Source organism: Phragmites australis, chromosome 19 (assembly GCF_958298935.1).
Source record: "Phragmites australis chromosome 19, lpPhrAust1.1, whole genome shotgun sequence".
Taxonomy (NCBI): domain Eukaryota; kingdom Viridiplantae; phylum Streptophyta; class Magnoliopsida; order Poales; family Poaceae; genus Phragmites; species Phragmites australis.
In genome coordinates, this window is record NC_084939.1 from 15601892 (window position 1) to 15673980 (window position 72089).

Genomic DNA, 72089 nt, shown 5'->3' on the forward strand with positions numbered 1-72089 from the left:
AATTGACACTACATGGCATTAGCAAGAAACCTTACTTGGAATCCTGCATATTGAAATATTTCAATAACTTGTCAATGTGCGTTCTTCGGCTTAATCTCATTAGCTTTTTTTCCCGGTATTTTATTCAGGATATCATACTCATCAGGTGTCACCACACACTAATTCTCGTAAGTGCCAACACTTTTGTTTTCTTTCATCTATCTCTATAGATCTTTATGCCCTATTTATATTGTCTTTCCCCTAACTTCATCTTGAAACCATTTCTCAATGAAGATTTGAGAAATTTAATGTATTGGATTGTCAAGCCGATCAATAATATATCATACATATTTATGAGATCAGAAACACAAATGTGCTCCCACTAGCCTTGATGTAAACATAAGGTTCTTGCTCATTCTTTTGGCCATCTCATCAAAGTGAAAAATCAAACTCTGAGATACTCACCTCAATTCACAGATGGACTTTTGAAGCTTTCATATAGCTTATAAGCATGTTTAGGATCACCAAAACATTTAGTTATATCACATATATGCCCAACTTAGGTTTCTATTAAGGAAAGCTATTTTGACATCATAATATACAACATCGCTAGGATGATCCCGGTAGACTTTAGCATTACGCTGGGCAATATTTTTCATTATAATCAACACTTTGAACTACCATGAAACTTATCACCACCAATCGTGCTATATAGACATGAATATTTCCATCAGCATCTATCCATTTTCTTGAAACCTAATTACACTCAATAGTTTTTATACCATTGGGTGGATCGAACAAGTTCAAAACTTGGTTTTCTCTTATGGATTATAATTTGGATCTCATGTCTCCAAGCCATCTCTCATAGTATGGTCCCATCATTGCTTCCGTATAGTCCTTGGGCTCTTTACTATCCAACAATAATATATCACGATGCTCCGTGGTAAAGAACATAAACCTCTTAGGTTCACAACTGACCCTATCTGATTCACATGGGTCCATTGTTTCCAAAGTAGGTTTTGCAACATTTTGCATATCCAATTGTGATTCGGTAGGAGTTGAAACGCTTTCTGATGATTCTGAATCTCTTCGAGCTGCACTATGCTCTCACTAACTTTCCTTGAGAGAAACTCTTTCTCTAGAAAGACACTATTTCAGGAGATAAACATTTTGCCTTCTCTCTGGTTATAAAAATAATATCCTTTGGTTTTCCTAGGATAGCACATAAAGAAGTATTTATCTGATTTGGGAGTGAGCTTATCGGGCGTCAAACATTTTACATAGGCTTCACAACCTCATATCTTAAGGAAAGACAACACGGGATACTTTCCGGCCTATATCTCATATGGCCTCTCCTCCATAGACTTAGATGGACCCCTATTTAATATGAAAGCAACAATTTCTACAGTGTATCCCAGAAAGACAATGGAAGATCAAATTGGCTCATCATACACCGAACAATGTCCAACAAAGTATGGTTCATCTGTTTAGACACCCATTTCATGGAGGCTTGTCGTGCGGAATCAATTGTGAAATAATTTCACATTGCTTTAGATGACCATCAAATCATGGCTCAAGTATTCATCTCCACGATCCAATTGCTGGAATGTAATTATTTTGCCCGTATGGTTTTGTACCTCATTCTGAAACTCCTTGAACTTTTTGGATGATTCAGATTTGTACCGAGAACCCCTTTTAACTATAGAGCTTCTCAGCCCGCCTACATCTGTATGTACAAGAGCCAATAACACATTTGCCCTTTCTCCAAACGGTTGAAAATCAACTTAGTCATCTTGCCAAGATTCGCACATGTCAAATGATTCAAAATCAAATGAATCTTGAAGACTTCTATGGAGCTTCTCCATGCGTCTCTTATTCATATGACATAAGCAATAATGCCAAATGAAAGTGGAGCCAATCAATGTTATAGATTCACATATCCTCAAAATTCCATTCACCAATGGATCATGACTAGATCAAGTTATTTGAAAAATGTACAACATTTGTCTGCATTCCTCTACATCCAATGCGCTTTTTATGATCTTAATCGGGTTAAGAATAGAATAACACTTATTCCATTAAAATTTTGAGGATAAAATGAAGCTAAAGTGCCAGTCAACCAACATGACAACTATTTGCTATCTTGCCGATGCACATATCAGCTTCACCTGTTGCAAAAAACTCTAGTTTGATTCTAGAATCACCTACCCAAGAGTTGCAAGAGAAAATGACAAGATCCAAGTCTATATCATTGGTATCTAGGGCTAGAAGTCATACTTTCTTTCATCTTATCGAGAACTTCCAAGTATTCCCGATTTCCCTCTGAACTATCATCATATGATTATGGCTCTTAAATGCTATGCCTCACTTTCTGAACATGTAAGCAAGCGAGGCTTTCACGATCAAATATCTTTTAACCAAGCCTAGTTCTCCACAAAGCAATATGCCCTCCAATCATATTGAAGTCACATTCAATGTGAGTAAATGGACATAAAGTGAGTAATCATTGTGTTTCTCATAAACTCTCTAAATTACAAGATAGCATCCTTGAGCTATTTCATTAGGAAAAGAACCTCTAGAACACATACTTTGCATCATTGAGTGAGAACAAATCCCAATTCAATTTCAAATCAATCATCACAATTTAATCCAGAGCTGTAAGGGGGAACTACTTCCAAAATCTACAACAAAATATATGCAATGCTTCAACACTATGTTTGTGTATATACTCTAATAAACAATTTATCAGAAGATACTCCCACTGTATGTTTTGAAACCGTTTCCCTCCAACGCCATACAATGGGACAAGATCCATATTCAACTAGGTTCTAGTGAGCTTTGGCATCACTACTGGAAACATAGGTGACATAGGTAAGAAACATATTGCTAATCACATCTCTATGTGACTCTTGTTTGTTGGGTGTCATCAAATGCCCCGGCGCCCAACTCCATGACCCAAAGCACAAAACATTTTTGATAGCTTTGTTAAGTAAACCAACACTATATGTGTAGATGTCCAATATCCACCCTATTTGGTTAAGATAAATGATAGCATCCTGTTTTGGCAGACCTACCAAACAATGATCAAAATCTATATAGGTGCAGGTGTTGAAAGGGCATCAAATACTCTTAATTTTTCTGAGGGAAACTACTTTATCATGATAATCATATCCACCGCATATAAAACATGAAAGAGTAGTATGATAGGAACAAAAAGCATCACAGATAAACATATTAACCGTGATATAGTATGGCCTCTTCACATGGTGATCTCCATCGCCATGGTCCTATCCTCCTGGTCATCATGCTCCAAGTCTTTACGATAATGTGATTAGTATATTTCACCTAATAGCACTAGACGAATTACATGAGAAAAAGAAGCATCACAAGTTGACACACAGGCCATTATACAATAACATGATAGTCTTTGGCTGCAATTAACCATGACACGTAGGCCATGAAAATTACACACATGCATCACATATATAATAAGGCCATATCAATCACAACATTCTCTGAAAAAACAAGTTAAGTGTAGAAATGAATTATAATGTCATGACATGAAAATGTTATTATAATGATCTATACGTGTATGCATGAACATGTTGGAAATACATAGATTTCTATGAAATCACTATGAAAATCTCATCAAATTGTTCATATCAAGCCGATTTTAAGTCATTCACAATACCACAATTTTCACTAGATCAATCATATTGATCATTGTGTGAGGTTTTTCAAAAACGACGACAACACATATAACCTTGATCTACTGTTCTTCCATCCATGCAGCAACGCGCGCTATTAGCTCTGATGGTGATTCCATCCAGTAGGGATAAGTTGCACGCGCGGCCAGGTGGGAGATCGAGCTAATCTTTCTAGTCATGTGATTCCATCGACTCACACCTCATTCCGATCCTAATTTTACCAAATCGTGCATTGATCGATCCATCACAAGAACCGATCACAAAAACAATAATAGATCCTATCTCTTACTACCACATATCATCTATATGTGACCGATTTAGATAAAAAAAACTACACATGTAGGCTCTGATACCACTATTGGGGAACGGGTTAGCTACGTTAGCACAAATCAAAATTTCTCTATCATGTTCAACTAGGAAACCATGCGAGTAGAGGAGCATATATCGTTACCACTAAATGCACGACGCAACAGAAGAAGAGTTGGAGTAGACGATCTAACTTTGTGTGCGTCCTCGACTAGCTCTGACCACGTGCATCACATCCTCAACAAGCTCTGACCACCAGCACTGCGTCCTCGACCAGCTCCGACCACGGGCACCGCGTCCTCGGCCAGTTTCGACCACGAGCACTGTGTCATTGACCAGCTTCGCAACCACGTAGAGGAAGTAGTCGATCATGTTGACCACCTCATCGACCACGAACAGGAAGCCTTAACCACGTCCTCAATCACTATGAGGAAGTAATCGAACCCGTTCTAGTGTCCTTGTCGCTGATCAGCATCGTAGCAATCGCAGCAGTGCCTCCACGGTATCCAAACGTACAGGGATGGAACGTCATGCGCTGATGTGCTAGCACTGTACGCCTAACCAGGGTTTTGCAGGGAGTTCGGGAAAAGGTGACGGCCAAGGTTTTGGTGGAGAAATCAATTCTTGCGCCCACAGCTCCTGCCTCCTCGTATATAGGGTACGCTAATAGGCTTTTAATCTTATTAAAGTTCATCATGACTCTAAACCCTAATGAAGCTTTAATCATATTAAATCGCACTTGCAGATCCAATCCACATACATGATCTCCTTTAGGGCATATCACCAATAGTCCATTGATGATTTTTCATTTGCTAAAAGATGGAATTCGTCTCAAGGTAGAGTTTGTTGAAATATGAACCGAATTCCGAACTGGGCCTTGCTAGCGACACGTATTTAGCCCATGTTCCAAATCTATCTGTATTAAACTCGAGTCTCATTTGTCTACCCTATATATACATCTTGTAAGCTGAACAAGAACTTGAGATGGCTTGTTGTAATTTCCTTGCGTTTGTGCACAACTCCTTATACAGTGAAGATCGCCGATTAGCGTCTATGATTTTTTCCTAAAAGGGTTTTCACATAAAAAACATGTCTCGTATTTGATCTGTCGTGCATTATTTATAACATTTATGATTGAGCATAGTGTTAAATCATTATTTTATTTTCATGTGGTATTGACACTTTAACAAGTCCTCCATAGGCATTTCATAGGAATTTGATACGCTCATTTACTTTGTTCAAAAGCACCCTTGTACAAAAAATTCTTAAGCATTGAAATCCTAAAAGATTCCTATAAATCGTACGATCCAAAGGAGTCAGGTGAAGCTTTCGCCGGTTTGCTGCTTTTAAGATATTTTGAATTCTATGAGTTGCATATTGTCCACCATAGGGCCACTAACTGTCTTTGTTTTCTAGAAGATTGTCCAAACCACCAGGACTGGCTAATTCTTTATACATAGGAAAATAATCCTGAGATGTTCAGTCCTAATTTCAGGGGATTTGCGAACCCAAAACCTAATCGCAAAACAATGTTGATGTTGTCGCTGCTTTTGGCCACCATCACCTTGGGAGGTAGGGCTGGTGTGTTTCTATTCTATGGAATGTTTTAATAACTTTTGACATAACTAGAACAACAGTTTCCCTGTAGTTCAGATGATGGACCGAGTCCATTTTATTTAAACACATAATTACCATTTATGTTGGAGTCATACGACAGTTTCTCATCATTTTACAGCAGCATGCATGTCAAATCATCAATTTTTTTGGTCATGCAAACATTAATGTTGTTCAGCTTACTGACTATATGTGTATTGATAATTAGATTGCATCCACATCACCAGCTGATAGAGACTCGTCTTGTTCAACAACACTTCTTTGGTCAATCCTGTAAACTTACCTCCTTGCACACTACAGGTAGGCCAAGAATAACGCCAGCTCAAGAACAGAAACTAACCAATAGAACGAATCAAGCTCACTCCTATTATGGTTTCATCCTTCAAGCCACCCTCCCTTGCTGTCACCGTGATGATTTTTTTTTTTTTGTTAATGGGGCCGCCCTGTCGAGTCAGATCGTGTAACAAAGGCATGTACTGGTTGCTCACAATGATAACTAGGGTGGAGGCTTAGCGTTGGAATGATGCCTGTCGCTAACGTGTTAGGCGAAACCACTACTGCAGAAACTCTCTTCACTGTCGGCTCCAAAGCCATCTTCACTGTCGATTGTGGAGCTGGTAGTGGGCAACGGACAGTGATAGTCGTGAACTATCACTAAATCACTGTCAGCTGAAGGATTCACCCGGCAGTGTTTTGCCTCTCCTCCCTCCCCTCCTCCCTCTCTTTGGCCTCTCTGTACTCCCTCTCACTCCTTGATCTCTCCGTGTCTCTCTCAATACATGCATACAATGATACATATATTTAATGTAAATCAATAATAAATGCACCTCATTAATACATAGTAATGGACACATATTTCAAGTCATAGGCATCGACAAACACACATATGTACATAATAGTTCTCATAGGTCACCCCTTGAAAAGTCGGTCGAGTTCAGCCAGTCTAATATCCCTCTACCTGTACCTCTACTTCCTCTCCCACGATGAGGACCGTGTATCCTCACTATCGACTGTTGGCGTGTGTACATTCGGGGACGCGAGGGGGGGGGGGGACGATAGTGGTGGAGCGTTAGACCCGGTCACGCCTGATCGACCACAGCGTTGCCTAAGCTCCAGGCTCGCCGGTGTGTCAAAGACATCAAAGTCTGACGCCTGAATGCCTCTACGGTTTGAGTCTTCGGCCTCCTCCGTAGCACACTGACAAGCCACCCTCTTATCCTCCTCCTCCTGGGCACACTTACGGCCTGTAGCTTCTTGCTCCTCCGCAGTGCACAGCTGACAGGCCAGCCTCTCATCCTCATCCTGGGCATGCTTCCTGACCACTACTTCTTGCTCGTCCTTCGCATCATCGCTGGAAGGCCATCCTGTCGATACCAACTTTGCACCATACATAGTAATTCATATCATTCATTAATAAATAATAATTAATGACATACATTAATATTGTGTCATTTGGTGAAATATAATACGTTGTCAAGCCCCTTGGTAGCCTTTCTCCTTATCGCATACTCTCTACTAGAAGGAATGGTGTCATCTGAAGACCTGTGATGCGTGGACGGCACGATCGGTTCATGAAACTCGCCATTTGGGTTGATAATATGTTCTAAGAGAACTCGGCGATCTGTTCTTGAAGGGCATGTATTTCTGTAGGTTGTAACGCATTTGTGCATAGTTTCGAGTGTTGTGTTTGAAGAATCAAAAGAATTAGTCCCTAAACACGTATAGAAATTGAAAAGAAGGTATTGATATGTTATTAATTTCATACCTCAAGATCATTGAACCTAGCAGCATCTTCGTCCAGACTGAATACGTGCATGTTAGTAACAACATAAAACGTGCAGAGATTGTTGCCGGCTGGCTGTCTCATACACTTCAAGAGGGAAGGATTCGTCAGTGGAATGAATTGAACCTTTTTATTCAGTAGGAAATGCAAGACATGAATATTCCCTACGTATCGAAAAGTCGGTTTTTACATCATATTGCTTCCTGAAAGGAAAGTAGATGATACTCTTTTTTTGGTATCTTGTGTACGCCCTGTACATGAATATGAATACCAATGAAACTTAGATACAATAATCGAGAAGATTAAATGATCAAGTTAACCTATTTAGCATGTCGATGAGTAGTTGGTAAGTCGTCTGATCTCTCTTTTGTGAGTCTAAGACAATGATCTTGTTCAAGTCTAGGTGGATGACAAGGAGAATCCAATGAAAACTGCAGAATATATCACCATAGCAAATTATTACTCGAATCGAGTTGCCCATAAATGAGGACGCCCTAGCGCGCAAACACGTACTCATAATTATAGGGTAAAAGTATGAATTTATTGTATTGGTGGTGAAGCAAACACTTCGATAAGTAGTCCTCGGTGAAGTCTGAATTCTCGCTTATAAGTTTCTGGTTCACAAGCCTAAGATCGATGAATCCTACTTTCTTATCTAAGTCTTTTCCGCATCATTGGATCTCCATTCTACGAAAGAGAGAAGTTAGCTATGCAATTTCAAGGTACAAGATCATATAACGTGAATTATAAGCATAAGTCACTTACAGAGTCCACACTCTGACTATAACATGAATTTCAAGGTTCTTTTTCCTTGAAGAACATCGTGGCACTCCTCCTTGTTAGCTAGGTCTAGGTCCTTTACATAGAAGACTTGCATAACATCGTTCACAAGTACGAATGGTTCTTCTCTGTATACAACGAGTTTTTGGTCCACTATAGTCATACCGTACTTGTCGATCTTCACACCCCCTGGGAGTTGGACCCATTGGCACCGAAAAAGAGGAACCTTTAACACTCCATAGTCGAGCTCCCAGATCTCCTCTATGAATCCATAGTAGGTCGCTCTATTTCCATTGCAGTCGTAGGCATCTATACGGACACTGCTATTTTGCTTGGCGCTCTTATTATCCTGAACTCTCGTATAAAATGTATAGCCATTTATATCATATCCTTGGAATGTGAGGATTGTAGTTGATGTTCGGTGAGCCAACACAGTCAACTGAGCACACTCTATCTGCTTATACATCACCTGTCTACGTAACCAGGCGCCAAAATGATCTCGGTGCTCTCGCGTGATCCAAACAATGGACTTCCCTAGGTTTATAGTGCATAGCATCTTCTGGTATTCTTTGACATATGGATCCAAACTGACTGTTGCAGAACTGTGAAATGTGCTTGCGTGAATGAAATAGGGTCGTTAGTGCGGAATGAGTTTGCACTTATTGTCCCTTTCCTCTGTAGCATCCCCTCATGGCGAGATACAGGCACACCAATCGATTTGAGATTAATGTAGTCAACGCAGAAATCAATGACCTCCTCGGTTCCCTAGCCCTCGGCCATACAGCCTTCCGATTGATTTCGGTTACAAACATATTTCTTTAGAACTCCCATTAACCTCTCGAAAGGGTACATCTGATGCAGAAACATGGGGTGAAGAATCCGTATCTCTTTTCACAATGTGAACAATGAGATGCATCATGATATCAAAAAATGATGGAGGGAACAACGCCTCAAGCTGGGATAGAGTCTCGACCACGTCTTCCTGCAATTTATCTAGTTTGGTCGGATCGATGGCCTTCTGTGATATCGCGTTGAAGAACGAACATAGCTTTCTGATTGGGTTTCGGACCTTCGATGGCAGAATACCTCTAATTGCAATTGGAAGTATTTGTGTCATCATCACATGACAATTATGAGACTTCATGCTAGTTAATTTCAAATCTTTCATGTTTACTAGTCTCTTTATGTTGGCGGAGTAACCTGATGAAACTTTGATTCCATGCAAGCACTTGCACATTGCAATTTTCTCCGCCTTGCTTATAGTGTAGCTAGCGGGACCAAGATATTTGTCATCTTCTTCCATATCTTCGAGATGTAGATCTTGTCTGAGTTTCAAACATTTCAGGTCCTTCCGTATTTAGAGTGTATCCTTTATTTTGCCAGGTATGTCTAGTAACGTACCAATCAAGCTATCACACACATTCTTCTCAATATGCATGACATCGATTGCGTGTCGAACCACCAAATCCGGCCAATAAGCTAAGTCATAAAAAATAGATTTCTTTTTGAACATAGGAGCTCTAAGATTAGATTTCGGAACCGGTGTACTCCCGCCTCCCTTTCCAAGGATAACCCTAAGTCCCTTTACCATGTCATATACATGTCTCCCAGTGCGATGCTTAGGAGGTAATCGAGTCTCATCTTTCCCATCAAAAGCTCTTATGTTGCTGCGATACGGGTGATTCTTGCGAAGAAATTTATGATGACCTAGGTACACTATTTTTCGGCTATTCTTCAGCCACAAGCTCTCTATTTCATCCAAACAATGCACGCATGCACAATAGCCTTTGACAATCTGGCCCAATAGGTTGCCAAGGGCAGGCCAATCCTAGATTGTTACAAATAGCATTGCGCGTTGGGTGAAGTTCTCTCGTTTGTATGCATCATACCTGCACACCATCGTTCCACAGTATTATAAGATCTTCCATTAATGGTTTCAGGTATACATCGATATCATTGCTAGGTTACCACAGCCTTGGTATCAGCACCGGTATCATAATGTACTTCCTCTTCATACACAACCAAGGAGGAAGGTTGTAGATACATAGAGTCACAGGCCAAATGCTATGACTACTGCTCATGTTGCCAAATGGATTCATCTCATCCGTACTCAACCCAAATCTTATATTCCTCACATCTTCTGCAAAGGGCTCCTTGTATTTCCTATCGATGTTTCTCCACTGCGTAGAATCAATGGGGTGTCTTAGCATTCCATCATCCTTGCGCTCCTCAAAGTGCCACCGTAACAGTTCGGTATGCCTTTTGTTCGCGAATAAACGCTCCAACCGGGGGACTATAGGAAAATACCACATCACCTTGATGGGAGGCCTTTTATTATTTCCTTCACCATCGATATCATCACGGTCATGCTTGTACCGTGATGCACCACAGACAAGACACGCTTCCAAGTCTGCATACTCTCTGTGATACAACATGCAATCGTTTGAACATTCATGTATTTTTTGTACTTCCAACCCCAATGGGCACACAACCTACTTGGATTGTTATGTGTTTTCTGGCAGCACATTTCCCTTTGAAAGCAATTTCTACAATAATAGTAACAACTCTGTGAAGCTTGTATCAGACCACCCGTTGCTTGTTTTCAATTGTAGCAGTGAAAGCACGGTACACAACTTTGTGTGCTCCCTCTCGCATCCTGGGAACAACAATGTTTTAGAGTCCTCTACCATACGCTAGAATTTTTGAAACTCTCTTTCATTGGTGAAGTTCCCCGCCTCATCGGGCAACATCTGCTCCAGATCATCGACATCGGTGTCGACCAACATCTCCTCTAGATCATCATCGACCAACGTATCTCCAGCAGGGGGCATATCAGTGTATTCGTTAGCTATCATATTGGTGCACAAGTTTTTGTCTTCTTTGCCAATGTATTGCCCTTCCTGTACGATCTCAGCTTCACCATGCTCGGTCCAACAAGTATAGCCAGGCATAAAGCCCCTTAGCATCAAGTGGGAATGTATCTGCTAGGTGGTGAAAAACTGCTTCTTGTTCTCACAATCGAGGCAAGGACAGCACATGTATTGAGAATGTATATTTGACTTGTGCGACACGGCTTGTACCAGGGAACAATCCACTCCATTCTTGTACTCTGCGCTCACATGGCTCACATCGTACATCCATCTTCTATCCATCTACAATTATATAATTACTGTAAATCCAAATTTATAACATCTAGAAAATTTTGCGATCTCCAACAAATAAATTACCTCGTCATCTCCTACCGGCAATTGGCCCGGGTTGGAGGAGCCATCTTTTGTTTGCTTTCGCATACGCTTCCGATGAGTATTTGTTGGTGCCATCCCTAAATTTTTTTTTATTATTAAACCCTTTTGTAGGACTAATTAAGTAAAAATAAAAAATGCTCATACATAAAGTTTATATATTGGAGCTTGCTAATTAAATAAAATATAAAACATATAATTGGATCTGGCTACATACCTAAATATCATGGAGAAAATTTCTAATTCATTAAAAATCAAAATAAATACGCTCATACCTAAAGTTTTCATATAGGAGCATGCTAATTAATTAAAATATAAAAATATAATTGGAGCTTGCAACATACCTAAATATCATGGCTAATTTTTCTAATTCATTATAAATCAAAAATAAATATGCTCATACCTAAAGTTTCTATATATGAGCTTGCTAAATTAATTAAAAAATAAATATGCTCAAACCTATAGCTAATCTAAATCAATAATAAAGACACTTTCCCCCATAAGCTACTAATTGAAGCTTCTGTATAATAAATGAGGTATAATTGCATCTACATTATCATAAAAAATCATGACCATAGATGCATCTCCATCTTTTCAAAATCTAGAGCAATTTAGCAAATAAAATTCAAGTAGAAATGGATTGGAGATGAAGTTACATACCTTGGAACACCTAGAGTATGAGATTCCTCAAACATTTGAAGCCACTAAGAACTTGGTGACAAAAATAGCCGCCACCAAGCAAACAGAGCTCCTCTCTGTTGTGTACTCGGGCTTAGGGAAGGAGAGGGTAACTTTTATATAGTCGAGACATCACTGTCGGCTCATATAACAAGCTGGCAGTGATGCTCTGCTATCACTGCCGGTCGATGGATTAAACAGATAGTGAAAATGGAGCAGGGCATCACTGCCGGCTCAAGCCAACAGCCGACAGTGATGCCCTTATCACTGCCGGTTCATAAGCCACGATGACTGTATTTTTCCCGCGCAGCTTATGAACCGGCAGTGATTCTCCATCACTGCCGGCCCATTAAGAACCGACAATTATAGACCGATATATATAGAGGTTTATGTAGTAGAGAACTGATTAACGGACAACAGCAAAAAGGTAGCTAGTGCCTAGTGGCACTCAATACTAATTCGTGATATTATTCATGGATGACACATGAAGTAGGAGAATATGGATGTATCATGTATGCAGCACAAGGCATGCGGTTGTTGAAGATGTCGGTTTGCAATAATAGCGTTTAAGGATATACAACCCGAGTGAGAGAAAATGATAAAATGTTGCTCAACTCCTTGTTAGATGGTTTAGTATGAAACATAGTATGGTATATTCATGACCATTACGCCTATATTTTCTCTATAGCCTTTTCTATGAATATATCAACATACTATTATGATTCTAAATTGACAGTTATTACAATCTAATCGAACTATATATTGTGAATCTTTTCCCAATAGCTTTTTCTTTGAATTTTTGCCAGTGTTTTCACATCATTTGTCACTAAGCTTACTGGTGACTACCTAAGTACCACCAAAGAAACCCTAATAGATAACCGACTATCATTGCTTGTTCATAACCTCCAACAGCGAAATAATCATTGAACCAGCACTCACCAACAGTGATATCCCTTATCACTACCGGCAAACTAGCAATGATGAGGATGCTATAACTACCAATTTCTGTAGTAGTGAAGGCTAATCAGGTCCATGTCCTGTTCTTCCTTACTTTTTGTAGCAACTCATGCTTATCGGGTTTGGTCTACAACAAGTATCTTCATTCTATAAGCTTCACCTGGCAAATGTACTATAACTGCCGCATGCACCAGCTTTCAACGTAGGGAAGTTGAGAACATTAACTGTTTCATTCCTGAATTTTTTTGCAAATTTGTATGATTCATATATATGATGAAATGAGAGTACGAGTGCCTTGTTTATTTTCACCTTTACAATATCGCTAGGCATGAGTGCATGACACGAGAGTTTCAATGCACTTTACAGTATCATGCATGCTAGACATTCAGTTTTTTATACATACCCAAGTGTAAGCAATATATAACCAACTTTCATTCAAACATATCTTCATAACTAGATCGCATCCACAGAACAATCAGATGGAGACTTCTTTTGTTCCTCGACAACTCTATGGTCATTCCTATAGACATACCTCCGTGCCCAATACAGGTAGACCATGAATAACACCAACTGAAGAACACAGACCAACCAATAATAGAACGAACCAAGCTTACTCATGTCCAGGTTTGCTCCTTCCAGCCACCCTTGTTTCCTTCCACCACGCCTCGTGACCCGATTCACCAACTCAATAAACAAAGTAACAAATCATTCTGACACTCCTAGTGTGCGTAAAAAAGGAGCTCCCAATGGACTTCATCCCAGTAAGTAGAAGCCTCAATGTAGAGAAGTCGAGAAGCCTGACAAAAGAAGTAACATCCATAACTCCAATAAAGAAGAATTGCAACCCAAGCCAGAAGACACACATTGAAATTCCAGTAGGTGAGACCATGAGGCCACTCCCGTTTGCCACTCGCTTCCTGTTTATCGCAACAAGGGCTGCAACCCCACAGGCCAACATGCCGCAAAAAAGCCAATGCCGATGCGTTCGCTGAGGGTGCGTGACACCACCGACAAAACCAGTATTTTTGTGCAGTAATGGGACGATAAATCTGTCATATATCATCATGATGACCAGCTGAAACACCATTGGAATGACAAAGAGTGTAGCTGGGGCCTGGGGATACGTTGATTGCACCAAGATTTATGTTCATGGTGTTGCCTTTCTGGACAGTGAAGGGGAGGATTATGGATGCAGGCATGTAGCCAAGTACAGAGGTGACGAAAATTGGAATCATACGGATAACAATATTGGTCTCCTCTACTTGGTGTACAGTGCAAAGAGACCAGTGTCCTCCTTTTCCATTATCTATTGGAAATTTGGAATCATATACGCTATTATATATTTTATTGAACATAACCAGCAGGACAGCTGCTGATTATATATTAAAAAGAGCAAAAGCCTAACGGACTAAGTACATAGGTAACAAGGAGGGTCCACCTTGAACCGGTAGACCCCCACTCCTGGAGAGCAAGAAAGAACAACATAGATTGTTCTTGTGACATGAAGCGCCCTAGATGGCACACCCTAGCAAAAACCCAGAGCTCAGCCCTCTCGAGGATGATGCTCGAAACCCCAACTGTCGATTTATCTACGCTCCAGAGGTGTGTCTATTTCTCTCCTTTGAAATCGCCCAAGAGACAAGCATTGTGAGCGTCCTCATTACCTTTGTTGCTAAGGGGATGCACTTTACCACTGAGGACAACCAGGTAACACCCGAGGAAGAAAGGAGCCAAGACTCAGGGAGGATGGCTGACTGCCTCAATTTTCGAGCCAACTTTCACCAAATCCTTGTGGCAAAGGGGCATTCCGCAAGCAAATGGAGGCAAGTCTCTTAGCGGTGCTTGCATAAGGTGCAGATAGAGTTGCAAGGACAATCCCTGTGAGTGAGATGATCTGCAGTCCAAAGTCTGTCTCGGACCACAAACTAGATGAAGAATTTACATTTCGGCGATGCTCAAGCCTTCGAGATGAGCTTTGTAAAATTCATGCAGATTGACCCTTTGAACATCAAGTAGTATAATATTTGAGAGTAAGCTGACCAATGTTTGGATGTGAACAAACTGTAATAATTTTGTTATTTGTATGACCTAAAGTCCTTTCGCATTGTCTCTGGTGATCTGATTCAATCCATCTGGGTTGCCAACATGTACCTTATATAAAAATAATAATTTTTTCATATTAGTAAGCTGAGAAGCAAAGAAAACTCAGTGTAATCTTTAGGCACAAGTTTTAAACAAATCATTTCATATAAAAAAAATCAGGTACTAAAACCTAGAAGTGTGTACATGGAACAATTAACCATAAAGTTCTTACCTACAAAATTCTTGTGATAGGGCTTCCAGTTAGCAATTGATTCCTGTAAAATGGGAATCCAGCAGCCTATATCACCAACCCAACAGCACAGTTACAGCACAGACGGCAAATCCGTTGTCGCATCCTCTATTGTTAGGATTTTAGCAGAAGCATCTCTAGGATTAACACATCAAGGCACAATATTTTTTAACGAGATTCGGCTATCTTGCCTACATCCTCGGTGTATAAATACAGACGTTCCTCCTCATATGATTTCTTTCCATCGATGCAATTACAACAGTGGTGTTCAATATTTATATGCTTAGAAATAGGAGTCCGGCTACAACTCTATTACTAGTATCATCTAATTACGTCTCAAGCCAATCTATAACTGACCCTTGTACACATATTCAACATAAATACAACAAACCCCACCTTAGCGAATATGCACACCACCGTGAGTCATCCATGTGCGAACCTCCATGTATGTAGATTTGAGTCATCCATCTCCGTTGCTCACCTTGAACAGCTTGACGAGGATGCCTCGCCGGTAGGAATGAATTCCACACATTTTGCAGCTCTCACCTCCAAAATTTCACCTTTCAGTTTGTACTAATGAGCTCCTGTCTTTTTAGCTATCATTACAGTATTACCATCATACATCACATTCATGGCCTTCTTATCTGGCATTGCCTAATACATTTAACATTCTTTATGTAGAATTCCATGCGAGATCAGATTCCTCCTAAGCCCCAGCACATGCCACATGCCCTCAAGTAGTACCTCTAGTCTATCATACATCTTCAGCTTGATATTTCCAACTCCCATAACATGGTAACCCAAATAATCTTCGAAGTGAGCAATACCAAAGTCACCTTCAAAGTATGAAGAGAACCACTCCTTAGATGTCGCATGATAGGAACTTGCAGAATCTAACAATCATGTTTCACCACAAGAATTTTCAATCAATAGTACGAGAAGATCACTGTTGCTCTCCGAGTCATATTTCTTGGAAACCTCAATATTTGCTACACCCTTCTTCAATTCCGGACAATCTTTCTTCACATGTCCCCAATCAGTGAATTTATAGCACTATGACCTCTTATTTTTCCTTTTCTTGTCAGTTTCCCTACCTCAATCACCCCTAACCTCAGCATCTCATAATGAACCCTCACTAGCATTATTCTTCCTCCTTTGTTCATAAGCAAACAACACCGCAAGAATATCATGCACTTTGATTGCCTCTTTGCCATACATCAATGTAGTGACCAAGTGGCAAGAAACACAAAGGAATAATCATCTTGTCTTCATCATCGACTTTCACCTCCACCTTCACAAGGTCAGCTACAACTTGATTGAAGGCGTTTATGTGCTCAGCAAGATCCAACCTCTCATGCATCTTCAACCCATACATATTGTACTTCAAGTACAGCTTCTGAGTCAATATTTTGGACATCGAATGCTCGACCAATTTATCACAAATTTTATTAGGTGATGACTCATCCATGATATGGTACATAATCTGATCATAGAGACACAACATGATATTTGTCGCCGCTTGTGCTTGCATCTCTTCCCACTTGTCATTATATGTTGTGGTTGGCTTCGTCACATGCAAAGCCTTCAAGATACACTGTTGTGCTAGTAGGTCCTTAACTCTAGTCTTTCAAAGCCCGAAGTTGCCAGTCACATCAAATCTAATCACCTCAAATTTGGATGCCATCGATGACATTTGTCTGCAGCAGTAGACCACCAAGTCCCTTTGCTCATGAGTACCTCACGTGTGATGAACACGCCTCCACACGTTTGTCCCCATGCCCCGCCAGTACACACCACTACTCAAATGTCGAACAATACGCACACCACCTCGTGCATCGCAATATTATCCAAAATTCATGTTCCATTTTTTCCTAATATTATCCAAAATTCCTATATCAATTTCTTTCATCTTGTCACCATTCTCAAAGCTTTGAAGTTCCCTATCTTTATTTCTCCATAATTCCTTCGCATACTAAAGATGGCCCAAGCTGCCCTGTCCCTTCTTCTATCTCCAGATTGAGAGGACATGTACAACGCCATTCACCTTCCCGACTCCATGACTGCTCATTGGAGCTCCAAAAACCGATGAATTTATTGTACACACGTCTTTTAATTGCCAAAATTGAGCATGTTGTTGTCCACATTCAATCCCCTCGTCAATTCCCTCATTATTTTCCTCTAATGGCCATTACTCCAGCTGCCAGTTACTCCTCGTCGCCTAGCCTCATCTTCTCGTGTAGTTAGGAGTTCAACACTACCTCAAATGCAAATCTTAACAATACCAAAGTTGTAGGTCTCGTCGAGAGCTTCAATTTGCACCTATGAAAGTCCACATTTGGCTAATGTATCTAAGAGTTATTGCCCCGAGATTAGTCCTGCGCAGATAAGGTGGAATTCAAACAGTTTATCTTGTGATGCAGTTTTGGAGATCTTTTCGAGTACTACAAGATAAAGTCAAACAACGTCCAATTTGGAGTTCGGACGGTGGAGAAATCGTCCTCCAACTAGAGCTGTTTGTTTCGTCTCCCACTGCATCAGTCTGTTTTGTCATCCACCTCCGTACTCTTTCTCTCCGCAATTCATGGCTAGCCGCTTCTTATTTCATCCCATTAATCGCCTTCTATATCAGAGCCAGAACCATTTCCAAATCCCAATCCCACCAGCCTATGCGAAATCAATGCTTTTGAATGCCAATTGAACACATATTTTGAAACTACCAGCCTCCATTTGCAGCAAAGCATCAAATTCACGATGGAAACTGACGTGGTGTTATTATTTTTTTCCCTAGCCATGGAGATCTCCTTTAGTTTCAGCTGCTCCACAGGCTTCACCACCCCATCCCCCTTCTCCGTCTCCTAGCTTTCTCTCTCCCCTCCCTCTCCCACACACGACCACCGTCCTTGCAGCAGCAGCATCCACCCAACATCGAGGCCCCTCCTCACCCTCGCCTGCTTCGACCCGCCATCGTCGCACCACCCCTGCTGGCCGGAGCCCTTACTGCCACCTCCGGCATTTGGAGCAACAAGGCCGTATCAAGCTCTACCATCGCTCATGGAGATCGATGTGTAGGTGAGAGGACTTGTGTGGAAGATAATAGCTCATGCTATGAACCAACCTACTTGTAGTTTGGTCCTACGCATCATGTCTCGATATGGATATAAAATACTAAGATAAATAGTATCATGTAGATCGTAGGTGTCATCAGTCAACCAGTCCTTTGTCGTTTCCCATACAAGGATCCAAATTGACCCTGTTCATCATGATTGATCTATTCTACCAGCATTTTGTGTGACCGATCATTAATTTTCACTAGGTTCTTCTCCATGCAAACTCATCTACAATCATGATATCCGCAATATCCAGTCCTATATATCCATTAGCATTTTTGGCCCCTATAAATTAAGATATTGTTTAACAATTGAATTCACATTAGCATACAATGACGTTTGGGCCCCATGTCATCGCATAGCAAATTATGGATTCAATATATTGAACAATATTTTAGCTTTTGGATCTCCTTTAACAGTCGATCTGGTAATCTTTTTATCATTGTATACGAACCCTAATTTCTATCGCTTCATTCTTCCCTGTACGAATTCCAATCATTTCAATTCAAATAGAAGTTATCATTTCAAATCTTGTTCAGCGAATTTTATTCAAATCCAAGCAGCACTCCTTGATCATCTAATCCCATGACATATCCAACCATAGCATTTTCTTATGATGTGATGCCTTTTTTTGATGCATTGTTCTTAGTTGTCTATATTTTCTCTTTTGTCGGTTGTTACTACGAGTAGATGACTATGTTCTGAAGTAGTACGAGGATCTCCAGGAGTAAGAATTAGAGATAACTGAGCAACATCAGGAAGGCAAGTGTCCATGCTCAATTTGCACCTAATTTAGGGTTTTATGTTAGTTGTTTATCCCTTTTTTTGCATGCCTGTCTAAATTGGAAACCAATGAATAGAGTTTACTAGCAATTGTTTGATTATCCTTGTTGCTATTGATCAAGTCATGGGAAACAAAGAGTAGATATGCTAATCGCTGTCATGGTTGGGTTATGAGTTAAACATGACTAATGTTTATGCAACATGAATTGAGTCTGGTGATCTTTTGTAGCAACATGATATAGGGATCCTAACAAGATGGTTGGTTTGAGGATGGTGCAAGAAGGCGCATGTGTTGTGCTACACGGTGGGAATGTGTCTGTACCTGCTGGGATCCTAAGGACTGGTTCTTGAAGCCTATAACCTGGCTAAATAGCGCAACCATGAGGCCTATATGTGTATGGCCTGGCCAATTAATTAGCCACCTCTCAGATTCTGTGGGCACCAATGGACGATTGAGTGGCATAAGAAGGGGCTTCTGCAATGATGGCATCATCTGTTAGCGGTGAAACCTCAATGGGTGCCTACGGATCAGCAGGAGCTTAGTAACAGACTTGTATTGATCTCCTAGTAGCACACCATAAGAAGTGTGCAAGTGCTTGATCAGCACGACAACATGGAGACTGTCACCTGATAAAGCGGGGGATGAAATCACGACTAGTGGATAAAGTGTGCAAACTCTACAGAGTATAAAATTGATCGATCAGTCATGCTCACGGTCAAGAGTGGCTTGAACTTTTTCTTGATTAGTTGTGATCAGGGTTCTAGTATGGATGCTCAGGTAGCCAGGTAATGGGATTGCATGGTGAGTTATGGTAGCTGGATATGGAATATCTGGTGAGTTTTGTTGTCGATTGGAATCTGATGAGTTATTCCTCTTGTTTAATTTGTGTCTTCACACTTAGTAAATAGGATACCTAATTTTTTGGAGTGATAGATTAAAGTTTCGTAGTGCGGTAAATCAGTGTCTAACCCTTTCTTGACTTCAGCCCTATGTCATGCTTTCCTACACTTGCAGAGTATGATACGTACTCACACTTGCTATTTTCAATAATAAATGATGCTTAGTTGGAGAAGACTATAAGAAGATCAAGGAAGCTGGAGACCATTGATTAGAGACGAAGCGTCCTAGGTCGCGTTGCCCCCAGTCGATTACCTGTGGTGTGCCTAGAAGATCTATAGGAGACCTCTTATGTTCTTCCGCTTGTGTATTGTAAACTCCGGTATATATTTCAATAACGTTATTTTTCTTCAATATAGAACTGTATATCACTGATATATCACCGCATGTATGATGAAACTGATTGTGGCAAACATATGGAATGCACTTGGTTATTCTTTTGAAAAACTGGGTGTGACAAGTGCTATTAGAGCTAGGTACAACATATGTATGCCCTCTTGGCCAACAAGTACTCCAGTTTCTAGAAGCTAGTGGATAGAGCGTTCATCATGGAGAAGAAGAGACAAAATCTGAGAGAAGAATGCAAGTTAAGCCTGCAAGGTCAATCTTCAGGCAGCAACACTCATCCCCGTTTCAGCCCCCCACTTACAGGTTCTATGTTCCGCCATGGAGGACCGAATCAGTAGCAGAGGCCACCGCAAAAAAATGCCCACTCAAGTTGTAGGTGCGTACAAGCCGCCAGTGCAACCAGTGCAACAGTAGCAACAACCCTAATTTTTAGCAACAACAACCAAATAACAACAACCAACCCCAACAGTAGAATTGTACTGGTCAAGGATCAGGCAACATCGGCCCGTGTTTTAGTTGTGGCAACTTCGGGCATCTCGCTAACAAGTATCCCAAGAAGTAGCAAGGTCAAGCACAGGCTTAGGGAAACAACCAGCAGCAGCCCTGGTAGAATGCTATGCATGGTTGAGTCAGTCATGTTGCCGTGGAAGAAATTCAGGATGCTCCTGACATAGTGTTGGGTATGTTTTCTGCAAAGTCTTACCCCGCTATAGTTTTGTTCGATTCTGGTGCTACGCATTCTTTTATATCATCAAAATTTGTGATCACATATAAATTGCCAAGAGCATTAATGAAAAATTATGTGCTAGTTAGTTCTCCTGGAGGAGAAAGGGAATCAAGGCATGTATGCCCTAAAGTAAGTATATGCATAAGAGGGGTAGACTTTCTTACAAATCTCATCATTCTAGAATCCAACGGAATTGATATCATACTGGGAATGGATTAGTTAACCAAGTACAATGGAATCATTGGATATGCTATGAAGAGAGTATAGTTGACACACAGATGGTATCAAGGTGGAGTTCCAAGCCACGATGAAGTTAGCTATCAACGCCAGTCTTAACAAGGCTAATGCAGTAAAAGATAGCAGAGTGGTCAGTGAATTTTCAGATGTCTTCCCAGAAGATTTGCCAGGTATGCCACCCAATCGTTATTAAGTTAGTACCCGGAACTGCTCCTATATATAGGAGACCATATAGAATGAATGTCAATCAGCTGGCTGAGCTTGAGGAGTAAATCCAAGAACTACTAGACAAAGGGTTCATCCACCTCAGTTCTTCATCCTGGGTAGCCCCAGTTATCTTTGTACCGAAGAAGGATGGAACACAAAGGATGTGTATAGACTATCGAACCCTTAATAAAGTCACTACCAAAAACAAATATCCTCTACCTCACATTGAAGATCTGTTTGACCAGTTGAAAGGAGCATGTGTGTTCTCCAAGATTGATCTTCGGTCTAGGTATCATCAACTAAAGATTCACGCCTCAGATATTCCAAAGACCACATTTTCTACTCGGTATGGTTTGTATGAGTCCACAGTAATGTCTTTTGGGTTAACAAATGCTCCAGTCTACTTTATGTATCTGATGAATAAGGTCTTTATGGAGTATTTGGACAAGTTTGTCATGGTATTTATTGACGACATCCTGGTTTTCTCCGAGAATGAGGAAGAGCACGAGGAACACCTAAGGTTGGTTTTGTAGAAGCTCAAAGAGAACCAGCTGTATGCAAAGTTGAGAAAGTGTAAGTTCTGGTTGAAGGAAGTTTTCTTCCTATGTCACATTATATTAGCAAGAGGTGTGTCTATGGACTCATCCAAAGTGAGGGAGGTTCTGTACTAGAAACCACCGCAGAATGTTTCGAAGATCCGTAGTTTTTTGGGTCTAGCGGGATATTACTATAGGTTTATAGAAGGTTTCTTCAAAATAGCAAAGCCAATGACAAAACTGCTGGAGAAAGGAGCAGAGTTCAAGTGGACAGCCGCTCGAGAAGCTAGTTTCAATGAGTTAAAGAAAAGATAACCTCAGCTCTAGTACTAATTATGTTTGACACCCAGAAATCGTTCATAGTGTAATGTGATGCATCTTGTCAAGGTTTGAATTAGTCGATGTGGTTCATGCACTCGAGATTTGGAGACACTATCTGATAGGTCAAAGGTGTAAAATCTATTAAGATCATAAGAGCCTAAAGTATATCTTCACTCAACCAGATCTTAATCTCAGACAACGCAGATGTTTAGAGCTCATCAAAGATTATAATTTGGGAATCAACTATCACCGAGGAAAGGCAAATGTAGTGGTTGATGTCGTGAGTAGAAAATCTCATGTCAACGCTATAACTCTCCAAGAGATGAGTCCCGAGTTATGCAAGGAATTTGAGAAGTTGAATTTGGGAATGGTGTGTAGCACTGAGATAGTTGTAATGGAAATAGACTCAACACTTGAACAAGATATAAGGAAGAATCAGCTAGAGGATGAAAAGATCTTGAAATTAAGCAGCTTATCAAAGTTGGCAAAGCCTCAAATTTCACTGAAGATGAGCAAGGCACAATGTGGTATAAGCACAGAATATGTGCTCCGAAAGTGAAGGCTATTCGGGATACAATTTTATGAGAAGCCCATGATTCATCATATTCTACTCACCCAGGGAGTACCAATATGTACCATGATCTTAAAGATCAGTATTGGTGGTACGGCATGAAACACGCAGTGGCAGAACACGTGGCTTTGTTTGATATTTGTCAGCGAGTCAAAACCGAGCATCAGAGACTAGCAAGGCTGCTATAGCCATTGAAAGTACCTGAGTGGAAGTGGGAAGAAATTAGCATAGATTTCATAGTGGGTCTATCTCTAACACAGTCAGGATATGATTCCATATGGGTCATAGTCGATCGGTTGACGAAAGTAGCTCATTTTATTCCAGTCAAAGAAACCTATAAATGTTTGAGACTAGCTGAGTTGTATATTTCTAAGATTGTGTCTGCATGAAGTACTCAAGATAATTATATCTGATCATGAGTAGTCAGTTTACTTCACGGTTCTGGCAACACTTACATGAGTCTTTGGATACAAGGTTGAATTTTAGCTCACCGTATCATTCGCAAACTGATAGACAAACAGAAAGAGTAAATCATATTCTTGAAGACATGTTAAGAGCGTGTGCTTTGAAGAACAATAACAGTTGGGACAAGAATCTGCCGTATGCGGAGTTATCGTATAATAACATTTATCAAGCTAACCTCAAGATGTCTCCTTTTGAAGCCTTATATGGAAGAAAGTGTAGAACCCCATTTTTCTAGAACCAGACCAGGGAAAGTAAAGTTTTTGGACCAGGAATTCTGAGAGAAGTAGAAAGACTAGTACAAGAGATTAGGGAAAAATCTAAAAAATTGCACAATCAAGGCAAAAGAGTTATGCGTATCATCAACGCCAAGAATTGTCTTTCGAAGTAAGAGACTTCGTGTATCTCAAGGTGTCACCAATAAGAGGTTTACACAGATTCACAGATGGCGCATTAGGGGTTGAAGTCATGCCGTGACTTCAAGGGCTAAAGTCAGATGATCTCAATCTAGCCAGCAGGTGTCGGCAGCAGTGTGGCACTGAGCTTCTGCACGACAGAACAGGCAAGAAAGATCTAGCGGATGGCAGGTGGGTCCCATAGGAATATGGAACAATGACAATAATCCATTTCCCTTTTTCTCTGTTTGAACAGAGGGACTCTGATCATCTAAATTTTTTGAGAATTTTTGGGCAACTCCTATAATTCACAAGTTCCATTTGACTTGATTTTACCTAAAACTCCTAGGTAGAAGTCAGATGAAAAATCCCCAAATTGGCTTACTTTCATAATTTCTAGAAATTTTTAAGCCATCAAATCAATTCTCTAAAATATGGGAAAATTTACTAATATTCATCTTAAGTGATTAACCAATTTCTAAAATTATCTCCGGCCCTAAGTTACATAGTGGAATTGTGAGTTCCTTTGTAATGCAACAGCAATTAGTAATGGTTTCATCATTTCATGTTAATTTCACTATTTATTTTAATTCAATTTAACTTGTGCTCACAAACCAATGCTCAACAAATTATCACAACTAAAAATGATGTTCATGAATGCTCAATGACATGTATATGAATCTTGTATTGTGATAATGTTTTGTACCTGGCAGTGGCCATACTTGGCGCATGGCATCACAGGCAAGATACAAGACAAAAGTTCACTGAAATATACTTCCATCAAAAGGAGAGTTATAAGTTATTGAAGCTGATTTAAGTTAAGCTTATGATATACAGTTGTACACATGTCGGACTATTACTGAACTGATCTCTCATACTTCACCCAAGATCAACAATATGCACTACCAGAAACTCGATTTTCCGTGATAGTCATCGATATCCCTGATTGGCTCACTTCCACAACCACAAAAAATCGTACACCTGACCGACCTACCTCAACTATCATGGTAGTCCATATCATCCTTGACCGGCCCACCTCCACGGTCATGAATACTACAACCATGACGCGAATGGACCGTCATGGTCCAAATTCCATTGGCGCGGTCCAAGTGGGAGGGAAAAATGCAGCACGCCATACCAATTTTCATTTGCGGGTTTGGTTCTCATGCTTGACTTCTCTCCATATCCCTTCCCCCAAATCCACTGAGCTCTCTTCCCCCAAATCCTGCTCACTTGCCCCAAATATCACACTGAACACGATGAACCCTAGTGCCACCATGGTTCCAAAAATCTCAGATCCACCAAACTCTCTTCCTCCCACCACCACCTTCATCCAAATCATGTTGTCATCTGCCCAGCGCGTACTCTAGGTGACCTGCAACACCGCCCCCTCCTCTGGTCCGCCGGAGCCTCCACTCATGGCCCACATAGCACTGGCGGCAAGGTCCACATTGGTCTCATCCTCCTCTACTCCCAGGCCTACGCCTCCTTCCTCAACTCCCTCTTCATTTTCCTACCCAGACCTGGAGGCACACCGAGTCCTGTTCTGGTAATAGCCCCCATCTCCCTCTCTCTCACTGACTCTTTTGGATCACAATGATTATTTATTTGTAACATCATTTGCCGATCTGCAAGTCACAGATTTAATTAGTACTTTAATTGAGCTTGCCGAGGGGAAAATGATATGTTGACACTCTGATGTGCCAAAGGAAAAAGTATTATACTCTCACAAATCTTGTCACATTGTGCATGCAAGAATATGATCTTCTTTTTATGTGTTAAGATGATTATGGTATAGTGAGAAGAGATCGATTATTGTAGATTCAACTCAGTGCAAAATTTCTTCTCTTGAAAGCTCAGCTTTCAGTGTTTTTTGTACATGAAGGGTGACATTTTTCAGTACAAATTTAGTCATGCATGTGTTTCAACTGGTTGAGACCTGACATAGAATACTTTGTCATAGATTTACAAATTTTGTATGAAGTGTCGACTAGTGAGCATTGGACACATATGCGTACTGCTTAACAAGTAAAGAAGACTGCACTTTTTAGTCATTGGTACAACCATTAAGAAACATTACTTTGAATTGTGTTCTTGTTACATATCAGTTTGTTCAAGTTCTCTAATTAAAAAGGGACAAATGTCTTCACGATGCTTGAATATTGCCACAACCAAATCTGATATTAACCCAAAGTAAATTACATAAAAAGAGATCTAGAAGCAGTATGAGTTTCCTTCTATTTTCTTTTGTTTTTTGTTTGGTTCTGATATGAGGTGCTAAAAGAAAATTCCTTTCAATGGACTAAGAATGATGATTATGAGTTCTATGCATAAACCTGACATATGATGCTCATGCATATAGGTCCTTTCATAATATAATATGACCCTCTATGATGTCATGGTGCAGGTCAAGAAATCCAAGGTTGAACTTGTGTGTAGATCTAGTCCAAAACTTGTATCCACGTGATATGCTTTGCCTCCACCTGTGCTGTGTTCTTGTTGTAAGACTTCTTGCATATCTATACTAAATTACATTGGAAATTTACTTGTCTATGTTATTTCTGGTCATTTATGATACTGTGCAAAACTTTTGTAGTGTTCTTTGTTGTTGAATCCGATATAGTGTGATGCTTTCATGTTGTTTGTGTGTGCTGAAACATACACCCCTAATGAGTTATTTTTACAAATGCTTTCATGCTATTTTTTAAAAAATACACAAAGCATAAACACTTTATTACATATAAATGATTCAATGCTTCCGAATTATAACATGTAGTAGTAGGAAAAATCACATGCTTAGATCGACTAAAAAAATTATAGTTCTACTCATCTCATCCTAATGGTAATGACAGATATAACCAATGGCAAATTGTGAATGGATGTATGCTGGTTGGAAACGTGGTAGACCATCTAAAGAATGGATTGAAAACACTAATCACTTCTTGGATCGTACCTTCTCTATGCCTAGTTTAGTTGAAAAAGGTACTATCAATGTCCATGCTCCATCTGTAGGAATTATGTTAGGCTCAAAAGGAGAATGATAGAATTGCACTTGTGTAAGAATGGCTTCAAGGAAAGCTATAAAATCTGAACAGCGTATGGTGAGAGCTTTATTGGTGAAAGGATCGAATGGCCCAAGAAGGGGGTTTGAATTAGGTAATTAAAAATTTCTACCGAAAACTAGAATAAATAACAACCTTAGCCTAGATGAAAAGTACGACTACATGAACAAGCTAGGAGAAGGCAACTAAACAAGCAAGCAAAGACATTAAGAAAATGCAAAATTGAAAGCTTGCATGAATGTAAATACTCAAATTAAATTGCGAAATAGTAAAGAAATGGAAAAGAGAACACCGGATTTTTCCGAGGTATCGAGGAGTTGGCACTCCCCCCTAGTCCTTATTGGAGCATCTACTAAGGATATTGCTCTCCCTTGAGTCACCAAGACTCAATTGCTTCCTCATGATTACCACTTCTCCATCTCCGGATTAGCGGGCATCAAACCAAGTACATAGCTCTTCCCGGGGCTCCCACAAAAACTCCACGAGCTCACCGAGACACCACAAATCACCAAAATTCGGCTAGGTGTTGCCAACCACTAAGAGTAACAAGCCAATAATTCCAGTTGATCAAGATTAAGCCTAGACTATAGCCAGATGCATGCTTGCTACTCTTTATGCATTAATGATGTCCTTAATCTTCAATTAGCGACTTGGAAATCAATTCAAGTGCTCTCTCTTGCTTCTTCATGACACACACAATGTATGAACTCCTCTGGGACGCGAGAGAGACAAATGAAACCAAGTGGAGAGGTATTTATAGGCTAGAGATCCAAATTATAGCTATTGTCTAACCACTTACTTTTTCTGTTAACACCAGATGATCTGTTGAGTATCTCCTTATTCACACCGGACAATCTAGTGAGTACAAACTTCCATTGCTATTGTGCAAGTTGCATTAGTTGTTATTGCTGAGAAATAGTTCGGTGACATCATTCGGTGAACACCGACCTAACAATGGACCATCTTGTGCGTACAAACTAGCTAAATTTGCCTATTGCAACCCTCTCTGGAAAATATGCTCTAATGATGATTTTATTGCCACCACCAGACTATTCGGTGGGTTAAACTTCTTTTGCCCTCAAAATCTTCTCTGGTAGAAAAGCTTTGGTGTACACACTTGTCCATCACCAGACTATTCGATGAGTGGAACTCCTTCAAACCAACCAAAACAACCCTCTTTGGAAATATTGCTCCGGTGATTCATTCTTGCTTTCACCGGACCATTCAGTGATTGAAGTTTCTTCTACCACAAGAAACTGTTCTTTGCAAGAATTGGTCTGGTGTAAACATTATCTTCACCGAACCATCCGGTGAACTGAGCTTCATAATTCTTGCCTTGGAATTGCCTCTGGAATAAATAGTATGGTGCTATCATCATTGCATCACTGGATAATCTGGTGAGCTGAACTTCAATTTTTCCTGGCAATGCCCCTTCTGCTGAAAATAGACTGGTGTTCTCACCACACTACCACCAGACTATCCGGTGTAACACTTCTAACAAATTTTCCCACATGTCACCCAAAAAATCATCTAGTGATTACATCACTTTGTTCATCAGAGCATCCGATGCATCTATATTGTTTCCTACTATGATGATATGTTACAGATAATCCATGAATTGTTGCCACCCAAGTCAAAGCTGTCAAAAAACTTTTAACATTCTAGAAAGCTATTGGAAGGACTTGGTATGCCGTATGAAAAGATTGATGTGTGCTATAACAATTGCATGCTTTACTATAAAGATAACAAGAATAAAGAGAAATGTGATTTCTATGGTACCACCTGTTATGAAGATAGCCATAATAAAGTTCCATGTAAGGTCTTAAGATACCTCCCAATTGCTAATAGACTAAAAAGATTATGGTCGTACAAGCCCTCAAAAAACTTTTAACATTCTAGAAAGCTATTGGAAGGACTTGGTATGCCGTATGAAAAGATTGATGTGTGCTATAACAATTGCATGCTTTACTATAAAGATAACAAGAATAAAGAGAAATGTGATTTCTATGGTACCACCTGTTATGAAGATAGCCATAATAAAGTTCCATGTAAGGTCTTAAGATACCTCCCAATTGCTAAACGACAAAACTATTGTGGTCGTACAAGCCTTCAAAATTCGGGAAAATGGTTCACCCATGTGATGGTGAAGCATGGCAGCAGTTTGATATAGATTTTCTAGACTTCGGAAGTGAGCAAAATGTACAACTTGTTATAGCAACTGATGGTTCACACCATATAGTTTGTATGCTGCTCCTTATTCATGTTGACCGGTTTTTGTAGTGCCACTAAATCTTCCCCTTGGTGTTTCTATGAGGCCGGAGTTCATATTTCTTCTTTAGTAATCCATGGTCCTCAACATCCAGGAAAGAATTTGAGAGTCGTAATGCAACCACTAATTGATGAACTACTTAAGTTGTGGGAGGGGATACAACTGTACCTAATTCTCCTTGCTGATTTTGGTACTGCAAAAATAACTTGCTCTTTCACTTTCTTTTCATTTCTTGTACTAGCTATTTAATCCAAGACTCTTGCTTTTCTGATCTTGCACAGTGTTGAATGGATTCTAACCATATACTTTTGTCTTGTCTTATGTAGGCCGGTATTGGATCTTCTCATGCTGACTTTGAACCATCTGACCACAACACAAACTCTGATGAAGTCAATTAGTGAAAAATAATTGTGTGTTGCCTATCTTTTTAACAATAGCTGACAGAATATGATAGCTTGCTTTTATTAACCATCTATATGTGATAGTTAATGAGCAGATGATAACATTTTTTGTAGTTATGATCAGCAGGCTGTTACTACTTGCTTGGACTTAGCACACTTGTTGAGATGTTTAACTTATGTAGACATCAACTATGACATGAATTGATATCTCTCTCTCCAAATTTGTGTGTTGCATGATGTGAATGGTGACTATAAGTGCTTGATCAGTGAGTGCTATGTATAGTTCGTGGTTTGTGTGCTACAAGAAAAGCAGACTATGATGGTAGCTGCCCAGTCAACGGAATTGAACCCTGATGGTACGCACATAGTCAGGAAAACCTACAGTAACTGTGTAGGAACCATCAGGGATGTTGAAATGACGCCTAGAGAGGGGGTGAATAGGCGTAATCTGAATTTTTAACAAACTAAAATAGTGGATCAGTTAATATGCGGAAGTTCCGTAGAATTTTTCGGAACTTCCGTAAATATGCGGAAGTTCCGCAGAAATCTGCTGAAGTTTTGTACTTCCTGAAAGAAAACGAATCTGCGCCTATGCAGCAACAAGGTGATACAATTTCACAAATTACCAAGCACTAGGAGATGTCTTTCAACCAGTATATCCAAGCACCTGCAACTCAATCCTTACAAAGAGATAGATCAGGTTGAAACCCTAAAAATCAATTCAAGCAAGAGTATGTAACCAAATATAAGAAATTGACAAGAGTGACACGAGGATTTATTTACCAGAGTTCGGGCACTCCACAAAGAAGCGCCTACGTCTCCGTTAAGGAGCTCACAAAGAGCCGAATCTCTTTCAACTCTTTCCTCACCCAAGCGACCACAAAGATCGAGTTAGTGTTTCTTACTCACTTCGTCGGGGTGACACAAACATCCCAGGGCTCACCACAAGCTTGGGAGCTCACCGGGCGACACCTAGACTTTTAGGTGGACGAACCACCAAGAGCAGCAAACAAGAAATCCACCCGCTTAACGAAGAAGCAAATGCTCAAATAATGGCTTTTGACTCTCACAAGCTCTTCTCTTTAATCTCACTTAGCGATAGCAAAAGATCTCACAAGGAATCACAAAGGGGAGTGAGAAAGGTGCTTTCAAGGAGCTAGAGCCTTTTGTCTTAAAGCTGGTTGAAATGAATGCTTGACTGCTGTTGGATTGAAAGAGTGTGGGGTATAAATATCTCACAGGCAAAAACTAGCTGTTACTCTCTAGAAAGTGTGGAACTTCCGGAAATATGCGGACCTTCCACATAAATGCGAACCTTCCGCAGGATAACTCAAGACAGCCAAAGTGCGAACCTTCCGCACAGTTTTGCGGAACTTCCGCATTTCCTTGTTTTAAAACTTTTTGGGGCTATCTGAGGTGTTAAGCATGGGTTATATATCTCTCATAGGTTTGTTTGGACTTTTGAGCATTGTTTCTACGTAAGCAAGTAAATTTCATGTCCCCTTTTATAGTACGACATCCTAAACTCAATTTCAAAAAATAAAGAATTTAAAAGCTATAGGATTCATGTGCCGCTTTCCTTTTTCCTTTTTGGGGGTGTACACCATTCGTCAAATTCTTGCTTGATGAAATTATATCTGTCCATACTTCATAAAGTTCATTAGTTCTTTAATTGTTTTGTCATTATCACCAAAACCCACTTAGGGGTCTAGATGCACTTTCAATCTCCCCTTTTTTGGTGATTGATGACAACCCAATTAAGGCTTACAAGAGATTGTAAATGATAAAAGTTTTGAATACTTATGATATAGAGAGCTCCCCATAAAAGTGTGCATTTGAATAGACTTCAAAACTTTGGCCTAAAATGCCAATTGCACAATTTTAGGATAGTGTGGAGGCTCTCCCTATATCATAGCATCCGTGGGGTGCAACAACAATATCTGTGCAAAATCATGGATAGATGAGATGCGCATGACATGTTATACACAGCAAAAGACTGAAATTCTATCAATGTGTGGAACTTCCGCATATGTATGCGGAACCTCCGCAAAAATGCGGAACTTCTGTGCAAAAATGCAGAACTTCCGCACTTTGACAGTTTCTACTCTAAGAACATATCTCAGCTTTTAAAAAAAAAATACTAACATGAGAAACTTAGTTTCAATAAATAAATAGCAGTTCTAGCACACCACAAACACAAGTCTCATGTCCATCACCACACGGATAGAACAAGATGATTATACAAACACGAGTAGATAGATATTGACTCCCCCATCAGCATCAAGCGCCAAAAAGGGAAAAGAGGAAGCACTGAAGAGCAGCTACTCGTCATCATCTTCGTCCTCGCCCTCTTCATCATCATCACCTTCTTCTTCATACTCGCCCGCCCTCTTCTTCACTTTCTTCTATGATCTCACTGGTCGAGCGAGTACAGCGAGAGCGAGGAGCTGGAGGGCCTCTTCTTCTTCTTCTGTTGCGTCCCATTAGGCAAAAGGATCATCGAAATCGGGCAATGAACGAGGAGGAGAAGTGGTAAGACCTAAATGTGCTTTAATTTTCTTCACTTCCCTTCGCATCTCATTCACTTCCGTGGTGATGTACTTGCATATGTTGAAGATAGAGTGGAGCACAAACTTGACATGAGAGCCATGACGATGAGATCCACCACCACCATGAGATTGTGAAGAGGATGCACGAGGTGGGGCAGCATGGGACGAACTTGGACCACCGCTAGAGATCTTAATTTTCTTTGGGCTGTAGCATTCGTGAATACAATCCTTTGAAAAGGATATCTTGGTGATCTTCTCGATGATATACATATATATGGAGCATATGGGAGGCTCTTCCTTGCATCATTCATGGTGTCAATTAGCTCAACCCATATAAAGTCACCAACACTAAAGGGGTGTCCACCGGTACCCATACGAAGAAGAAAGTTCCGAGATAACCCATGAATCTTTGTTGCATCTCCCTTCTTTGGATAGATGGTTTGACGGAAGAGGTTATTGAGAAGAAAATAGAGTGGCTTCAAACCGTGAGTGGTGCCATCGGGCAAGTTTCCATCCTCATACAAAATGCCCATGTTGTTCTCCTTAACCATATTCATCATCCTTTGTTCCAAGGGCAAGAAGGTGAGAGAAAGTTTTGTAGTCAATGCAATAGTGGATACCAAGCATTGTCCAATGGATCTCGTTCTTGTTGGCCTTGAAGAAAAAGAAGCATGAAATTGAGTGATAATTTCTTCATTCCAATCATATTTGAATCCCATGACTTCCTTCATTCCTTTCTCCATGCATGCATCAATTACTTGATCAAAGATAGGATCTTCAGCTTCTTCCATATACTTCCAATCAATGTATTGCATATGCACGATTGGCTTGTTCTTACTTTGATAAATAACCGTGAGATAGAAGTCAAAGTAAAATTGATTCCAAAACCTTGCATCCAATGACTCATCTCTTGGCCATAAAAAAGGGTCATTCTTTCTTTCTTTCTTGACAACTACACTTTGATTTTTATAGCTCTTGGGTAGTCGAGGATCATAGCCCATGAGAACTTGAGGGGCATGCATCTGCGGAAACTCATTGTATTGCACTTGATCCCATCCAAAAGTAAGTTCAATCCGAGGAGGGGTGCGAGGGCACGTCCTTGGATCTATCTTCTTGCCCAACCGCTCTTCATCTCTCTTAGCTTGAGTCTTAAAGCCTCTTGCCCTTTGAGCAGCAGCTACAGCAGCGGTGGCGGTAGTATCATCACCACCACCACTACCACCACTAGGCTTCTCAATCCAAATGCCTTGAGCACCAGCTCTCCCCATGTCTCACCGGTTCATTCCTTGCAGCAAACTTGACACGACCACCACGAGGCCTGGTCGTGCCAAAGCCACTGGCATCATCTCCTCCTCCTTGAACTAAAGGATCAAGGTGGTGTTTGGTGCATGCTTCCTCCGCTGAATCCCTTGGATCAATATGCTCCATCACAACTGAAAGATAATGGGGGTGCATAAGCTATGGAATAAGAGGGAAGAAGATTAAAGAGAGAAATCATGACTTAGAATCTGTTCTGCAAACTGCAGAACTTCTGCAGAAATCTACGGACAGTCCGCAAATGTGTGGAAGTTCCGCACATGTGCGGATGTTCCGCAGTTCGCAGCCCAAACCCTAATTCAATATTTCGAGGGATTTCACCATGGGAAGCAAATGCCACTAGAGGTAAGTGATCAAAGACACCTAAGGAAAATATTTGCTAAACAAATAGCACTCTAGGGCATTCAATAAGGAGATCGGGCAAAAACTTGATTTGTACCTTGAGAGAGAGAGAGAGAAGATGAACTTGAAGCAAATCTTTGAGAAACTTCAAGGAAAAACCACGCTAGGGTTATGAGCTTGATGAAGGTGCGAAGACTCCGAAGATTTTCCTTCCAAAATACCAGAGATGGATTTGAGTGGGGAAACTTGAGTTGGAGATGAGGGCACGAGAGAGAGAGAGAGAGAGAGAGAGAGAGAGAGAGAGAGAGAGAGAGAGAGAGAGAGAGAGAGAGAGAGAGACGGTGGTAAAAGTAGCAGCTGCTAGGTGAAGGGGTATTTTAACCTGAAGGAAGGGTTAAAAAGGATAAGGACCGACGAAATGCGGACCTTCCGCAAAATTATGTGGTGGTTCCGCAGATGTGCAAAAGTTTCACACTTTGACCAGCAGCAAAGTAAAGATAGATAAGGAGGAGAAAAAAAAGATGTGTATTTATGGACATGAGAGATCATATCACTTGTGATTAGCCATCAGTCAACCAATCAAAACAATAACCACAAGTGATATGACATTATCAAAGATCAAAGATCCAGATTTTATACAACACGCAACTCTATGCCTAATTTTTGAAAAACCCTATCTAAAATCTAGAAATCTAAAACAATCAAGTATGTGCAATAATTCAAGCCACGTTGCGAGAATCTATGATATTTAGCTCACTTCTCAACTCACAAAACCTTTGCTCATCTAGTGGCTTGGTAAGGATATCGGCAAGTTATTTTTTGGTTCTCACATGGCGAATTTTGATATCTCCTTTGGTTGAGTGGTCTCTTAAGAAATGATGACGGATGTCTATGTGTTTGGTTTTTTAGTGTTGCACGGGATTGTTGGCTATTTTGATAGCACTCTCATTGTCACACAAAAGTGAGACTTTGGACATATTGTAGCCATAATCTCTCAAAATTTGCATCATCCAAAGTAGTTGCGCACAACAAGTACCCGTGGCAACATACTCGGCTTCGGCGGTGGATAGGGCTGCGGAATTTTATTTCTTTGATGACTAAGACACCAAGGACCCACCCAAGAATTGGCAAGTCCTAGATGTGCTTTTCCTATACACTTTGCAACCGGTGTAATTGGAATCCGAATAGCCGATGAGGTCGAAGGATGACCCCTTAGGATACCATAGGCCAAGGTAAGGTGTATGAACCAAATATCTAAGAATTCTCTTAACGGCCACTAAGTGGATCTCTTTTGTAGCGGCTTGAAATCCTGCACACATGCACACACTAAGCATAATATCGGGCCTAGATGCACAAAGGTAAAGTAAACAACCAATCATGGAGCGATATACCTTTTGATCTACGATCTTGCCTTCTTCGTTTAGATCGAGATGTCCATTTGCTTGCATAGGGGTCTTGATCGGCTTGGCATTCTCCATGTCAAATTTTTTGAGAATATCCTTGATATATTTTGTTTTACAAATGAAAGTTCCTTCCATGAGTTGTTTGATTTGAAATCCTAGAAAGAACTTCAATTCACCCATCATAGACACTCAAACCTTTGGTCATGATCCTACTAAATTCTTCACAAAAGAGTTGATTAGTAGAACCAAATATAATATCATCGACATATATTTAGCAGACAAATAAATCATTATCAACATTTTTAGTAAAAAGAGTAGAATCGGCTTTCCCTATTTTAAAGCCTTTTTTAACAAGAAAATCCCTAAGACATTCATACCATGCTTTAGGTGCTTGTTTAAGCCTATAGAGCATCTTATTGAGTTTATAAACATATTAAGGATACTTGGGATCTCCAAATCCGGGTGGTTGCTCCGCATATACCAATTCGGAGATTAGTCCATTAAGAAAAGCACTCTTCACGTCCATTTGATATGGCTTGAATTCATGGTGAGTAGCATAGGCAAGTAATATACGAATTGATTCAAGCCTAGCTACGGGAGCATAAGTCTCACCAAAATTCAAACCTTCGATTTGTGTGAAGTCTTGAGCAACCAACCTTGCTTTCTTTCTTGTCACGATCCCATTCTCGTCTTGTTTGTTGCGGAAGACCCATTTGGTACCGATCACGTTTTGATTTGGTCTTTTCACCAAGGACTAGACTTCATTCCTCTTGAAGTTGTTTAACTCCTCTTGCATGGCCAACACCCAATCTGGATCTCCAAGAGCATCTTGTACCTTCAAAGATTCCAAAGAAGAAACAAAAGAGTATATTCATAAAAATTTGCAATTCTTAAATGAGTAGTTACCCCTTTTGTATATCACCAAGAATGTTATCAACCGCGTGATCTCTTTGAATGCTATGGTGAACTCTTGGATGTGGCACTTGAGAATGAGCTTGAATTTGTCCTTCAGCATCATCTTCTTCAATTACTTGATCACTAACTTGAGTTTGTCCTTGATCTTGTGCATGTACTTGGCTGTCCCCATTTTTCTGGTAATGTGCGGAACTTCCTCATTTATCTACGGAACTTCCGCACCTTTTTGCGGAACTTCCGGACTTCACAGCAGCTGATGGTTTTTCACTATCTTCTTCGACTTTCTTTTGATCTTGAGCTTCCTTGGGTCTTATTTTACCAATTGCTAGCTTCTTGATTGCTTCATAAGGATGTTCTTCTTCACCTACAACATTTATATCAACTTGCTCCACTTGAGAGCCGTTAGGTTCATCAAATGTTACGTCACGCACGATTTCAACACAACTGGTGGTTTTATTGAAAGCACAATAGGCGTAAGCATTTGATCCATAACCAAGCATAAACCCTTCATCAACCTTAGGAGCAAATTTAGAACTTTTGGCTTTCTTATTTAGAATAAAACATTTACTACCAAAAACTCTAAAGTATGATACATAGGGTTTGGTACCAGTTAGGAGCTCATAGGCGGTCTTCTTCAAGATCTTGTGGAGATATAGTCGGTTGATAGCATGGCATGTGGTGTTGATTGCTTCCACCCAAAATTGATCCGAGACCTTATACTTATCAAGCATTGTTCTTGTCAACTCTATGAGAGTCCTATTCTTCCTCTCGACAATCCCATTTTATTGAGGGGAGTAGGGTGCTGAGAATTCGTGCTTGATTCGTTCTTCATCAAGAAACTTCTCAAATTGCGTATTCTTGAACTCGCTTCTGTTGTCGCTTCTCACCCTTTTAATCTTCACATCAAACTCATTTTGGACTCTTCTCACAAATTTCTTGAATATTCCTTGTGTTTCACTTTTATCATGCAAAAAGAACACCCAAGTGAAACATGAATAATAATCAACAATAACCAAATCATATTTATTACCACCGATACTTATGTATGTGATTGACCCGAATAAGTCCATGTGAAGAAGCTTCAATGGTCTCGTGGTTGTCATCACGTTCTTAGTGGGGTGAGGAGCTCCAACTTGCTTTCCCGCTTGACATGCACTACAAATTCTATTTTTCTCAAAAGAACCATTTGTTAGAACTAGAATGTGATCCCCTTTTAGAAGCTTAGACAAATTTCTCATGCCAACAAGGACTAGTCAGCGATGCTATAGCCAACCCATGCTAAACTTAGCAATCAAGCAAGTTTAAGGCCTCACTTCATCCATTGAAAAATCAACAAGATAAATCTTACCTTTCAACTTACCCGTGAAAGCTATTGAGGCGTCCTCCCTTCTAGAAATGGTCACACCCTCATTAGTAAAAAGGCAATTGTAACCCATCTCACACAATTGTGACATGGATAACAAATTATAGCTAAGAGATTTAACTAATAACACATTGGAGATAGAATGATCATTTGAGATAGCAATTTTACCTAGACCTATTACCTTTCCTTTTCAATCATCACCAAAAATGATGTTTTCATGTGGACCTCCATCTTCTTCAAATGATGAGAACATACTCTTTTCTCCAGTCATATGATTTGTACATCCACTATCGATCACCCAACTTGAACCATCAAAGGAGTATGCCTCCAAAACAAGTTTAAGTCTTTGTTTTAGGTACCCAAATTTGTTTGGATCCTTTCATGTTAGTCACAAGAATTTTTGGCACCCACACCCTCCTTTTTACAACTCGGTCTTTTGTGCGGGCTCCAACATAGAGAGCAACCACTTTACCACGGTGGTTTCTCTTAAGAACATAAGATGCATAAAAGGTAGATTGTGGAGCATAGCCCTTTGGTTACTTTGCATGTGCGGTGGGTTCACTTTGCTTGCCTCCCTTGATGAACTTGAGGCACTCCACTCCATTAATCATCACATGCCCATTAGGCTTGTTTGTATGTATTTCAAACCCGAGGCCTCTCTTTAGCTTGTTGTCTTTGGCCTCAATGATCTTGTATATTGCATCCTTTGATTTATAGGTTTTAATGCATCCATACTTGACCAAGACATTTAGCTTTCATTCTCCTTTTGTAAATCTTGCAAGGATTCAATGTTAGTAGCACAAGCATTTATATCAATGTTATAGCACTGAGAACAACCATTGCTTGTGGAAACACTAGAGAGCAAGGTTGCATCATTAGAGTCAGATGAGCTATTTTTGAGGATATTAATTTGTGCTTCAAGAGTTTTATGACTTTCATCTAAACTCGACCATTTCTTTTGAAGCATAGAATTATTATTCTCAAGACTAGCAATTGAGCTATTGGCCAAATTTATGTCTTTGGTCAATTTCTCAGCCTTCTCCTTTTCTTTAGCAAGAAGTTCCTCGAGTTCAAGGTTTCTCTCCTTTTCAAGGATGAGCAAATCTTCTTACTTCTCAAGGATCTCCTCTTGACCCTCTATTTTTTCCATAAGTTCTTTAAATTTAGACATGGTATTTTTACTTAAACCTTTAAGCATGCTTTCACAACCATTATCACTATCATTATCACTATCTAGGAGCTTGGATTGTGATTTTACCTTGCGCCCTTTCGCTGTGAGACACTTGGGAGTGTCTTCATCACTCATATCGTCAAAGAGTGACTTTGTTGATGTAGAAGAGTGGATGGCGATGGTGGCGACTCCTTCATCATCGGAGTCGGAGTTAGAGTCCCATTCCTCGCCAATTTGAGCTTGACCCGAATACTTCTTCTTCTGGGTTTTGTACTTATCTTTCTTGAATGGCTTGCTCTTCTTTTCTTCTTTATCTTTTCCCTTCTGCTTGTTAGGATAATCGGCGATGAAGTGGCCAACTTCGCCACACTCATAGCACGCTCTCTTGGAAGTTCTTCGTTTGGGCATATCTTTCTTGTACTTGTTAAAGCCTTCTTTCTTCATGAACTTCTTGAACTTCTTAACAAAGAATGTTATTTCTTCATCTTCCGAGCTTTCATCTTCACTTGAGCTTGATTCTTCTTTTAGCTTGTTCTTGCTTACCTTGAATGCAATTTCCTTATTCTTGGAGGTGGAGCTTTGCTTGGCTAGATTTTTCACTTCATTTGCTTCCTCCTCCATAAGCTCATGAGCAAGAATTCTCCCGAACACATCACTCAGTGTGAGTCTCTTGTAGTCTCTTTACTCTCGGATGAGAGCGACCAAGGTGGGGTTTCTTGGTGCAAAGGCTCTAAGCAATCTCCTCACCACCTTGTGATCATCAAGCTCTTCACTACCAAGTCCTCTAATCTTGTTGACAAGCACCATCATTCGATACATAGCTTGTGGAGTCTCATTATCTTCCATGACAAACCTTCCCAACTTGCCTTCAATCAACTCTATCTTGGATTCTCTCACACTTGTGGTACCTTCATGAGTAACTTCGAGAGTGTCCCAAATTTTCTTGGCCTCCTCAAGTCCATCCACTTTGTTGAATTCTTCGGGGCTCAAGGCGCTAAGCAATACACTTGTGGCTTGTGCATTGCGATGGATGCTTTGCTCTTGTTCGGAAGTGAGGTCCATTTCTTCATCCGGTAGATAGCAACATATGCAAACAATCTTTCAAATACTTGGATGAAGAGAGATTAGATGCATTTTCATCTTGTGTCTCCAAGCGGCGTAATGTGTGCCATTAAATAATGGAGCACGCCCGGACGGCACGGAGATGTATGAGTTAGAAGCATTTAATCTATCATAATTGAAAGGAATTTTAGTTCCCTTTGCTCTACCATTACCACTACCTTCACTCGGCTTCGAAGGATCATCCTTTGGAGTCTTCGGGCATCCCCCTTCTTTCGGACTCTTCGTCCCAGACGTTGACATCATGAATTCCTCCAAGCGGTGAAGCCTTGTAGGAGGTTAGGCTCTAATACCAATTGAAATGACACCTAGAGGGGGGTGAATAGGCGTAATTGGAATTTTTAACAAACTAAAACAGCGCATCAGTTAATATGCGGAAGTTCTGGATAATTTTCCAGAACTTTCGTAAATCTACGGTAGTTCCGTACTTCCTGAAAGAAAATGAATCTGCGCTATGCAGCAACAAGGTAATACAATTTCACAAATTACCAAGCACTAGGAGATGTCTTTCAACCAGTATCCAAGCACCTGCAACTCAATCCTTATAAAGAGATAGATCAGGTTGAAACCCTAAAACTTAATTCAAGCAAGAGTATGTAACCAAATATAAAAAATTGACAAGAGTGACACGAGGATTTATTTACCGGAGTTTGGCCACTCCACAAAGAAGCGCCTACGTCTCCGTTAAGGACCTCACAAAGAGCCGAATCTCTTTCAACTCTTTCCTCACCCAAGTGACCACAAAGATCGAGTTAGTGTTTCTTACTCACTTCGTCGGGGTGACACAAACGTCCCGGGGCTCACCACAAGCTTGGGAGCTCACCGGGCGACACCTAGACTTTTAGGTGGATGAACCACCAAGAGCAACAAACAAGAAATCCACCCGCTTAACGAAGAAGCAAATGCTCAAATAATGGCTTTTGACTCTCACAAGCTCTTCTCTTTAATCTCACTTAGCGATAGCAAAAGATCTCACAAGGAATCACAAAGGGGAGTGAGAAATGTGCTTTCAAGGAGCTAGAGCCTTTTGTCTTAAAGCTGGTCGAAATGAATGCTTGACTGCTATTGGATTGAAAGGGTGTGGGGTATAAATACCTCGCAGTCAAAAACTAGCCGTTACTCTCTAGAGAGTGCAGAACTTCCGCAAATATGCGGACCTTCCGCAAGATAACTCAAGACAGCCAAAGTGTGGAACTTCCGCACAGTTTTGCGAAACATTCGCATTTCATCCGGTAGATAGCAACATGTGCAAACAATCTTTCAAATACTTGGATGAAGAGAGATTAGATGCATTTTCATCTTGTGTCTCCAAGCGGCATAATGAGTGCCATCAAAGAATGGAGCACGCCCGGACGGCACGGAGATGTATGAGTTAGAAGCATTTAATCTATCATAATTGAAAGGAATTTTAGTTCCCTTTTCTCTACCATTACCACTACCTTCACTCGGCTTCGAAGGATCATCCTTTGGAGTCTTCGGGCTTCCCCCTTCTTTCGGACTCTTCGTCCCGGACGTTGACATCTTGAATTCCTACAAGCGGTGAAGCCTTGTAAGAGTTTAGACTCTTATACCAATTGAAATGACGCCTAGAGGGTGGTGAATAGGCGTAATTGGAATTTTTAACAAACTAAAACAGCGCATCAGTTAATATGCGGAAGTTCTGCATAATTTTCCAGAACTTTCGTAAATCTGCGGTAGTTCTGTACTTCCTAAAAGAAAATGAATCTGCGCCTATGCAGCAACAAGGTGATACAATTTCACAAATTACCAAGCACTAGGAGATGTCTTTCAACCAGTATATCCAAGCACCTGCAACTCAATCCTTACAAAGAGATAGATCAGGTTGAAACCCTAAAAATCAATTCAAGCAAGAGTATGTAACCAAATATAAGAAATTGACAAGAGTGACACGAGGATTTATTTACCGGAGTTCGGGCACTCCACAAAGAAGAGCCTACGTCTCCGTTAAGGAGCTCACAAAGAGCCGAATCTCTTTCAACTCTTTCCTCACCCAAGCGACTACAAAGATCGAGTTAGTGTTTCTTACTCACTTCATCGGGGTGACACAAACATCCCGGGGCTCACCACAAGCTTGGGAGCTCACCGGGCGACACCTAGACTTTTAGGTGGACGAACCACCAAGAGCAGCAAACAAGAAATCCACCCGCTTAACGAAGAAGCAAATGCTCAAATAATGGCTTTTGACTCTCACAAGCTCTTCTCTTTATTCTCACTTAGCGATAGCAAAAGATCTCACAAGGAATCACAAAGGGGAGTGAGAAAGGTGCTTTCAAGGAGCTAGAGCCTTTTGTCTTAAAGCTGGTTGAAATGAATGCTTGACTGCTGTTGGATTTAAAGGGTGTGGGGTATAAATACCTCACAGTCAAAAACTAGCCGTTACTCTCTGGAGAGTGTGGAACTTCCGCAAATATGCGGACCTTCCACAGGATAACTCAAGACAGCCAAAGTGTGGAACTTCCGCACAGTTTTGCGAAACTTCCGCATTTCCTTGTTTTAAAACTTTTTGGGGCTATCTGAGGTGTTAAGAATGGGCTATATGTCTCTCATAGGTTTGTTTGGACTTTTGAGCATTGTTTCTATTTAAGAAAGTAAATTTCATGTCCCCCTTTATAGTATGACATCCTAAACTCAATTTCAAAAGATAAAGAATTTAAAAGCTATAGGATTCATGTGCCACTTTCCTTTTTCCTTTTTGGAGGTGTACACCATTCGTCAAATTCTTGCTTGATGAAATTATACCTATCCATACTTCATAAAGTTCATTAGTTCTTTAATTGTTTTGTCATTATCACCAAAACCCATTTAAGGGCCTAGATGCACTTTCAATTGTTGAAAACCAACTGTGATGGCAAGTAGCTATCAGGGATCGCCAAAAACAAATCATGACGGCTAACAAGTGTTAGGGATCGCTGAAAACTATCCATGACAGTAGGAATCGTCAGGAAACACTGTCACAGAAAGGCATCCGTGTTGATTTCCTGTCAGCGAAAAGCAGTTATCCCTAACTACGCATCCCTAACTGGAATGCCTGACGGATGCCGGCCACAGATGCTTATTCTTGACAGGATCAGGTCTTTCGTGATGGTTTTTGACCGTCGGGAAAAGTCCATATCTTGGTAGTGATGCTCTAAATTAACTGTTATACTCATATATAGAACCACGTACAGGAAAAATATAATACTTGATTTCTTTTTTGCAAAACAAGTCCATTTACTATGTCATAAGCTCATTTAGCAACAAGTGAACATGTCAAATACCCATTTTCCACTACCGGAAACGATGTGTATGCCGAGTGCCTACATGTATGCCGAGTGCTATATATCGGGCACTCGGTAAACAACCACCTACGCCGAGTGCCGGCCTAAAGCACTCGGCAAACAAATAGGCACTCGGTAAATACATCAAAAAACACTCGGTAAACCATAGCACTCGGCAAAATTGAGAACAAACACTCGGCGAATTCGGGCACTCGGCAAACAACGCGCCACGTGTCCCTCCGTTCGGCGGCTAACGGCGAGTCACCCCTTTGCCGAGTGTCGTCTAACGGACACTCGGCAAACCACATGTTTGCCGAGTGCTTGATATTAGGCACTCGGCAAACCTTTTTTTTTATTTATTTCCTCTTTTGTTTCCTTTTGTTCTCTTTTCTTTCTCGTAATAACAACCAACCAAAGGCCGCCACATCGATTCCGATACTACTACAGTATGATTTAAGAATGATATTGTTATGAACTTGGAGTTAGAATTCAGTCGTGCTTCAAGATTGAGATGCAGCAGATGTGGACTCGTGGGAGCGGCCCTTGGAATCAGTTGTGCTCTGAAAGAGAATAACAATTCTTCTTCCTTGCCTTAAAAAAGGAATTTTCAATGCTTGTCAAGTGGAAGAAGCAAAAGTAGATTAGCTTGACACACTAAGCTGCCCTTCTGATCTATGGGTTTTGCTTGATTCATCGTTAAGTGCATCAGAGGAGGTAGCTGGTAGCATAGTGAGAAGTGGTGGAACAAAAAATCGACTTCATTTGGCGATTCTTGGATGGATAACATGTTTACTATGTTCTATCGAAATCTAACTTTATGGACAACTCTTTTTCATAAGAAATTATTTGATGGATATAAGTCAAATTTGATCTGCAAGTACATAAAATAACGAACAAAAATAGGTAGAAAAATATGAGACTTGCCATAGTGTCATGATATAATACGTAGAGGCCGAGATAAAAAATTGAGAAGGTTTCGCAAAAGTTGTCACGTACGATGCTTAGAAACCGAAGCATCTCCGAGGAAGAATCGTGGTTTCGAGAGGGAACGAATCAGATTTGAACCCGAAGTGACGTTTGAATCGTCGTTTGACCTTGAAACTTTTTTTACACTCAACATACAACATAGCATATTCGATGTTAAAATTTGGCATTTTTCTGGGTCAGTTTGCTATTTTTAATTCATTAAGTGCATTTCTAGGCTTTTAATGGATATAAGTCAAATTTGATCTGCAAGTACATGAACAACAATATGTAGAAAAATCATATTCATGTTTTTGAGTCTATTTTTAGGCCTTACCCAAGAAATGAAAAGAAATTTGAAACATCTGGGCGGCAACACTCGACCAGCAACATGTAGCTTATTGGTTTTTTAATTCTAAAAAAAGCAAACGAAGTCAGAAAAACATGAGACTTGCCATAGTGGCATGATATGATACGTAGAGGCTGAGATAAAAAAATTGAGAAGGTTTCGCAAAAGTTATCACGTACGATGCTTAGAAATTGAAGCATCTCGAGGAAGAATTGTGGTTTCGAGAGGGAACGGATTAGGTTTGAACCTGAAGTGACGTTTGAATCATCGTTTGACCTTGAAATTTTTTCTACACTCAACATACAACATAGCATATTCGATGTTAAAATTTGGTATTTTTCTGGGTCCGTTTGCTATTTTTAATTCATTAAGTGTATTTCTAGGCTTTTAATGGATATAAGTCAAATTTGATCTGCAAGTACATGAAATAATGAACAAAAATGGGTAGAAAAATCATATTCATGTTGTTGAGTCTATTTTTAGGCCATACCAAAGAAATGAAAAGAAATTTGAAACATCTGGGCGGCAACACTCGACCAGCAACATGTAACTTATTGGTTTTTTAATTCTAAAAAAAGCAAACGAAGTCAAAAAAACATGAGACTTGCCATAGTGGCATGATATGATACGTAGAGGTTGAGATAAAAAATTGAGAAGGTTTCACAAAAGTTGTCACGTACGATGCTTAGAAATCGAAGCATCTCCCAGGAAGAATCGTGGTTTCGAGAGGGAACGGATTAGGTTTGAACCCGAAGTGACGTTTGAATCGTCGTTTGACCTTGAAACTTTTTCTACACTCAACATACAACATAGCATATTTGATGTTAAAATTTGGTATTTTTCTGGGTCCATTTGCTATTTCTAATTCATTTAGTGAATATGTAGTCAAAAAAAAATTCAGGTGTTTGCCGAGTGTCTTTGTTTTACACTCGGCAAACCACATATTTGCCGAGTGCCTTGCTCTCACACTCGGCAAACCAGTGGTTTGCCGAGTGTCCTAGATTTGACACTCGGCAAAGATTTCACACTCGGCAAAGCAGCGAATATAGGGTTTCCCCACCCCGCGCGCGGGGACAGATCGAAACTGTCCCGCGCGCGACTACCCTCTTGCCGCCGCCGCCTCGGCCCGCCCCCGCCCCCCGTCCGCCGCCGCCTCGGCCCGCCACCGCCGCCGCCGCCAGCACCGCCGCCTCGGCCCCCCCCCCCCCCCCCGCCGCCAGCGCCGCCGACCCGCCTCCGCTGCCAGCGCCCCCGCGCCCATCCCACGCCGCGCCCCTCCGCCGCCAGGGCCACCTCGGCCCGCCGCCGCCCCTCCGCCGTCGCGCCCCTCCGCCGCCTCGGCCCGCCACCGCCACGCCCCTGCGGGCCGCCGCCGCCTCGGCCCGCGGCCCTGCACCGCCTTCGCCGCCGCCCCCTCTCCGCCGCCACCTCGGCCCGCCGCTGCCGCCGCCGGCAGTGCCCCCGCCCCCCCTCCGCCGGCACCTCGGCCCTCCGCCTCGGCTGCCGCGCGCTGCCCGACGCCGCCTCCCCCGCGCCGGCCAGCGCCACCCCGCGCCGCCCCCCTCCGACGCTCGGGTATAAGGTACCGCTTGCATTCCAAATTAACAGGGCTGACCTAATACATAGTTTCTCGCTGAAAATTTCTCTCTTAATTTACAGTTTGTTCTAGCATTTTACTTATGAAACTAGTTGTATCAATTGTATTGGCAGTGGTGTTAGCTCTCTCTCATGAATGTGTCACGAATGCAAGCATTGTACTCCTATGTTTCCTGCTACAGCCAATGTACACCTTCCCACCGTGGGTAGACAAGCAGTTGCTTCCTACAGATAGCCACCTCCTGCTACCCCTCTACACAATTCTTTTCAAGTTTCCATGTTAGCCCCATAATGCAATTATCTTGTACCATAATGCAGTTTTGCTAAAGTATAAATGAATTGTTCGTCTTTAATGTCTATACCAGCTTAGGCTTTAGGGATCAGCTGGTTTGTACATAGTAACTCGATATAATGTCTATGGCCGAATTATTGACGGCTCTTTTCTAGCTACAAGGTCAAAGTTAACTTTAAGCGTGTGCTTATTTCTTCTCCAGTTCCCTTTCTAACTGAGGCAGTCTATAGATAAGGTTAGATTTGTCATGCCGGAAAATGTACTGCAAGGAATATAGAAGGCAACATATTGCCACACACATGGAAAATCCAATCAGCCTACTATTTTGGTTGACTCCTTTTACTGAAACTCTTGCTGATGGGACACTTCTATATGGCTAGAGGATAGAGCCTTTTGTCTTACAGAGAATCCTATCTGTGGATTTATTATCCCTACTTAATTAATTCAAGTAACCTAATTGTAAACATGCAATTGATATACTTGTAGAATGCTAAATCATGACCAGCTTCATCCTTGAAAAGGGTATAATTAGTATAAAGTATTGTCTAATAAGTAAATTTTCCAGGACTATATCTGATAGAAACTTTTTTCGAGGTTTTCCTTGTACACATATCCTGTTAGAAGTTTCCAATATGCATGTAGAGGCATATTCGAGTTAGATAGCTACGCGATTCACCTTAATTATTTGCATTCATACACTGAAAAACAAATATAACTCATTTTACTTTGTGATGGATGAGTGTATTATATACGTATTAAGACCACTACTAGAGTACTGACTTTGATTGAAGCTAGAATAACCATAAAGTGTATTTTCCTTTTGGTGGTTTAGTTTGATTTAAAATCAGAACCATGCCAACTAAAGTGATAAGAGTTATTTCCAGAAATACTAAAGCTATACACTCCACAAAGTGTGTATTTTCTTGAACTGAATGCGCGCTTTGATTTGATTTCTCTCTCGAAAAGAAAGGGAAAAAACTGCAAGTTTTGTGCATGTCGCGTAACCTATGCGTCTCCCGTTTGAAAGAGTTATTGTTACAAATATGCAAGTCTTTGCATATCTATAACCGTAACTGTTTCAAATTGTCCACGTTTTTTGGACAGCCCGAGGATGTGTAGATTGGGTTCGTTTCAATGCTCTACTCCGATCCGAGACAGAGTTTCGGCAGCGTCTCCCCGTTGTTCTCCGGATACACATTCTCTTGGCTTTGTTGCCGAGACGTGTATTTGGAGAACAGCGGGGAGGTGCTGCCGAAATTCTGTCTCGGATCGGAGTAGAGCATGGAAACGGCCCAATCTACACATCGTCGGGTGGGATTAGGACCTATCTTTACCTATTAGATAGTTTGATGCATGCCGATTCCCTCTTATGGTCAAACACAAATATTTGATTTTTATATTACTTGCTGAATAAAAAATATTATATGTGTATGTTTCCCAATATGTTAGAGGATGGATGATCGTGAGTGGATGTACACTGGCCGCTCTAGTCAGGGTTTTTTGACCGATGAATGGATCCAGAAGACCGATGCGTTCTTGGAATTAGCATTTGCTAGGCCTAAGGGACCTCGTGGAACTTGGTGCCCCTGCAGTATTTGTGCAAACACGCGTCAACAAACAAAGGAGGTCATGGGTCAACACCTTTGTAAGAATGGGTTTATGCCACACTATACCCGGTGGACCTACCATGGTGAGTCCGAACGTGCCAGAGAGGAGGTGGTGCGTCAACGCACCAATGACTATGATGTCGGGGTCGGAGACATGCTAGATGACTTCCATGACGCACATTTTAATGAAGCACGTATGGAGGAAGTGCCGGAGTCAACCGCAAAGGCCTTTTATGATATGTTGTCTACGGCGCAGCAACCCCTTCACGGGCATTGCAAGGTTTCTCAACTGGATGCCATCGGACGCCTAATGGCTATCAAGTCCCAGTTTAGCGGCAGCCGAGAATCCTTCGATGCAATGCTGACAGTTGTTGGTAGCCTTCTCCCGGAAGGTCACATTCTGCCAAAGAGCATGTACGAGTCGAAGAAAGTCCTCCGTGCACTTAAGATGCCATATGAGCAGATACATGCTTGTCCAAAGGGATGCATCTTATTTAGGAAAGAACACGCGGACGCAAAGTACTGTGTGAAGTGCAATTCCTCTAGGTATCTTGAGGTAGACTCTGGTGATGGTCAGAAGAGGCAGCTCGCAATCCCCGTGAAGATCCTTCGGTATCTTCCATTCGTACCGAGAATCCAACGGCTGTATATGACTGTGGAATCTGCTAAACAGATGACATGGCACAAAGATGGGCGTCGATACAATCCTGACAAGCTGGTACATCCATCAGATGGTGAAGCATGGAAGACGTTCGATCTGATTCATCGTGAAAAAGCTCTAGAGGCTCGTAATGTACGAATTGCGCTCGCAACTGATGGGTTCAATCCATATGGTATGACTTGTGCCTCATACAGTTGTTGGCCCATGTTTGTTATTCCCCTCAATCTCCCCCCCGGCGTCATCTTTCAACGACAGAACATATTCCTGTCGCTGATAATTCCGGGGCCTGAATACCCGGGGAAGAATATGAGTGTGTACATGGAGCCGCTGATGGATGATTTGGTCCGTGCTTGGGAGGATGGGGTCTGGACATACGACCGAGCTACAAAGACAAACTTCAAAATGCATGTTGGTACCAGTACTCCCTGCATGATCTACCGGCGTATGGGATATTCTGTGGCTGGTGTGTGCATGGGAAGTTCCCATGCCCAGTATGCAGGGCGGCTCTGATGTTCATTTGGTTGACAAAGGGTGGTAAATATTCTTCCTTCGACAAGCATCGACAATTCCTTCCTCTTGACCATCCATTCAGACAAGACGTGAAGAACTTTACGAAAGATGTAGTTGCCGAAGGCTTAGCACCACCTAAGATGACCGGTGCCGCGGTTCGTGCTCAGTTAGACGGTCTCGAGTCCAATGCCCAAGGAGATGGATTTCTGGGATATGGTGAGCAACACGCCTGGACTCACAAGCCATGCTTGTGGAATCTCCCCTACTTCGATGATCTCCTTCTTCCACATAACATTGATGTAATGCACACTGAAAAGAATGTCGCTGAGGCCATTTTTGGCACAATCATGGACATTCCTGAGAAGACGAAGGATAACGTTAAGGCTAGAGTCGATCAAACGAGATTATGCAATAGACCACAGCTAGACATGGCTCCTCCCAAAGGCGGGAAATCGTGGACGAAGCCAAAGGCCAATTTCGTTCTTACAAGGGCCCAAAGGAGGGAAGTACTTGAGTGGTTCCAAATCTTGATGTTCCCTGATGGGTATGCAGCGAATCTGAAGAGGGGAGTGAATTTAGCTACTTTGCGAATCAACGGGCTCAAGAGTCATGGCTATCACATATGGCTTGAGCGGCTACTGCCGGTGATGATTCGAGGCTATGTCCTCGAGGATGTTTGGCTAGTGCTTGCGGAGTTGAGCAATTTCTTCCGCCAGCTTTGTGCCAAAGAGTTATCTCATACCGTGGTAGCAGACATGGAAAGACTGGCGCCTGTGTTGCTCTGCAAGTTGGAGAAGATCTTTCCACCCGGCTTCTTTAATCTGATGCAACATATGATTTTGCACCTCCCGTATGAAGCACGAATGGGGGGGCCCGTGCAGGGCCGCTGGTGCTACTCAATTGAGAGATTCCAAAAGATTCTTCGAAATAAATGTAAAAATAAATGCAAAATTGAAGCATCCATAGCCGAGGCATACATCCTGGAGGAGGTGTCAAACTTCACAACAAAATACTATGCTGACAATCTTCCCAGTGTGCATAATCCACCCCCTCGTTACAATGTTGGAAACCCCGAAGATGAATCAAAGCTTAGCATCTTTAGAGGGCAACTTGGCAGTGCAAGTGGTGCGACTAACAAGACCTTGCAACATGAAGAGTGGCGCACTATTATGTTGTATGTCTTGACCAACCTATCCGAAGTGGAGCCGTACATGCAGTAAGTGCTCAATACATTATTTCTCAACTAGTCACAAGTTTGTGTCCAACTCCGCTTCTTCTCATTGCTATAGGGAATTCAATGAGCAATTCTGGCATGAATCAAGGGAACCTACCCTCGAGGAAGCTTCGGCCCTTCTTAGAGATGGTGTGGGAAATGACATGCCCGATTTCATTTCTTGGTTCAAACAGAAAGTACTTTCTAACTTGGCTATTACATCAACTTGATTTCATTTCTAACTTGATTTCATTTCTTACATGCGACTAATACACCAAGCTATCCCGCTTAAACTTGTAGGGAACAACCGACGAGTCTATGAGTGCCGACTTGAGACAAGTTGCGGATGGTTGTGCCTATAGGGTCAGGTCATTTAAGGCTTACGATGTGAATGGATATCGCTTCCACACAGCAAGCCACGAGCAGAGTCGTCCCAATCGTAGAACAACAAATACCGGAGTTTTTACTGCAGGCTTAGATGGGGCTGAGTACTACGGAAGAATTGAAGAAATATACGAACTAAATTTTGATGGGAGCAAACCTCTGAATCCCGTCATATTCAAATGCCATTGGTTCGATCCAGAAGTAGTGAGACGGACCCCTAATCTTGGGCTAGTCGAAATTCGACAATCAACCGTCTTACCAGGAGACGATGTCTATATTGTGGCTCAACAGGCCACGCAAGTTTATTATCTGGCATTTTGGATGCCACTTTGCCGAGTGTCCACGGGATACACTCGGTAATGCGTGGCACGTGTCGCCAAACTGTGCTATTTGGGTGCTATCCTGTGCTCACTTTGCCGAGTGTATACACGGACACTCGGCAAAGTGTCCTCGTGTTTGCCGAGTGTATCCCTGAGACACTCGGCAAAGTGTCCTCGTGTTTGCCGAGTGTATCCCTGAGACACTCGGCAAAGAGGCCGTTAACGCATTGGCACCGTTAGGTCACTTTTTTTTGCCGAGTGTCGTATTTGGCTCTCGGCAAATAGGTTTGCCGAGTGCACGATATAAAACACTCGGCAAACAGTAGTTTGCCGGCACTGTGTATGCCGACAGTGAGATGCCGAGTGTAACACTCGGCAAACATGTTGCCGAGTGTTTTAAGGCCTTCGCCGTGTGCCCTAGGCACACGGCAAAGTCTCGAAATCCGGTAGTGTTCCCTTGAAGCCACTTGAAATGTTCTCTAATAGTTTTATTGTCCCTTCAAGCCTTGTAAATTCTCACTTTTTGCTTCTACATAAGCTCTTTTTTAAAGTGAAAATCACAAGAACGGACTCCTGTCCTGTTCAGTTAATAAAAAAGGTTTTCATGTTAACAAAAAAATAAAATGTTATGGAGACATTTAAGAAAGAGCATCAATGCATACTTAATCCAGAAAATAAATATTACATGCTTAGAATTTGAGTTACCGATAGAAGATACTTATGCAAAAGAGAGATTGATATCTTGCTACTGGCAGTGAAACAAGGATTAACCTACTCTAGTAAATAGTGATAGTGATATTCTATTATGGTTCTAGTTTGAACAACTCTATTTTTATTTGCTATTGTGAACTTTGAAATTTTTTGGCACCTCCAATTCCAAATATAACTCAATTTAGGCTTATGAACATTAGACAACTACGTTACCCTTCATCGAAAGTTTCCCGATTTGATTTTGTAAGCCCTTTGGATTGTTGTTTAAAAGTACATCGACTTATTTGACATATTTTAACTTATGTTGATAGTTCTTAATTTAATTCGAAAGTTTATCTAGAAGAACTAAGAGGTGACTTAATTGATATTAAAGTTTCTAGATGCAAATTTGTAATGTCAATAGATTGATTTGGAAATACTCAATTGGAATTGAAAGTCTAATGTTTTGATTTCATAAGTTCCATAGAAAAAGAAATATTATCAACAAATGCTCAAATATCTATCAAGAAAATACTGCAGAAAAGAATTTTTCATTAAGCTTAAGTGTACAGTACAACAACTTAAAAGAAAAATTGGCTCCGGCAGTTGTAGTCAAAGACCTTCTAAAATGCAAAATATATATCCGTCCTTCTACCTCCTGGACATGGACTACAGTTTACGGAAGTTGCTTCGCTCCAAAAGCCTCCCCGAGTCTTGAATAGTTATTATTTAGGATGTTGGTGATACAATCTGCCGTGTCTAAAATCTTAAGGAACTTCAGGACATATTAGTGCTAGTAAATGGAGTTGATCGAAGGTTCCAAATAAAATTGGCTAAGGTAGTGGCTGACTCATCGCCGTTTGCAGAATACGGATGTCCGTGCCAAGTCGGTATATCTAAGCGCACATGCACTGTTAGATAGTATGTGCCCCAGCTCATATACGCTAGAAATCCATTCTCTGAGCAACTTTTTTCTTGCGCTACAAGGGCACATGCATGCTTGGGTGCCTGCCTACGCCGCAGGAATGTAAAAGCAACTTGTTTAAACGACCTAGAGTTAGTAAAAGTAAAAGGAAAAAAGATCGAGCGCATATAAACTTTTACAGCCTGCTTTACCTTGCCAAGCTCTATTGTCCACTATATACGATCCAGTACCTACATGTAGCAGCACATATGTGTCCCTGACTCTCTTCGTTTGACATACAGGTAGATCCTATCAGGTATGGACATGCTGTCAGCGGTTATTGATGCCTTATCAATTCATAGAATCTGACACTACACAGAAACACTCATCTCACACGGCTCGGAAGTCCTCATCTCCGATGGATTACATGTCGCCACACTAATATCATTAGAGATTCTCGTCGACTATCACCCACGGGTAAACCAAGCATAGAAAACAATTCTGTCTCTCACGGTTCGTAGTCAGAACCATGAGGGACCGTGAAAGGTAATTCTATCTCTCATTGTTCATGGTCGGAGCCTAGCGGCATCGCCTCCTTATTTGAGCCTGATAGCGGTGGAGTGTCCTCGTAGAAGTACAAGTCATCATCATCCATGTGCTCCTCTGGATCCCACCAATCCACCATGGGCTCCTCCTCCGAGCTCATCCCAAGGAATTGGCTAGATGGGTTCCATCAGAAGGCATGGCGAGATTGGGATGGCTACGGAGCATGCAAAGAATAGCAGGGATGGATTGGGGTTATTTAGTTGGAGAGGAAAAATCCAACCGGTGCAAGGCTTTAAAGCCGCTCAGCATGGGAGACAAGGTGTAATAATGTCTCTAACGGATGAGTGATAGGAACCGTGAAAGATAAATTTGGCCCATAGTATTTCTCATGATTCTATAATATTCTATAATCTGGGTTGGTTTCAATTTTGAACAGTGAGAGATAGATCCAGTCTCTTACGGTTCTAGAGTGCTCCAGCCATATGCTCTATCTCTCATCTATACCAATTGTATTCGGTAGCGCTTGCAGGCGGGAGGACTGGCGGCACTCGCAGGGAGGCGAACCGGCGGCACTCGCAGATGGGTTGGGAGGAACTGGAGGGGATCCCGACATACGATGCTCCCGACGAGGATTTAGGCATCGGTGGCAGCACATCCATCGGCGGCGCATCCGTTCGCAGTTGGTGAACGTAGTGAGCCCAATCGATAGACTGCGATGTGGATCCATATGCCGGGACGGAGGGGGATCCTGGCGGCGGTGGGGAATCCAAGCTTCCTAGCTCTACGGCGGTGCAATTCGAAGGGGCCGACCTCGGCGAGCTCCTCGCGGTGCAAAAATTGGAGCTCCTAGAATGGCGTTTCCAACTTCGATCCCCTTCACGCAACCTCAAAAGTCCATTCCTTCCACAGGCAATGATGTCGTTTCTTTTTGACAGAGCCACATGGAGCTGTTGTTTCTCTCTTCTGAAAAAGAATGATATATGTGTAACAATTTCATCTTGACTTATGAACAAGCAGCTGTTGTTTTAGGTTTTTTACAACACAATTAACATTTTATTGGTTACTAATAAACGTTAAGTCACGCTACTGATGTTACTGATATATTTCGAATGTGTTACTGATGTGGCAACTCCAATGCGTTAGCCTCCAGGTATGTGCAACTCCAATGTTACTTATTAAGCCCATTTTACTGATGTACTTTGTGTCACACCAGGTTTTCAAGGAAATAAACTAGGTATATTTCACATGTATACTAAGATCAGATTTTTTATACATATAGTAACATCATCAGTGATAACATAAACTGTGTCATTAATAACGAAAATATTCCTTACAAAATGACCCGCATGTCTAAACAAACACTAAAAGATCTTCAAGTGGCAACAGGACTCCCATCCATCCACAGACGTTGTCTGAGGGAACACCAGCTTATGACATGATCTTCAGAACGATGTCTTCCTCCTCCTAGAATCTAGCACCATCGGTCGGAAAGTCTTCGAAAGCTTCACCTTCTGAGCAGCATCCGGTAGTTGAGAGAAGACAAGCGTGAGTAAACAGGGTACTCAGCAAGTTAGGGAAAAACATGACATGCAGACTTATGATAACAAAAAGCTTGACTCGGGATAACAGCAACTATGCCCAACTAAACTAGGATTCAAAAGACTTAGCAACCTATTTATTAGATTATGACTCCAACATAAAGGAACATAACTTATTGGATTCCATCCGACTACCACACTCACCAGATATCCTATATCGGGCTACCGACTCATCGGAAGTTCCACCACCCGACTACCCAAACCAACCCCTCACAATCCCCACTAATTATGAAGAAGTCCAAGCCCGCTCTTAACCATGAGCACGGTTGATCGATCAGTTTTATCACTCTGCAGAGTTTGCACACTTTATGCACAAGTCGTGATTCCCGTTTTGCTTTACACTTCCGGGATGTAGAGCCGGGGTCTCACTACACGGCTGTTACAAAGTGCCTCCAAATATAGACTATATGCACCCACTAAGGTTTTATCGCTAACAGGGATTCCATCCACTGCAGAGGCCCCCTCTTGTGCCACTTAACCGTCCACTGGTGCGTACAGAATATGAAGAGCACTAATTACTTGGCTAGGCCGTACCCATATAGGCCTCATGGTTGTGCTGTTATGCCGAGTAACAAGCTTCACAAACCGGTCCTTAGGATCCCACACAGGAACATACACAACCCTGCTGTGCAGCTCCACCTCATACTAGCCATCCAGTTGGGATCCCTATTCCAAGTTACTACAAGATTACTATACCTAATTTCTTGTTACATAAATATTAGTCAAGATTAATATTTACTCCAACCCTGACTGCACTAGCATAGCTATCCATTTTATTTCCCATGACCCATCAATGGCTACAAGGAATTGTCACACAAATTCTAGTAAAACCCTAAGCATAGGATTCCATATTAGACAATCATGCATGTAGGGAAAATAATTACTACAATATCCTACAATGGTGTCAAAGTGGTCAAGAATACTTGCCTTCAAATGCAGATTGCTCAAAGTCTTCGAATGCTTGGTTTTGTAAGCTGACACACTACTCGTCCCCTAAAGCTATTGCGCACACCGGAAAAAAACAAACATAACAGCTAAGTACAACACACAAAACAGAGGCAGATAATTCTAAAAAGGCTACTAAAGGACAGTATACGCTGCTACGATCTCGAGAGCGCAAAAATCACCTAAATCAGTGCTCGTATGAAAAAGTTATGGTAGTTTTATACAGGGGCTTTTCTAAAAGATTACATGGACTAAATTGTAAAACCAAAAGGCTCTAGGCTCCTACATGTAAAATTCAGGGACCTATTTGCAATTATCCAAAAGTTTAGGGGCCTAAAAGCATAAAACAAAACTAACCAGGGGCATTTTTACGAAAATAGAAAAGTTTGGGGGCCTAAATGTAAAATTACCTATTTTCTGGGAATTAAGAAATTATTTTTGTACTGGAAAATCTATTTAATGCGTCAGCAGACTGACTGGGCTCGGAGGGCTGACGTGGCTGACACGTGAGTGACACGTGACACTGACGTGGACTACTTAATCCAACTGGGATTAAGAGGCAACGAGGCAGCTTCATATTGGTTCGTGAAGGGGTACAGGGTATTCTAATCTGGGATTCATCAACGATCGGAGGGCCGAGAGCGATCGGGGAGGGTCAGCGGCTGACGACGACTGAAGGACGGCGGCGCCTACTCAGGCTTCGTCGGAACTTCACCAGAGACACGCTAAAATCGCTTTACAGGCCACTAGAACCTACTACGAGTGGCGGAAATCGAAGAGAAGCGCATGGGGAGTCTCATCACGGGGTTCTCGTCGGTCAGCAAGTCCTCTGCGGTGGTCGGCGACGGAGAAGCATGATGGTGGGGGTCGGAGCTCGGAGAGAAGCGGCTGCGGCGACGGAGAAACGAATTCGATGTCGATGAGTGGTGAAACGGGTTCCACTGGCTCCGGTGAAGCTGGTGACGGCTCAGACGCTGAGGGAGGGGCTCGGGTGCGGCGAATTGGGCTCGACGAGCTCGGCGGCGACGGCACTAGTGTTCGGGTTTCGGCGAGTTGGGGTAGATGGGGCGGCGGGGCGTTGCAGGGCGTCTTTATAGGCGAGGGATGTGGGCGCGTGAGGCGGGGCGTGCCGGCAAAATAGGGTGGCAACGCGGAGAAGAAGACGCTGACGCACGGGCCCTGATTGTCAGTGAGAGAGCGTGGGAGAAGGTGGGCTAGGCCGCACTGCACTGGGCTGGGTCGAAACCGGTGCTCTAGTCTGGGCCACGCGAAATTTAAACGGGTGTCACATTTTGACACATCTTCGTGTTAAATATCTATTTAGTACTTGACCGAATCATCTTCTTCGCGTTCAGTAGACGTCCAGTAATTGTTTAGTATCAGACCGAGTCATTCTCTACGTGTTCAGTATATCTCGCCAAACTATTGACGATGGTGGTTCAGTAGGAGTTAGTTGATCCTTTCACGATTCGGTAGTTCACTCTTTTCAAGGTTCAGTAGTCTATCCCTTTGGGTTCAGTAGTTTGTCGTTGCATAGTTCAGTAGTTCTTCCTTCAGGATCGGGATCAGTAGTCCTCAGTAGTTCTTTCTTATGTCCAATAATTTTTCCTTTTCCTTCAGTAATTTATTTCCTTCGGTAGTCCCTATTTCAACTTTATCAGTAGATCAACATATATTTAGTAGCAGTTGTTCAGTAGTAGATCAACATATCAGTAATTCCTTTCCTTCAGTAGTCCTTCAGTAATTTCTTTCATTTTCTTTCAGTATTTTCCTTCGTTTAGTAATTTTTTTCTTTCAGTGGTCCTTAGTAGTTCTTCTTTCTTTTCTCCATTAATTTTTCTTTTCCTTCAGTAATCTCTCCTTTAATAGTCCCTCTTTTAACTTCTTTCTTTTCTCTAGTAATTTTTCTTTTCCTTCAGTAATTTCTTTCCTTTTTCTTGAGTAATTTATATCCTTCAGTAGTCTCCAGTAATTGTTCTTTTCCTTCAGTAGTCCCACTTTTATCTTCTTTCTTTTCTCTAGGAATTTTTATTTTTCTTCAGTAGACCTTCAGTCATTTCTTTCCTTCAGTAGTTCTTGTTTCTTTTCTCCAGTAATTTTTCTTTTTCCTTCAGTAGACCTTCTTTTAACTTCTTTCTTTTCTCTAGTAATTTTCTTTTCCTTTAGTAGTCATTCAGTAACTTATTTCATTTTCCTTCAGTAGTGTCCAAGTTATTGTTAAAGTGCATGTACGTAGTTCTCCTGTTCTAGATTCAGTAGTTCATAGTTCAATAGTTCCCTTTTTAGGGGCTTAGTAATCTTGCGGATTATATTCTTTAGGGGTTCACTGCTCTTCATCATTCGCGGATTATATTATTTAAGCTCGTATATAAGGTCTCTGCAATCCTGAGAATTGATGTCAAAATTGCAGGGCTATACATACTGTATTAGAGCAGTAAGTGGGAAATGTCTTCTCGCCATGTCATTTGAAAAGTCCATGCAATTCATTCTATCCGGCTCCTCTGACATACCGAAGTGAGTCACGGATGAACAGTGCCATAGATTTTGTGTCTTGGTGAATAGTGTTTTTAGGAATCACCATGCACAGAATACTACATATGCATACTGATTTGCAGTATTATAGCGGGGCGCTATAGCTAATGTTCACACACCGTACAGAGGAAAGACATGATCACTGTTCACTCTCCTTCGGCATATTTCAGAGGAGCCAGATCCCAGTTCTTTCTGATAAATAACAGATCAGATCTACTTTGAGTAATTGCAATTGGTTGTGACAAAAAGTTGAACTATTCTTAGTATTTCTAAGGGGCCTGTTTGTTTCAGCTTTGGATTGTGGCTTTCAGCTTTTACAATTCGAAACTGAAATAAACAGACAACTTTTGGTTATAGCTTTTTAAAATCTGCTGGTTGGATTATGGGAATCTAAAAAGCTGGTTTTTCTCAGCTTTTGATAGATTGTGAAAGTCAATTTTACTAAACTGTCTATCAAATTTTTTTAGAATCTACAATCTAAAAGCTTTTCACAATCCAGCTTTTTACAATCCACCTTTTCACAATCCAACTTCTATAAACTGCTTTTCAGAATCTCTAGCTAAAACAAACAGGCCCTAAGTTGCAACTGAAGTACTGAACACGGCTTTCATTTCAGCTAGCTAGGTAAATTGACACAACAAATAGTCCCATCCGCTTCTAGTAGATAAGTTACCTAGCAGCAGCACTGCAACAAATGCAGATGCCACGCCCCGTGCCTGCCACGAGCAGACGCTACTATGCCCTCCCGCGAGTAGGCGCTGCCGTGTAAAACCTGCATCCAGGGCAGAGGCACACAGGGCGGGCAGACTTGCATCAGAGGAGGCGCGTTGGTGCTGGTGGGATAGGGGCGCCTTCTACCGACAAATTTTGGGTGGCGCGGTGGCAGAGCTTCAGAACAACGAGCATGGACAGCGTGGTAACTGAACTCTAGCTCGATTCGCACATAGACACAGTAACAAGAGCGGTCGCGGGCATGCTTGCAGGAGCAATCGGGCATGAGCAAGCTTGGGGGCGCGAGCGGGAGCAGGGGGTGGTCGCTCGTGGGCGGAGGGGAGGAGCGTGCACCCAGGTACGGGCGCCGGCGGTCGGCCGTGAGCAGGCACAGGCGGATGAACTCCAGCTACCGAGGCGGCGCCATCGGAGTTGATTTTGGGGCGGTCCTGTCAGATTACCGACGATGACTCGAAGGATCCACCTCGCGCGCGGTCGCCTAGGCAAGTAGATGAGGTCGAATCGGGGATGGACGAGCTCCAACTACTGACGGTTGAAGCAGGTGGCGGCGCCGGCATCTAGGTGGGGGCGGCACGGATGACCTCGTCCCCACTCCACATCGCCAGGAAAGGAAGGTGGACTAGATGGGGATGTGGTGCTGGCCGTGCGGGGCTGGTCTTTTTGTGCGATTCGGTCCACAGGTGGGAGGCGCAGTCGGTTGCATGCAGAGGTGGTACCCTAATGAAGAGGGTAGGAAACAAATACTTTAACAGTTTAATTGGGTTAGGTTATGACTTATGAGCCATCCAAGGTAAATCTAAGGTCGCATAAGCGGATGCAAGAGCTAAGATTTTGATTGGTTGCTCGCATGAAGGTGCTTTTGTGACACTGATAAATGGGCCTGCCTGCATGAGCGAATGTAGAAGCCTGCATCCGTTGGGCCAAGTTGTAGGTGTACATTTGTATCCACTGGGTCAAGCTAGAACAGTGTATGCGGTTAACCAAACAAGTTTCTCTCTGAAATTAAATGCATCCATCGAGTCGAATGCATTAGTGTGGGCAACCAATCATCCCCTTAGGCTCTCTTGTTTGTTTTTCCTTGGAATGTTGACCCTAATGGTTACCTCAAAAATACAGGGCAAAAGATCCTGCCTCCATTATTAGTATACTCCTACATGGCTAGAAGATACAAGTTCCAAAGCAAAATCATTGTAATCTTTGATGATCTACTATGAGATCGATGTATGATTTCATTAGTGGGAGGTATGAAACTCGAGGAATAGAACGTCTCACAATTGGATAGCTTCAAACAATTTTTTTTTGTGAACATGCAAAAATTTTGCGTGTCAATTTTATAGAAGAAGAGGCTCAAAATAAGCCGAGTTTGAGTATAGCGCGCAATGGCATAGCACGATAGGCCAGAGTTAGGTTGTGATTTGCGAGAAAAAAAGGAAACAACAATGCAACAGGGCAAACAAGTCATTTGGTCATATCATGGCCAAAATTCTCTCAGCCTACAAGCTCCCACCGCTTGCCAGAGCCATGCCACATCACGAATGCCAAAAAAAGTTCATCAACAGAACAACAGTTGGCGTCGAAGACACGCGAGTTCCTCTCCGTTCCAAATGAGCCAAGTGATGAGCATTAAGTAGTTATCTAAACCTTTTATGGAGGTTGTTGGAACTGAAGAACGCAGAGCCACCTAGAAATCAACCGTTGTGGTGCGAAAAGGGACATCTCCAAGCTGCAAAAATGGAACAGGTGCTGCCACACCTGCTTGGTGTATGCACAAGCAGAGAAGAGGTGATCTGCCATTTCCTGAGCAATGGCACATAACGGGCATTATTCATGGCTATCTAAGCCACACCAATGTCAACAATCGGTCGTCCAAATACGCCACAACTATAATCAAATGAAAAACTTATAGTGCATTGGAGTGTATCTGTCGGAGGATTAACTCCCATCGCAGGGATCCCGAGAGACCCCTTTTTAAAGATCCGGCTGGGGGGATGATCCTGAATAAGTTCGTCGGAGAAATAAAGGGAAGTGGAAGCAAATGCAACGGCCGGTGGTGGGGGATGATCGACCTAGTGCAATGGGAAGTAAATGCACCGGAGTTTAGACAGGTTCGGGCCGCACGGGGGCGTAATACCCTACTCCTGTATGGATGCAATAACTTACCCTGAGGGGGATCCCTCAGGGATATATCTGGTTACAAGGATATATGGTCTAACTAAGAGCTTGAGGCTCCTTGTTCTAGCTCTGCTCAGGCTTGCTTGCGATGTTTTCGTCTGAGTGTGGCACGGTCGATTGCTTGGGCTTGTCTTTTTTCCAATCGTTCTCTCCTCCGATCTTTCGATCATCCGTCCCCTTCTTTCTGTATGCCGATCCTTTTATGCATTCGCTGGCCACGACATACCCGAACTGGAAGGAAGGGGCACAAGTTCCAAGATGCCATGACTGAGAAAGGCGTCATCATTTCCTCTGGGCGAAGTGACATGGGCGGTGGAAAAATGCGGCGCGCGTCCGGTCACTCGTCACTGTGGACGCCCTGGCGACGGGCGCCGTTGAGAGGGCCCACCGAGCAGCCACAGAGGCGCCCGGCGCGCCCGCCCTGTCTTGTTCCTCTGCCACGGCAGGGCGGCAGCGGAACGCCTTGATCCTGGCAACGTTATCCCGAGATACACCGGATAATACGGGATGGGACCCGTGCAATTAATGGCCCCACGCCTCTCTGCCAAAGCATGGCAGGGACTGACACCGCGATGGGAGCAGTTGGGGATGTCAGGCCACGCACGCCCATTAAATGCGGCCTCGGACCTCTGACTGGTTGACAGCTCATCGGCGGGCCCCTCGGGGGCCCTTTTGGGTCGTCGGGGCACCGAGTGCTCGGGGGTACTGTTTACCTCCCCGAGCACTCTCTCCCGAGCACTCTCGCATGAAACTTCGGGAACCGAGTGCTCGGGCGCTGCCACGTGTAACCCCGAGCACTCTCTCCCGAGCACTTTTGCTCGAACCTTCGGGGAACCGAGTGCTCGGGGGCTGCCACGTGCAACCCCGAGCACTCTCTCCCGAGCACTTTTGCACTGACCCTCGGGGAACCGAGCGCTCGGGGGCTGCCGTACGTAGCCCCCCGAGCGCTCTCTCCCGGAACTTAGCTTTTCTGATCATCGGGGTACTAGGGTGCTCGGGGGCGACCAAGCACCTCCCCGAGCACTTTCTTCCCGGTACTTGGACTCTGCGGGTCATCGGGGAACTGGGGTGCTCGAGGACCAGAGGCTGTGGCCCCGAGCACCTTCTCCTGGAACTTAGATTTTCCTCATCCCGCAGAGGGGACCTCACGGGATGGTGACACGTGGCGGACGGCCGGCCTGGCCTCGGGACTCAGGGACCCCCGGTTCCTGATACACCGACAGTAGCCCCCGGGCCCATTGGCAGGTGATGGCACGGAGACTGCGGATGGGCCCTTCGTCGCGGACGAGGCCGAGGCTGGCGTGGACGCCACATGGCAGGCTTTCAAGAGGTGGCCATTTAGACCCGGGCCTCTGGTACGGCCCAGCGGGGAGACAAGCGGACACGTGGCCACACAACTCCAGAAGGGCATGACAATGGTACGGGCGGCACGCGCGACTGCCGCGCAGATCGAGGAAAATACGCCTGGCAACCGCTGACGCCGCACGACCAGCGGGAGATTCGCCTGGTAGTTGCGTCGACCGAGGAAGCCGTCCCGCCGAGCGAACCGTTGGTAGGCGACGTTTGAACTCTGAGATATAAAAGGGGGAGGGGATCGATCCGCCCCCCCTCTTTACGCTTTCTTGCGATCTTGCTCTTGTCTCCTTCGTGCTCCGGAGCCCTTAGAAACCTTTCAGGCGATCGGAGCGCTTCTCCTCCGTTCTCTCCACCACCAGACAACCTCCGCTCCCGTCGAGATGCCGAGAGCCGGAGGAGGCCGTCGTGACAGGACTCCAGACAGCGTGCTGCCGGAGTCTCGTCTGAAGAATGAAGAGGCGGCGGCCAAAATCAGGAAGCTGCTGGTCCCCAGGGGCAGGAGGGAGCCGTGGTGGTGACGCCGACGAACTTCCCGCCGGCGACGACCGTTTCCGAGCGAATCGTTTTGTTCACTTCTTTTGTGGCGGCGGGGTTGGTGCCGCCGTTTTCAACTTTCTTCCTCCAAGTTCTCGATACCTACGACATCCAACTGGTGCACTTGAGCCCCAACTCCGTCGTGGTGCTGGCGGTCTTCGCGCACCTCTGCGAGATGTTCGTGGGGGTGGTGCCTTCGACGACGCTTCTCCGGCATTTCTTCGTCCTGCGGCCGACCAGGAAGAAGAGGGGGTACTCCACGGCGGACATCGCGGGGTGCTGCAACCTTCGGCTGCGAGACGGCTTGGGGGAGCAGTACATCCCCCAGGTGCTGTGCAGCAAATGGGAGGAGTGGCGACGGGACTGATTCTTCGTCGACATCGACCCCCATGACCGTCTCGCTCTACCGGAAGCGGCGGCGGAGCCCCAGAGGTCGACGTGGGAGGTGCCGCCGCCGGAGGACGCGAGGTTGGAGCTGGTGCTCGAGCGCATCAGACTCCTGCGCGACTCCGGGCTGACCTCAGTCATGGTGGTGGCGGACTTCTTGCGCCGTCGCCTGGCGCCCCTGCGGGAGCGGGCCCGGCCGTGCTGGTTCTACACCGGGCCCGAGGATATCACCCGGACCCAAATCGGCGCAAGCTGGGACCTGGGCCCAGCGGAGCTGAGGGGCATGACCCGAGTGGTGACTGGAGTGGAAGACATGAGCCGGGCGGAGCTCCCGTGGCCGGAGATGGCGCTCTGCGCCAACCCCGAGCGCGTGGCGATCATGGCGATGCTGCCGGAGTTTGATGCCCAGGGGCTCGTGGACCGGCCGAGGAGCCGGAGCCCCGAGGCCCCCGAGCTCCCTAGGTTGGATGAGTTGGCCAGCAAGGAGGCCACGAACAGCCCGACGCGGGCTGGTGGCGGGGCCGCTGCGGGCAGCAGCCGTCGCACCAGAGAAGAGGGCACCGCCGACAGCGTAGTAGCGGTGGCGCCGCGGGACCGGGGGAAGCGCCCCCGAGTCTACATCCCAGTGTCGGATTCCCCGCCGTCGCCATCGGCAGCGGCGGCATTCCCGGTCCTGGAACCGCGCCTTGTGAGGATGGGGCCTGACCCGACGCCTGGGAACCGCGCGGCGGCCCCGCCGAGCCCCCGGCGGAAGAGGAGACGGGAGGATTCCGGGCCGGCACTGCCGGACCCGGACTTCAGGCTGCTGGTGGCCAAATGGCAGTACCGGGGGACTACGACCGAGTAAGTTTCATTCTTCGCTCTTTCTTGGGCGCTCTTTGCCCGAACTAGGCTTCGATTTTAACCTTTGTCTATCTCCCGCAGGCCACCCACGGGCGCCGCTGTGATCGAAGGAGCGCTGGTGCCGGCGCCAGAGCCAAGCCCGCCGGCCGAGCCGAGGCAGGTGGACGCAGCGATGGCGGGGGGGCCAGCGGACGCAGCGGCTGAGGGGAGGACGGCGGAAGCGGCGGCCGAGGGGAGGACGGAGCCGTCGCCTGAACCTACGGCGCCGGTGGAACCTACCCAGGGCATGCAGAGCCCGGGGTGGATGGTGGCGGAAGCAGCGGCCTTGCCGGGGCCAGCGGATGCGGCGACCGAGGTGGGAACGCGGCCATCGCCCGAGCGCCCGGCACCGGTCCAACCTACCCCGGGCATGCCGAGCCCGGGACGGATGATCGTGTGGTGACCCTTGGGGACCTCGAACCCCCCGGAGGCGGATCACGTGGAAACTAGCACTCCACAGGCGCCCGGCCGGCCTGCCGACCCCTTCCTGGCCGCGATCGAGGGCGTCCAGGTGGCGGTCAGGCAGCTGGGCGCGGCGGTGGACGCGAAGGAGGGGCAGCTCGAGGCGGAGCCCGCCCGACTGGTTTTGGAGAGGGCGCAGCTTGCGAGCACCCAGGATGAGGCCCGCGCGGCGGCTGCGCGGGAGCAGAAGCTTCTGGAAGATACCCGCGCGGAGGTCGCGCGGGAGCGGGAGATTTTGAAGACCGCCCGTTCCGAAGCCGCGCGGGAGTGAGAAGATGCCGCCCGCCTGGTTGAGGCGTCGTGGCAGTAGGCTGCCGAGGCCCTTGCCAGGGCAGGGCAGGCGCAGGAGAGGGAGGAGGCGGTCGCGGTCCACGAGAAGGCGGCGGAGGATCTCCGGGCTAAGCTGACCCACTGAGAGGGCGAGGCCGGTCAGACGCGCGCCGGCCTCCAATGTTGGGAAGAAGACCTCCGGAAGATTGAAGAAGATATCCGCCGGTGGGAGGATGACGTCTCCCTCCAGGAGGTCGACAATGAGATCACGGCGGCGGATCTGGGCGCCCGAGAGGACTCGCTAGCCCACCAGGAGGACATGCTGACCCGCTGGGAGGGGGAGCTAACCCGTCGAGAGGGGGAGGCTACCGCGGCGGCAGCGGTCGTCGCCACCAGGGAGGAGGAGAACGCTAAACATGAGGCGGAGCTGACCGCCCGTGAGCGCGCCTTGTCTGAACTGGTGGTGCAGACAAAGCAAGCCGCCGGCTCTGCAACCGACGGCGGTTCTTCTGGCGCGGCCGGGGGCCAGGGACTCGAGGCGCAGCTGCGGGCCGCGAAGGAGAAGCTCGAGATTGCCTTTGTCTCGCGGGTCAACCTGCAGCAAATGTTGGAGGACATACTCCGGTGGATGCGGCGGGCCGTGGAGAGGGCCGGCCTTGGGCGACTCATCGTGGACGAGAAGAGTGATAGCCCCGCACGACAAGTCCTAGGGCTTCAACAAGTCTACGAGCGCCTCGAGGCGCTGCCCTGGGCCGTCCAGGAACTCGCCGCCCGGGAAGGACGCGGCTTGACCCACGTGGTGGCCGAGCACGTTCTGGCCTGCTACCGAAGCAAAGACCCGAACTTCCCGCTGGAGCCGGCGCGGGAAGGAGTGGTCGAAGTCGAGGGAGAGGCCGCCTGGGAAGCAGTTCGGAGCACCGCTGCCGAGGTGGCGGCCGACTTCAGGCGGGTAGTGCCGTCGCCGCCAGCCCCCGGGTTTGGCCCAGACGACTCCGATGCCGACTCTGCCGTCGATTAGGCTTTTGCAGTAGTTTCCTTTTCTTTTATTTTTGTCTTGGCTGGATGTAAATATGGGAGCGATCCCTTAGAAAAGCTTGTATTTTCCTTGTGAATATAATGGCAGCTTTTCTTTGGGCTTGCAACTCCAGTGCTCTTGAGTACTTATTGTTTCTTCCGATGTTTTGCCTTGAAGTCCCGGGGAGTACTCAGTCGAACCGTTCCCAACCTTTCCGTCCCCGAGAACGAAGTCATCCCTATCGTCGTTCTTGGCGCGTTCAGCCCCCGAGCCCTCGCGAGTCCACATCGTCTAAGTCAAAAGACAAAGACACGAACTTCCTTGCTCGGGAGATGGGTCGATCCAGCACGGAACACGCCATGACCGGTGGATATTTTTTCACCTCGCGACCACTCAGTCAGTAGACCGGAGACACGCGCGGGCGGAAATGTGACCAAGAGTCCCCATGGTTCGGTGGTGCCCGGGCTTAAGACGGACTGAACCGAGCACCGACAGCCCGCCCCTGAGGCCTAGGCTCCGGACTACTTGAGTGGCTCGAGCGATAGGATTACCCAGGGCACCCAGGGACTCGGTAGTGCTCGGGGTCCTTAAAAGCGGACCGAACACCACGACCACCACGAAGGACTTCGGTCGGACATTACCGCACGTGCGGTACTCCTTTCTACGGACCGTTCTGTCGTTCCAGGAAAAAGTAGACACACGGTAGGGTTTTGTGTGCGAGGAGATCATCTCACCGGGCAGATTAGAATACGAGGGCCCCCGAGGATGACTCGGGAACATAATACTATTGAGCGTAAATTTGTCTGAATTTAACCACTCACCGGACAGCTGTCGGCCTTTCGACCAACCGATCCAGGAGGGGCGTGTGCTTCCGTGCTCGGGGTGCCCGGGGGCTTGGTTCCTTCAGCCGGAGCGCCCGAGCGTCAAGGGGCACGCGAGGATCCCGGGGTCGGCTGATCTCGACCACTCATGCTTAAGCGGTAGGACCACCCGAGGACCCTTGGGGCCGATCAGCGACCTAGGCATCGAGGCCCTCGCGGTCGAGCTGCTCTTGCTTGTCGACCTGTGACTTAAGAGAAAATAGGGAATTTCTTTGATTGGTGCGCTCTGTTGGTGCGGTACTTGTTATAGACTGCTCTCGTTTTCGACCCGAGACCTCTCGAATACCCAGACCGGCGGACAAGAGCAGACAGAGGCATAACCCAGAGGTCCTATGGTCCGGTGGCGCCCGGGTATGACAGACCAGACCGAGCACCGACAGCCCGCCCCTGGGGCCTGGGCTCCGGACTACTCGAGCAGCTCGAGCGATAGGATTACCCAGAGCGCCCAGGAACTCGGTAGTGCCCGGGAGCCTGTCACGATACCGAACACCACAGCCTACCACATCGGACGTAAGTCAGCGGTAACTGCCCACGTGCATACCGATTGGGATTCTTTTGTCAGCGGGGAAAATGAGAGAGCGAACTTTTCTCGCACAATCGAGCATCTCACCAGACGGATTAAACATATGGAATCCAGAAAAAAGAAATTGACATACGACTGCACATTGAGATTTACATTAAATTGACAAATTTTACAAGGTTGGGCGACTTACCCAATGAGTTGTAGCCCCCGGTCAACTTGGGCGGGGGGAAGCCCCCGGCCTGGTTGACCTGAGCTGCGAGCATGGCCGTCTACGGGTAGAACCTGCGCAGGTGCTCGATGTTCCACGGGTTAGGAAGCGGCTGCCCATCTTCTGCTGCCAACCTGAAAGAACCTTCTCGCGGGACCCCGACCACGGTGAAGGGACCTTCCCACATAGGGGACAGCTTATTCTTTCCTTCGCGCAACTGGACGCATCGGAGAACTAGATCCCCCACCTCAAAGGACCGTGCCCGAACGTGGCGCTGGTGGTAGCACCGCAAACTTTGCTGGTACCGAGCCGCCCGGACGGCGGCACGCCGCCAGCGCTCTTCCAGGTAGTCGACGTCGTCGCGCCTTTGCTGCTCTTGCTCACCCTCAGAATATGCATGCACCCGAGGGGAGCCTAGAGTGAGCTCGGAGGGGAGGACCGCCTCAGCGCCGTACACTAAGAAGAATGGAGTCTCCCCGGTGGCGCGGCTTGGCGTGGTCTGATTAGCCCATAGCACGGCGGGTAGCTCGTCCACCCATCCCTTCCCGTGCTTGGCGAGCACGTCATAGGTCCGGGTTTTGAGGCCCTTCAGTATCTCCGTGTTGGCGCGCTCGACTTGCCCGTTACTCCGAGAATGAGCGACGGAGGCGAAGCAGAGCTTGATGCCGAGGTCTTCGCAGTAGTCCCCGAACAGGGCACTCGTGAACTGGGTGCCGTTGTCGGTGATGATCCGGTTCGGGACACCGAAGCGACTGGTGATGCCGCGAATAAACTGGAGCGCTGTGTTCTTGGTCACCTTGATGACTGGGACCGCCTCCGGCCACTTGGTGAACTTGTCGATGGCGACGTAGAGGTACTCATAGCCCCCGATTGCTCGGGGGAATGGACCCAAAATGTCCAACCCCCAGACCGCAAAAGGCCATTAACGGGGGATGGTGTGAAGAGCCTGAGCTGGCTGGTGAATCTGCTTTGCATGGAACTGGCACGCCCTGCAGCGCCGAACGAGCTCGGAAGCATCCTGGAGAGCTGTAGGCCAGTAGTAACCTTGCCGGAAGGCCTTCCCGACCAGCGTGCGGAACGATGAATGGCCACCGCACTCGCCCTCGTGGATCTCAGCGAGAAGCTCGCCGCCTTCTGCCCGGGAGATGCATTTCAGGAGGACACCTCCTGCGCTACACCGGTAGAGATCCCCATCTACTATAGCATAGCGTCTGGACTGCCGAGCAACTCTTTCGGCAGACGCCTCATCCCCGGGGAGGGACTTTTCCTTCAAGTACCCTCGGATGTCAGACATCCACGAGGCATCTTGAGAACATTCAGCGAGTGCAGCGCACTCGCCGGACGGCGGCACCCTAACGGGGCTTCCCACTGAGGGCACCGCCGGGGTCCCCTGAATTGAGTTCGAGGTTTCCCCTTCGTCCTGTTCGGCAGGCAGGACGGAAGGCCGTGCGAGTCTTTTTTCAAAGACTCCGGCAGGGACGCACGCACGGGAGGAGGCCAGGCGGGAGAGCTCATCGGCCAGAGTGTTGTCGCGGCGAGGGATGTACCGCAACTCCAGGCCATCGAAGCGCCTCTCCAGCTTCCTGACCGCTGCCACGTACGCCGCCATTTGAGGATCCGTGCACTGGTACTCCTTGGATACCTGGTTGACCACCAGTTGGGAGTCCCCTTTGACCAGGAGGCGACGAATCCCGAGCCCCACCGCAGCTCAGAGGCCGGTGATAAGACCTTCATATTTCGCCATGTTGTTTGATGAGCGAAACTGCAACTGCACGACGTACCGGAGCTCTTCACCCGTTGGGGAGGTGAGAACCACTCCGGCCCCTGCGCCTTTCAGCGAGAGGGAACCGTCGAAGTGCATGACCTAGTACCCGGGCGCATCGTGTCCGGGATACGCAGAAATCTCTTCTGGGACGACCTCGGGGACGGGTGTCCACTCTGCCACGAAGTCGGAGAGCGCCTGGCTTTTGATCGCCTGGTGATTGACAAAGTGCAGGTCGAATTCCGCCAGCTCCACTGCCCACTTGACAACACGCCTGGTGCCTTCTCGGTTCCGAAGAATGGGTCCCAATGGATACGTGGTAACCACCGAGACCTTGTGCGCTTGAAAGTAGTGGTGCAGCTTCCGGGAAGCGATGAGCACGGCGTAGAGCAGCTTCTGAGCCTGGGGATACCTTGTTTTGGCCTCCTGGAGGACTTCACTGACGAAGTACACCGGTCGCTGCACCCGGCGGGCCCGAACGGCGGCTTCACCCGAGGGGCTGTTACAGCCCCCAGGCTCGGCGGCGTGGTCGGGGCTGGCCGGGTGCTCGGGCTCAACTCCCTGGTCGGGAGGAGCAGAGTGCTCGGACTCGACCCCCTGCTCGGGGGGAGCCGCGAGGACTGGGGAGTGCCCGGGGGCGCCCGAGAGCTGGGACCCAGCACCTGGTCCCGCGCACTCGTCGCGCTCCACCACCAACACCATGCTTACGACCTGAGGAGTGGCCGATATGTAGAGCAGTAGGGGCTCACCTTCGGAGGGAGCCACCAGCACGGGTGGTGAGGTGAGGTACTTCTTCAGATCACGGAAGGCCTGCTCGGCCTCCGGCGTCCAGTCGAAACGACCGGTCTTCTTCAGAAGCTTGAAGAGGGGAAGCCCTCGCTCCCCGAGCTTGGAGATGAAGCGCCCGAGGGCCGCCATGCAGCCGGCGAGACGCTGGACCTTTTTGAGTCGAACCGGGGGGCGCATCTGCTCGATGGCCCGGATCTTCTCTGGATTGGCCTCGATTCCTCGGCCGAAAACCAAGAAACCGAGGAGCTTGCCCGCCGGCACCCCGAAGACACACTTCTCGGGGTTGAGCTTGAGGCGGGTGGTGCGGAGACTGTTGAAAGTCTCGGCAAAGTCCTCGAGCAGGGTGGTGCGGTCTCGGGACTTGACCACGAGATCTTCGATGTAGGCCTCGACGTTGCGGCCAACCTGTGAATCAAGGGTAATGCGAATGGCGCGCTAGAAAGAAGACCCAGCATTGCGCAAACCAAAAGGCATTGACATATAACAGTAAGTCCCCACCAGAGTGGTAAAAGCAGTTTTTTCTTCGTCCTCTACGGCCATGCGGATCTGGTGATACCCAGAGTTTGCATCTAAAAAACATAAAAGATCGCATCCCGCGGTTGCATCTACAATTTGATCAATGCGGGGTAAGGGAAAAGGATCTTTAGAGCAAGCCTTATTTAGGTCGGTGTAGTCCACACACATGCGGAGCTTGCCGTTGGCCTTCGGGACGATGACTAGATTTGCCAGCTAGTCGGGGTGGAGGATCTCTCGGATAAATCCGGCGTCAAGGAGCTTGCTGACCTACTCCCGGATGAACTCCTGGCGCACAGGCGCCTGCCGCCGGACCTTCTGCTTCACCGGGCGGGCGTCCGGGCGCACCGCCAAGTGATGCTCGATCACCTCCCTGTGGATCCCGGGCATGTCAGACGGTTGCCATGCAAACACATCTGCGTTGGCCCGGAGGAAGGTGACGAGCGCGCTTTCCTATTTACTGCCAAGGTTACCGCCGATCCGGACGACCTGGGTAGCGCCTTCGCCCACCACGACCTCCTTTGTAGGAACAGAGGCGTCGGCGGTGAGTCGGGGTTTGGATGAAGAGGGTCCCGAGCCCCCTGTGCAGCCTTCGACTTCGGCCCGTGCTGAAACCAGAGCTATGTACAACTGCTCAGCGCAGGAGACGGCGCCGCCGGAGTCGGCAATCACGGAGATGGGGCCCGCTGGGCCCGGCATCTTAATCGTGAGATACGCATAATGCGCGGCCATCATGAACTTGGCGAGCGCCGGACGCCCGAGGATGGCGTTGTAGGGGAGGGGGAGCTCCGCGACGTCGAAGAGGACGTTCTCCGTGCGGAAGTTGTCCCGACTCCCAAAGGTCACGGGCAGCTCGACCTGCCCGAGGGGCAGGGAGTGCCCGGGTGTCACCCCGCAGAATGGGAGCGACGGCCTTAGGCGCCTGGAGGACACCTGCAGCTTTTCAAAAGCCTCCTTGGAGAGGAGGTTGAGGCCCGCACCCCCATCAATTAGCACTCTACCGACCTTAATATTGCAGACGGTGGGGGACACCACTAGGGGTAGTCGCCCCACGGCTGCAGTACTCGTGGGGTGGTCGGCCATGCTGAACGTGATCGGGGCGTCCGACCACCTTAAGGGCCTGGCGGCCTCCTTGCTCGGGGTTGCCGAGCACACCTCGCGCCGCATGACCTTGATGCCACGGCGCGAGGAAGGCGTGTAGGCGCCTCCATCGATGAAGGCGATGGTATGCTCGGGCTCCTGGAAGCCAAGCTCAGCGTTGTCTGGGGCGGTGTTAGCATCGCCTCCCCCCCCCCCCCCGGGACTCGTCGCGCTTCCTCTGGCGTTGCTCGACA

The 72089-nt window shown here is 44.8% G+C and overlaps 1 protein-coding gene and 1 pseudogene across 1 annotated transcript; both read right to left on the reverse strand.

Moving 5' to 3' along the window:
• Positions 1-13499: 13499 nt before the first annotated feature.
• On the reverse strand, positions 13500-16795 carry LOC133900208 (protein NRT1/ PTR FAMILY 4.6-like; annotated as a pseudogene).
• A 21904-nt stretch (positions 16796-38699) lies between these two features.
• Positions 38700-39206, reverse strand: LOC133900209 (uncharacterized). The gene has a single exon (XM_062341330.1). The coding sequence runs from the start codon at positions 39204-39206 to the stop codon at positions 38700-38702; it is 507 nt and encodes a 168-aa protein (XP_062197314.1).
• Positions 39207-72089: the final 32883 nt, after the last annotated feature.

What these genes read in the sequence shown, in the direction of transcription:
- LOC133900209 (XM_062341330.1), bottom strand. Translation starts at nt 39,206, where the DNA reads ATGAAGAAAGAAGGCTTTAACAAGTACAAGAAAGATATGCCCAAACGA.